Source organism: Marmota flaviventris, chromosome 1 (genome assembly GCF_047511675.1).
Source record: "Marmota flaviventris isolate mMarFla1 chromosome 1, mMarFla1.hap1, whole genome shotgun sequence".
Classification (NCBI taxonomy): Eukaryota; Metazoa; Chordata; class Mammalia; order Rodentia; family Sciuridae; genus Marmota; species Marmota flaviventris.
Window position 1 is genome coordinate 170,187,205 of NC_092498.1, and position 70,442 is coordinate 170,257,646.

General features: G+C 38.2%; 1 protein-coding gene across 1 annotated transcript; it reads left to right on the forward strand.

Moving 5' to 3' along the window:
* Positions 1–14,560: 14,560 nt before the first annotated feature.
* On the forward strand, positions 14,561–36,166 carry LOC139707648 (zinc finger protein 420-like). Its single transcript, XM_071619078.1, is given in 3 exon segments — positions 14,561–14,682; positions 31,033–34,076; positions 34,079–36,166. Coding segments are annotated over 3 exon segments (3,114 nt in total). The 5' UTR covers positions 14,561–14,648; the 3' UTR covers positions 34,115–36,166.
* The last annotated feature ends 34,276 nt before the right edge of the window (positions 36,167–70,442 follow it).

Genomic DNA, 70,442 nt, shown 5'->3' on the forward strand with positions numbered 1-70,442 from the left:
TTTTTGTTTGGTAGTACTGGGGATTAAACCCAGTACCATTCAACTCATACAATCCCAGTAATTTTAATTTTATTTTGAGATTAAGTGTTAAGTTTTGGATGTGAGGTGTCCCCCAAATGCTCACATGCGAGACAATGCAAGAAGGTTCAGAGAGGAATTAATTGGATTGTGAAAGCCTTAACCCTATCAGTGAATTAATTCTTGCATGGGATTAACTGAGTTGTCACTGGAGGTAATAGTGCATTGGGGTCAGGGCTTTGGGGTATATATTTATGTCTGGTAAGTGGAGTTTTTCTCTTTGTTTTCTCATCACTATGTGAGCTGTTTTCCTCTGTCACACTCTTTCTTTCCACCAAGATGTTCTGCTTCACTTTGAGCCCTGAGGAATGAAACTGGCTTTCTATGGACTAAAACCTCTAAGACTGTGAGCCCTCAAATAAACTCTTAATCCTCTATAAATGTGCTCGTTCTTTTAGTCACAGTGGTGAAATAGCTAACTAAAATGCAAGGTCTTGCTAAGTTACTGAGGCTGGCTTTGAACTTGTGATCTTCCTGGCTCAGCCTCCCAAATTTTTGGGATTATAGGTATGCAACACAGTTTGGGATTATAGGTATGCAACACAGCTGGTCTCCTGCCTGGTTTTTAAAATCATGATGATACTGGCTTCATAGAATGAATTGGGGAGTGTTTCTTATTTTTCTAGTTCGAGGAGTAACTTGAGGAGCATTGTGTTGATTCCTCCTAATGTTCTGGTAAAAGTTAGTATTGAAGTCATCTTGTCCAGGAGATTCTGTGTTGAAAAGCTTGGTATTATTGCTTTATTTGCATTACTTTTTTTTTTTTTGCGGGGTGGGGATGTACTGGGGATTGAACTCAGGGGCACTCGACCACTGAGCCATATCCCTAGCCCTATTTTGTATTTTATTAGAGACAGAGTCTCACTGAGTTTCTTAGCGCCTTGCTAAATTGCTGAAGCTGCCTTTGGATTCATGATCCTTCTGCCTCTGCCCCCCTAGCTGCTGGGATTACAGGCATGTGCCACTGTGCCCAGCTGCATTGAATTTTATTGTTATTTTATGTTATCAATATGCAGTTTGTTAACTTTTGGTAGGTCATGCATGCCTTGAAATTTAACCATTTCTTCCAGATTTTCCAATGTATTAGAATATGAGTTTTCTAAATAGTCCCTGATAATCCTTTCAATTGCATTGGCCTCTGTAGTGATATTGCTTCTTTCATCTCTAATTTTATGAATTTCTCTTTCCTATGATTTGTTTGTCTAAGGGTTTATTCATTTCATTAATGTTTTTCAAAGAACCAACTAGTTTCTTCATCAATCCTTTGTACTCTTTTTATTCTCTATTTCATCTCTTATCTTTATTCTTTCCTTATACTCAGTTGGAGAATAATTTGATTTTTGTCTTTATAAGACTAACAGATGTATTACTAGGTTATTTTGTTTGTGTCTTTCTGGTATTTTATGTAGGAACTCATAACTGCATTTTCTTTTTTTAGAACTTCCTTCATGGTATCCCAGAAATTCTGTATATAGTATTTCTATTGTTTGAATCTAAGATTTTAAAAATTTCTCTCCTTATTTATTTTATGACATACACTCAAAAAAGTATTCAATTGCCATGTGATTGTATAGTATCTTTAATTTTTCTTGCTACTGATTTCAGGCAATAATGACCTGACAAGATACAAAGCATTGGTTGCACATTTTTCTCTGTTAGGACTTCCTTTGTGGCCTTCAATATGACCTATTTTGGAGAGAGTTCCATGAGCATGTTAAAATAAAGTGTGGTCACCTACTGTAAACTGAAATATTTTATAAGTACTTGTTAAGTCAATTTTGTATATAGTATGCTTTAGCTGCAGGCCATATTTTTTTCCTCAAAAATTAGGTCTGATTTTGTAATTGAAAGGTAAATTTGGTCATGTTTAATCAGTTTCATATGATCGTAGTGAACTTGGAATAAAAGCTGTGGCAAACCTATGAGAGTTGGACTTTGAAAAAGTGGAGTTGGTAATAAAATTATAGACAGAAAGATGGCTATCTAAATTGGATTTTGTCATGAACATATCTGCATATTTGTAAGGACAATCTAAAAATAAGTTGTCAAATATTTTCTTTGTTCTCTACTTATTTGTCAGGGTTGTGTTTTCCTATTATTGTTTGTCAGTGTGGCTTATTTCTCATAGAGGTGACTTGTACAATTGCTTCTGTATGAATATGGAAATGTCAGATGACAGCATTTTTTGTTTGTTTATCCCAGCACAAGGTTTTGTGTAGGTGTGTGGTTGATACAAATGAAGGCCTGTGTTCTAATGTAGATGAGAGTATTATCAACCCTAAGCTGGAGCCAATGCAAGAATGAGGAGACTGTAAAGTCCAGAGGACTGAATATTTGGTGAGATTGATGACATTGATCATTAGAGAAACAAGGTTTGATTTTGGATTAGATATGCAAGCGATTATACAAGACATAAATGCAAAATAGTACAAAGTTTTGGCTGAACAATGGAATTCTGAACATGTGTTAAGAGTATTCCTTAAGATATGAGAAGATTATTTTAATAATAATAAATGGCTTAAAACAATAAATACGAGAAAGAGTGACGATGTTCTTCCAAAAATAAAGATTAGAAACATACATTTGTGTCGGGTTTATGACTCTGTGGTATAGAAATTTCCTTGCTTGTGAGGTAACCTTAGTGTAATTCCTACCACTTCCAAAATAACAACAACAAATTAAAAAAAGAATTTTTTTAATTACAACATTTAGTTATACATATTAATTGTGTTTATTTTGCCAAAATTATACATGGTTCAATTTGATTTTTCCCTTTTAATCCTCATTACCTTCTTTTCTCTTCCATCTTTCCTCCTAATATTCTCCTTAGTCTAATCTACTAATCTTTCTTTCTCTCATTTATTTCTTTTTCATTGGTACTTTATATATACAAAAATATGTAATTGACAGTGTTCTATTCATATATGCAAATAACATTTTGTTCAATTCTGTCCACATTTTTCTCCATTCCTGTCCCTTCTTTTCTCAATCTCTAATCTCCCCTGTATATTTATGATATCCAATCACATTTTCCTAGTTTTGCTCTAGCTGACACATATGAGATAAAACATTTTACCCTTGATTTTTTAAATCTGTTTTACTTAGCATAATATTCTCCATTTCCATCCATTTACTGGCAAATGCCAATATTTAAAATTTCTTTATGATTGTGTAAAACTGTGTGTGTGTGTGTGAGTGAGAGAGAGAGAGATGGATGAAGAGAGAGAGAGAGAGAGATTTCTTGATGCATTCATCTGTTAATGGGCATCTGAACTGCTTCAACAATTTGGCCATTGTGAATTGTGCTACTATGTATATAAATGTGAATATATGAAAATATAGTTTAAGTTACATTTAGTTATGTATATAGGGAAAATTGACAGATATCCAATATTCATGACTATTCAGACATGTTTTTCTCATACAAATATAAATGAGTCATAAGAAGAAAATAACAACACTTCACTAATGATTATATATATATATATATATATATATATATATATATATATATAATCATACATATAGCCATGGCATAATAATGTAAATGTTTTTTTATTATGAAAAATAATTTTTATTCAGAAACTATCACTTGCATTTTTGTGTGTCTCTTCACAATTTCTTATTAATTATACATGACTGTAGAATTCATTTTAGAATTGACACATTGTACAAAAATGGAGCACAGGTTTTCATTCCTCTGGCTATACATGGTGCAGAGTCACAAAAGTAGTGTAATCATACATGTGTATAGGGTAATAATGTTTGTCTAATTCCATCATCCTTCCCATACCCACACCATTTTTCCTCCCCTAACTCCCCTCTGCACAATCCAAAATTTATTCATCATCCCCCCCTCCCTTGTTGGATCATCATTGGCTTATCAGAGAAAACATTTGGCTTTTGTTTTTTGGGGGGGTTTGGCTTATTTCACTTAATATGATTTCTCCAACTTCATTCATTTATCTGTAAATGCCATAATTTCATTCTTCTTTAAGGCTGAGTAATATTCCAGTGTGTATGTGCACTGATTTTTTTTTTTTTTTTAACCATTCATCTATTTAGGGGCATCTAGGTTGTTTCCATAGTTTAGCTATTGTGAATTGAGTTTCTCTAAACATTGATGTGGCTGTTTCACTGTAGTATGGTGATTTAAAGTCCTTTGGGTGCAAGCCAAGGAGTGGGATAGCTAGGTCAAATGGTGGTTCCATTCCAAGTTTTTTTGAGAAATCTCCATACTGCTTTCCATAGTGGTTGACCAATTTGCAGTCCCACCTGCAATGTGTGAGTATGCCCTTTTCTCCCCATTCTCACCAACACTTATTATTGCTTGTATTCTTCATAATTGCCATTCTGACTGGAGTAAGAGGAGATCTTGGAATAGTTTTTATTTGCATTTCTCTAATTGCTACAGATGTTGAGCCTTTTTTTCTATGTTGATTGATAGTATTTCTTCTTCCATGAAATGTCTATTTAGTTCCTTAGCCCATTTATTGATTGGATTATTTTTATTATTATTATTTTTTGGTGTTATGTTTTTTGAGTTTTTTATATATCCTGGAGATTAATGCCTGTGGTAAAGATTTTCTCCCGTTCTGTATTCTCTCTTCACGTTATTTATTGCTTCTTTTGCTGAAAAGCAGTTTTTAGTTTGAATGTATTCCATTTATTGATTCTTGGTTTTACTTTTTGCACTTTAGGGGTCTGGTTAAGGAAGTCAATTCCTAAGCTGACCTGGTGAAGATTTGAGCCTCGTTTTTCTTCTATTAGGTGCATGCATGGTCTCTGTTCTAGTGCCTAGGTCTTTGATACACTTTGAGTTGATCTTTGTGCAGAGTGGGACATAGAGGTAGAATTTCATTTTGCTACATATGGATTTCCAGTTTTCCTATCACCATTTGTTGAATAGCTACTTTTGTCTAGTATGAGATAAGGTGTTTATGTGCGTTTCTCTCTGTGTTTTCTATTCTGTACTGTTGGTCTACATGTCTTATTTTGGTGCCAATACCATGTCATTTTTGTTACTACTGCCATGTAGTATAGTTAAGGTCTGGTATTGTGATGCCTTCTTTTTCACTCTTTTTGCTAAGTATTGTTGTAACTACTCTGGGCCTGTTAATTTTCAAAATGAATTTCGTGATTGCTTTTTCTTGTTCTATGAAGAATGTCACTGGAATTTTAATAGGAAACAATTTTGGTAGTCTTGTTTGCCCTTTTTTATTGGCAGTGGATTTGACTGTTCTCTGCCTCCTGTACAAACTTATGTCTTCTACTTTCTGGTAAAATATGCATAAAATTAAATTTACTTTTATAAGTCTTTTTAAGGGTAAAATTCAGTACCATTTAGTGTATTCACAGTGTTGGAAAACATCAGAACTATCTAGTTCCTGATATATACAACAACCAGTGCCTTCCAACACCCATTTCCATTTTCTTATTCCCTCATGGCCTGGAATGACTAAGATACATTTTTTTTTTCCAATGCATTTGCTTTGTCATAAAATTTAAAATAATTTGACCTATGCAGTATGTGGCAAGTTCCTCTAATTTATTTCCCTTAACATAATGCTTTCAAGGCTATTTTTGCTATATATTTTAGCATATTCTAATTAAAGTATTGATGAGTAAAATTCTTTGTGGACATACCAAATTTTAGTTATCAGTTGTGGTTTTTATTGTGTCATTTGAAGTATTTTGGATAAATCCAGGTGCACTCTACTACTGTACTGACCAACATTTCCAGACCTTTTTTTTTTTTTTTTTTTTTCCCCCATTTTGAGGCAGGGATTCCATAAACTTGCTCAAACTTGTGATTTCCACTTTCTACCCTCTAGAGTTCCTGGGATTCTAGGTTGCACCACTATAAGTGACAGTTATCAGTGAATCTGCTATTAGATATTTGGGTTGTTTGCACCTTTGGTTATTATTATCAATTTTGTGTGTGTGTGTGTGTGTGTGTGCATGTGCGTGTGTGCATGTGCGTGTGCACAGTGCTAGGGGATTGAATACAGGTCCTTGTGCATGTGAAGTAAGTACTCTACCACCTGAACTATGGCCCCAGCCCAGTACTTTTGGTTATTTTGAATAATTCAACTATAAATATTCATATACAAATTATTTTCTAACTATGTTTTGAGTTATTTTTGTACATGTCTGGTGTGAATTTTGATTTATTTTGCAATTCATTATTTATTATAATTATTTATATATTTATTGCTTATAATACATGAAGGTGCTTTCCACACTACTTGTACCATTTTGCATCCTCTCAAAGGTGTATGGAATTTTCAATTTTCCATAGCTTTGATTTTGTTTTGTTTTGTTTTGCTTATTCACAGTTTTAGGTTTTGGTAAATTTTAATATTTTTTGTTTACAGCACAAAACAACAACATTTAGGCAGATAAAAGATCAAACAATCTGTTACATATGGCTCTGAAGAGAAAAATGTATTGATACAAAGGAACATAGAGAGCATATGCAGTCCATGGTTATCACAGTCTAGATCCCTAAGACACAGTTTGTACATTTCAGTTTATATCAAATCAACAAAAGTTTATGGAACCACATTGATTTAATAGGTGAAAAAATTTGGGTGACTCTGGAATGTGCAAGTTGTCCCTAACAGTGTGGTCTCTGTCATTTGTGTTTATATGGAGGATGCATATGGGCACTACAGTGTGAAAACCTGAAACAGAAGTGTTGTGTGCATGGCTCTAATCATATTTTCAAAAGGGGAAATAACTGGCCTTCAGCTCAGGTTAAATATTTGTTGACACAACTTTTCAAAAACAAGAAAACTGTGTTAATATTGTCTTTTTTATTTCCATGATAATATAATATTATGCACAGGACTTTTATTTTAGTAGCCCCCTACTTTGGAGTTCCCTTTGAGTTCTCCCAGTGGTTCCCAGAGTGAGTGTGCGCACAGCCCAGGGGAGTGGGGGAGAGTTCCCAGGGCGTGTGCCTGGAGTGCTGGTGGAGTTCAGGCAATAAAGTTTCCTGTTTGAACGTACAAGTGCTTTGTGGCGACTCGGTTATTTGTGCCCAGCCAGACTGCGGCACTGTGAAGCGGAGTAATGAGGTTTTTAATCTGTCTGTCTATCTATCTACTTTTTTTTTTTTTTAACTTATTTTGGTGCTGGGAATTGAACCCAGAGCATTGTACATGCTAGGAAAGCACTCTACCAACTTAGCTATATCCTCAACCCCAGACAGAGTTTTTTTAATCATTTAAAAATTTTATTAAGCATCTTTGAACACTTACAGTACTTGGGGAGAAAAATAATGATTTGTTTTAAAGCAGGGAGAAAATTATCTACAATGTCACTGCATAAAACTTATAGTGAATTATTTGACCAACTTCTTTCCTTTTTTGCCCACAAAGATTTTGCAATTTCTTAGTTCATATCTTCTACATGTATCCCAATCTGTTGCAGAATAAATTTTTAAACTTATTTTTAGTTTTTATTCTTCTTAAAAAATATTATTTTAAATAATCATTTATATTTTTTGGTTGTAGTTGACACAAAACCTTTATTTTATTTATTTATTTTTATGTGGTTCTGAGAATTAAACCCTGCACTATTTGAAACTGGCATAGTGATTTAATTGTTATTTCCCCACGAATAATGGTAAGAAAGGAGAGAACATTCACTGGATTCTGCCTTTCCCACTTTTGACTTTCTTGGGCGTGGTCACTTTATCAGAATATCTTTGACAACTGTTATGCATTTATCTAGGATGTCTCCCAAATCACACATGTTGTAATCATGGTCCCCAGTTGCAGGAAGGTTAAAAGATAGACTTTACATTGTTTCATGAGTGCTCTATATCTTCAGTATATTAGTCTAACTGGACTTGTGGAAAGACAGAACTGGTTGGAGGAAGTAGGTCACAAGTGTAGCCCTGAATCTGATTACCTTCTCTCAGTAATTTGGTCTTTCTTTACTGCCTGGTTCCCTAAAGCTGAACACCTTTTCTCCATGTCCTTCTTCCATGATGTTTATGCCATGGTAGGAATGAGCCTACTACAAACTGCATTCTCTAAAACTATGACGTAAAATAAATGTTTTCACCTCTAAGTTATTAGTTTTAGTTGTTTATTTATTTTTTTTTTCAATTTTTAAAAAAGGGTTATATTTTTATTTATTTTTTTAATTTATTTTTTTATTGGTTGTTCAAAACATTATAAAGCTCTTGACATATCATATTTCATACATTAGATTCAAGTTGGTTATGAACTCCCAATTTTACCCCAAATACAGATTGCAGAATCACATCGGTTACACATCCACATTTTTACATAATGCCCTATTAGTAACTGTTGTATTCTGCTACCTTTCCTATCCTCTACTATCCCCCCTCCCTCCCCTCCCATCTTCTCTCTCTACCCCATCCACTGTAATTCATTTCTCTCCTTGTTTATTTTCCCATTCCCCTCACAACCTCTTATATGTAATTTTGTATAACAATGAGGGTCTCCCTCCATTACCATGCAATTTCCCTTTTCTCTCCCTTTCCCTCCCACCTCATGTATCTGTTTAATGTTAATCTTTTCTTCCTGCTCTTCCTCCCTGCTCTGTTCTTAGTTGCTCTCATTATATCAAAGAAGACATTTGTTATTTGTTTTTTAGGGATTGGCTAGCTTCACTAAGCATAATCTGCTCTAGTGCCATCCATTTCCCTGCAAATTCTATGATTTTGTCATTTTTTAGTGCTGCATAATACTCCATGGTGTATAAATGCCACATTATTTTTATCCATTCATCTATTGAAGGGCATCTGGGTTGGTTCCACAGTCTAGCAATTGTGAATTGTGCTGCTATGAACATCGATGTAGCAGTATCCCTGTAGTATGCTCTTTTAAGGTCTTCAGGAAATAGTCCAAGAAGGGCAATAGCTGGGTCAAATGGTGGTTCCATTCCCAGCTTTCCCAGGAATCTCCATACTGCTTTCCAGATTGGCCGCACCAGTTTGCAGTCCCACCAGCAATGTACAAGAGTACCCTTTTCCCCACATCCTCTCCAGCACTTGTTGTTGTTTGACTTCATAATGGCTGCCAATCTTACTGGAGTGAGATGGTATCTTAGGGTGGTTTTGATTTGCATTTCTCTGACTGCTAGAGATGGTGAGCATTTTTTCATGTACTTGTTGATTGATTGTATGTCCTCCTCTGAGAAGTGTCTATTCAGGTCTTTGGCCCATTTGTTGATTGGGTTATTTGTTTTCTTATTGTTTAATTTTTTGAGTTCTTTGTATAGTTGTTTAGGTCATAGGAACTGAAAAGCTTCCTGAAAGAGAAACTTTACTAAGTCGAATGCCCTGATCCACTGTCCTATTTTTGTACCTGGTCATGGATTTGAGAACTGCTTGCTGAATAGCCTTGGTACCCACAGGGGCCATTCACTTGGATTGTCAATAGACTATCAGCCTCCTTATAAAATCTTCCTAGAAGACATCCTGAGGGTTGCAGTGGAGTCACAGGAAAAATTAGTTGTCCTGTGGCTTAGAAGCATCTCCCATTATTCAGTTAATCTACTTATGTAACTGCTCCGTATGTATTCTTTCCTTAGCCTCAATTCACTGCAGATAGAATGTATTCTCCTATCTTAATTTTCTCTGAGTTGTGAATGCAAGAAGATTATCCCAAAGTTCCAACAAAACCCACACACAGTTGTGCATATAAAAGTTCCACAATGTATTTCAGTGAGTAAAAAAAGGGATGGGAGAATGTCTTAGATGCCAGGATTTTCTTGACTATACCCTTGGATCCTGCATGTGTGTTATATTCAGTACTGTTTCCCTTGGCTTGTCACCTTAGGACAAAATGAAATACAAAGGAAGACAAAGACAAAGAGACAAAAACAAACAAGGGACCAAAACAACAACAACAAAAAAAACTTGTTTCATGTTTAACTTTTCTCTAACTGTAAAGTATATTTTGTTTCTGTAGCTTCAAATGTAACAGATATAACCAAAACAACTGGATATAACTTGAGTTTTAGAAAATAACGTGCCCTTACATTATGTAAGAATATTATTTGGCCTTCTTCTACCCAAAAGTGTTTTTAGTGGTTTCTCATGTGTGCTCTATTTGGTAGCTTATTTTAGATAAAATTCCATGGTTTATCTGTAAGTAGAAAAAAATCTCTCTTCCATTTTGGCTGAAGAAAAACAAACTCGATTCTTTGAAATTGTGTTGTAATTAAATCGGTGAATTCCAGATATATTAAATAATCTGTTCCTTTTCTTTGAACCCTTGTAAGAGTCAGGCATATATATTATTATCTGGACATTTTAAGCTAACATTAAATCATGTGAGATATGGCTTGGCAAATCCTAGAATTATTCACATATGATTTATATTAATGATTTGTTATTGTGGAGATAGCACCAAAATTATATATTTTCTGGGAAAATGGGTGCTTTTGTTTGTTTATGTTTTGAAATATAAAATCAGCCCTGACTAGTTATGGAGTCCCTGTTTTAAACAAACAAATAAATGAAAAATAAATAATATTTCAGTGGATATTTTTCGGTGGTAAATCTGTAAATTGACACTAGTTTCAACCCCTAATAAAAAACAAAACAAAACTCACTAAATGCGAATATTTTTATGTATTTACTCATTTAAAGGGGTCTTTTCTCCTTTAAAACTATATGAATAAAATTTGGAATCAGGGAGGTCTGAGCTAAATGACTTCTAGTTAAATTAATCTTGAACCTACAAATAAAGTCTTTGAAGAACCACATGTTTTGTTTCTTTAGAGGCCTATTTTCAAGATGTGGGTTTGAATTGTGGACAGTCACTCCTGAGAAAGAAGCCTAGGGAAGGACAAGGGAAGAAGACATGCTTGGTCTCCAGTTGTGTGGCCCAGGTCAGGGGCTGCATTAAATTTACCTCCTAAAGTACTTCATGTTTAGAACTTGCAGTCTTCCTTTTCTATCTTTCACATCTGTGTTTAGCATATTTACCTACTTTACTTCCTTTGCTTCTCACAATAGTCAAATTTAACTCTACATTATATATATATACCCATATATATCTCCTATATTGAGAGCCTCCCTTCCATTCTTACACTTTTGTAAATTCATGCCATGACTGCATGACCTGCAAGATTGAAAAAGTTTTCTTTTTGAAAAAGGAGCATAAAAAATCTTGGTAATCTAGACTTCTGTTGGGGATGTTTTGGGCTCACTGAACATTGCTGAAGAAATGAAACATGCTTTGTTTACTTTATGTTTAGATGTTCCATTGTCTTTAAGTACTTGAGAAATGCACATCCTTTGTCCCTAACAACTTAGCTAGCCCTGAAAGGATGCAGTAATTAGGGCAGATTCATTCTGTAGAATGCTAAAGAAAGCCTACTGACATATACTTTAGAGCATAAGAGACGTGTAAAGCTAAACAATTGCATAAAACTAATGTATTTTTATGAGTAGACTGACATTGGGCTTTACATTTTATTATATTTTGACTTGTCCACTGGTATCACGGCAGTGATATGTCCTTCTATGTCAATTGAGACTTCATACCAATCTGCTCTTGCACAGATTTAGCCTTATTTGCTTGGCCCAAATCCTCTCAGATTTTCTCTTTAAAGATAAACATTTTCTTGTTTTCATTAAGAACATTGTCAAGAGTTTTCTAAATAACCTTTGGAAACCATCATATTTGATACAGAATCTCTTCTTTATAACTTTTTTCTTGTGCTTCTCTTTGGACAATGAATGTTCTGCTTGTTGTTTACCAGAGGTGTTTGCTTTATTATTGGAGGTCATGAAGCTGACTGCAACCTGTAGGCTTTCTTTTTATTTTGCTTCCAGTTCCCAGACACAAACCACAAAAGTTCCATGAATTTTCAGTTAAGGAAACAACAGTCATATGATTGAAATGTCTGAAAATTATGAAATAGATCTCAAAACAAATTATAAATAACAAGGGAAATTGAAGAATGTTTAAGACTCACAAATGTAATTCTTGTTTATTTTTTATGTTTAAATGTGATTATCTCTATAGTGTCTTTTTAAAAAGGCTCAATCCCCATAGATTTATAACTTTTTTAAAAACCAAATTTATTATTTTACACGAAAATTTATCCATTTTTATGTATAGAAAGTTACAATTTTATGTATGTGCCCATAAAATAAATATCATTTCATTGACTTGATTATGTCTTCTTAACATGTGTCTATGACTCTTCTTATTTATAATAACTCTTGCTCTGAAAATTGTTTTAATTTATTTTGAACTTAATGTTTATCCTCCCCACCCCACCCCCAGAATTACAGGACAAATAAACTTTGGTAAATATCAGGTTGTACCATTTAGTGTACATTTCAGAAAATGTCATAAAAGATAAATACTATTGTTACTATCAGATTATTTTGGTTGTTATGAATCAATATGTGAAAAAAGAGTAATATGTGTAAATTTGAAATGGTAAAAAAGGATTGACATTGCTGCTTGTTATTTTAATAACATTTATAAATCCCATAATATATTTTAAACTCACAGTCTTCAATGAATGTTCCCCTTAGGTCTACCTAAAAGTTTCTTATATCATTGTTATTGAAACAAATTGTCAGATACAAATATGAGCACAATGCAGGAGAGGTTACACACCATGCAATGGATTCTGTCATCAATGTTGGTATAACTGCCTATAATACTGACAACATTGGTATCAAAACAGTGGTAAAGAAAACTGCAAAACAAATAGGGGGAAAAAACTCCTTGAGGACTATCAGATAACTAACTGATTCTTCTTTGAGAGAAAAGGGAGCAGCAAATGCAAGTATGGGAAGAGAGAAGGATGAATAGAAGAGGAAGTAGAAAATAAAGAAGCAAAAAGGAAAAAAAAATAAATGATTGAAATGGTAGGAGTCACCTATACGAAAACCTTACCAGATGGAGAAAATTTTGTTAAATGTGCCTATGTGGAATTCCCTGCAGATTAATCGGTATTTTTAAAATGTACGCAATCCTACAAAGTGACTGTCATACATTTTATGACAAGTATTTCACTTCTAAGGAAAATAATCAGTATTCTTGCCCCCTTTAGAAATATGTTGTTATATTCTCAGTAAATTTATTATTTCCCCAAAATGCTGCCAGAACGTTTTTTTAAGAGAGAGAGAGAGAGAATTTTTTAATATTTATTTATTTTTTTTAAAGTTTTCGGCGGACACAACATCTTTGTTTGTATGTGGTGCTGAGGATCGAACCTGGGCTGCACGCATGCCAGGCTAGCCCGCTACCGCTTGAGCCACATCCCCAGCCCCCAAAACGTTTTTGTAGAAAAAAATCAAGCTTATAATACATGTGCTAAGCCCCTCATTAAACTGTTGTAAAACTAGTTTGATATCTGTCATCTTTCAGAAAGAAGTTTACTTGTCTACATAAAATTTGGTGTTTACTAACCTTAGTTCTATTTATAGTGTGAAAGAATGACTTAATATACTGCCTCCTTTTTGTGCACCAATTGTCGATATTTTTAGACACTTCTCATATTTTCAGTGTGTAAGCTAAACAAAAACTATAATTCTAAACTAAAAGAATACTCAGATAATATTTTAAGTGTTTCAGAAAACAAGAATGAAGTTGATCATGGAAATGAGGTTCTATAAAAATTATTTTGTACCTTATGTGTTGGTTCTGAAATGAGATTTTTTAAAAATTTGAAAGAAATACAAATACATCCGCAAATCTTTTGCACTGAAAATGGTATTTATTAATTAAAAGCCTAGGCATTTTTTTTCAGTATGATTGTTACTGCATTAAAATTTGAAGTGACTATTTTCAGATTAATTGGATAAAAAGTCCCCTAAGAAATAATTTTACCCTGTGTTCTTATGTTTTTCTGAAAGGCTAACACTTTGTAAAAAATTTAAAAAAAGAGAGAGACATTGAATTTACTGATGGCTAATATACTTTTAATTTTGGCTTCAGCCATTGCAATTTATTAAAAAGCCAATAAATTCTTAAAAGGCAAGGTACTATTTGTGATCAAGGCAAATAATATGAAAAATTTAGGCACAGCCCAGGATGTGTAGACACGATAGTTTCCACTTTGGTAGAAGCTAAATTTAACCCACATATACATATAAATAACTAATACCTAATGGCATTTTGGTTTTGCTTACTTATTTTTTAAAAGTCGTATTTTTTATAGATATAGTCTATTGTAATCCTTCCTGAACCTTCATTGGCTAGTTTATTGGACTTTACAAAACAATATCTAAAGAAAGCGCTTTGTGTATGAATTGGCCTTGAATGTTTTCATTGAGCTTGTTGTTTAGGATTGCAGATTTGTGGAGATTTTCATAAGGCCAAAGGTAATGCACTAGTTGATAAAATAGAAATAAAACTGAATAGGTCAATTAACAAAAACTATGAATAATCATATGGTCAGTGTGTTCTTTACTTTCCTTATTTATTAATTAGTCTCCTTATTTATTATTTATCTAATTTCAGGAACTAGTGACATTCAGGGATGTGACCATTGATTTCTCTGAAGAGGAATGGGATTGCCTGGAACCTGCTCAGAAGAATTTATACAGAGATGTGATGTTAGAGAACTATAGAAACCTGGTCTTCCTGGGTGAGGATAACTTTCTTTGGGATTTCTAAATAAGTATTAATATTTAATTTTCTTTACTTGAAGAATATTTTTTTTACATCTAAAACCTAGTTTTATTTATTCTTTTTTAAACTTAAATTTTTTTCTAATTAGTTTTATATGAGAGTAAAACACATTTTGACAAATCATACATAAATGGAGTATAACTTCTCATCCTTCTGTTTGTACCTGATGTAGAATTACAGCAGTCATGTAATCATATATTCACCTAGGATAAAACTGATTCATTCTACTATCCTTTCTACACCTTTACCCTCTCCTCTTTCTTCAATCTCCTCCATCTAATCTAAAGTACCTTTGTTTTTCCCTAGCTACCCCCTTAATGTGAATTAATTAGCATTTGCATTCTAGAGAAAATATTTGGCCTTTGGTTCTTTGGGATTGGCTTATTTCACTTAGCATAATGTTTCCCAGTTGTATCCTTTTACCAGCAAAGCCATATATCACTCTTATTTTTGGCTGAGTAATATTTCACTGTGTAAATGTACCATTTTTTTTATCCATTCATCTGTTGAAGAGCACCTAGGTTGGTTCCATAATTGAGCTGTTGTGAATTGAGCTCCTATATACATTGATGTGGCTATATCACTATAGAATGCCGATTTTAAGTTCTTTGAGTATAAACTGAGGAGTGGGATAACTGGGTCAAATTGTGTTTTCATTACAAGTTTTATTTTAAGGAATCTCCACACAGCATTCCAGAATGATTGCACCAATTTGCAGTCCTACTCCCCACATCTTTTCCACATTCATGTTGCTTGTACTCTTAATAGTTTTTATTCTGACAAGTGAGAGGAAGTCTAAGTGTAGTTTTGATTTGCATTTCTCTAATTGCTGGAGATGTTGAACATTTTTTCAAATATTTGTTGATCAATTGCAATTCTTCTGTGAAATTTCTTAGTTCCATTTATTGATTGGGTTATTTGTTCTTTTGGTGTTAAGTGTTTGATTCTTTATATTTCCTGAAGATAATGCTCATTCTGAAGTACACGTGGCAAAGATTGCTCCCAATTTGTAGTCTGTCTATTCATGTTCTCATTGTTTTTTTTTTTCTGTAAAGAAGCTTATTAGTTTGGTGCCATCCTATTTATTGATTCTTGATTTTACTTCTTGCAGTTTAGGAGTCTTGTTAAGGAAATCAGTTCCTAACCTGACATGGTGAAGATTTGGTGCTATTTTTTCTTCTATTAGGTGATGGACCTCAATTCTATTGCCTAAGTCTTTGATCCACTTTTGAGTTGATTTTTGTGCAGGATGAGAGATAGGGGTTTAATCTCATTTTGCTACATATGGATTTCCAGTTTTTGCAGCACAGTTGTTGAAGAGGCTATCTTTTCTCCAATGAATGCTTTCAGTGCTTTCTTTCTAATATGAGATAATTGTAATTCTGTGAGTTTATGTGTCTTTTATTCTATACCATTTTTCTACATGTTTGTTTTGGTGCAACAGCATTCTGTTTTTTTACTATATCTATGTAATATCATTTAAGTTATGGTATTGTGATGCCTCCTGCTTCACTTATCTTTCTAAAGGCTGCTTTGGCTATTCTGAGCCTCTTAATTTTCGAAATAAATTTTATGATTGCTTTTTCTGTTTCTATGAAGACTGTCATTGGTATTTTAGTAGGAATTTTGTTAAATCTTTATAATGCTTTTAATGGTATGGCCATTTTGACAGTGTGAATTCTGCCTTTCCAAGAGCATGGAAGAATGGGAGATCTTTCCATCTTTCATGGTCTTCTTCAATTTCTTTCTTTAGTATTGTGTTGTTTTAATTGTAGGGGTCTTTCACCTCTTTTGTTAGATTGATTCCCAAATATATATATATACACACACACACTTTTTTTAAAAATTTTTAATTTGAGGGTTCTTGTGAATGTGGGAGTTTTTCTAGTTTCTATTTCAGGTGATTCATCAGTGATGTACAAGAACATGTTTGATTTGTGGGTGTTGATTCTGTATCCTGCTGCTTTGCTGAATTCATTTATTAGTTCTAAATTTTCCAGTGATAATTTTTGGGTCTTTTGAAAATAGAAATGTATTGTTAGGAAATAGTGATAGTTTGAGTTATTTTTCTGTTAGTTTCCATTTAATTTATTTCTTTTGTCTTAAGTTCTCTGGAAGGGTTTTCAAGGATGATGTTAAATAAAAGTGGTGAAAGAGGGCATCCTTGTCTTGTTCCAGTTCTTAAGAGAATTCGTTCATTTTTTTTCACCATTTAGAATGATGTTGTCCTTGAGTATAGCATATGTAGCATTTATAATGTTGAAGTATATAACTACTATTCATAGCTTTTTTTTTGAACATATGTTGATGCTATATTTTGTGAAATGCTTTTAATGCATCAATTGAGATAATTACGATTCTCGTCTTTAATTTTATTGTTGTGATGTATTATACTTATTGATTTCTTATGTTGAACGAGTCTTGCATCCCTGGAGTGAACTCCACTTATTTTAATTATGTTTTTGTTTGTGATTTGCCATGATTTTATTGAGAAGTTTTTCATCTATGTTCATCAAGAATATTGGTCTGCAGTTTTCTTTCCTTTATGTGTCTTTGTCTGCTTTTTGTTATCAGGATGAGCTTCATGAGATGAGTTTGGACGGTTCTCTTTTTTCTTGTTTTCATGAAATGATTTGAGGACTGTTGGTGTTAATTCTTTGAATTTCTGCTAGAATTTGGCTTAGAATCCACTTGGTTTGTAGAAGTTGGCTGATAATCCAGTTGGTCTTTGGCTTTTTTTTTTTTTTTGATAGCACCTTCTATCTTATTAGTTGAAATTGATGTGTTTAAATTGTATGTGTCCTCCTGATGCAGTTTGGTTCCGTCATATGTCTCTAAAAATTTGTCGACCTCTTCAAGATTTTATATTTTATTGTATTATAATTTTTTAAAGTAGTTTCTGATTATCATCTGTGTTTCAGTAGTGTCCATCATGATATTTCCTTTTCCATCACAAATTTTAGTAATTTGACTTGTTCTCTTTCTCTTAATTAGTGTGGCTGTGTTTATCTATTTTATTTATTTTTTCAAAACATTTTTTTGTTTTAATTTATTATATGACAGCAGAATGCATTACAATTCTATAACACGTATAGAGCTCAAAATTTCATATCTCTGGTTGTACACAAAGGAGAGTCACATCATTCATGTCTCCATAGATGTACTCAGGGTAATGATGTCTATCTCATTTCACTGTTTTTCCTACCCCTACGCCCCTCCCTTTCCTTCCCTCCTCTTTGCCCTATCTAGACTTCATCTAATCCTCTTCTCCACCACAGCATTATGAATTAGCATCCTTAAATTAGAGCAAACATTTGGCATTTGTTTTTTAGGATTGGCTAACTTCACTTAGCATTATATTCTCCAACTCCATTCATTTATCTGCAAATGCTGTGATTTTATTCTCTCTTATTGCTGAGTAATATTTTATTTGGTATATATACTACATTTTCTTTATCCATTCATCAACCGAGAGACAACTAGGTTATTTCCACACTTTAGCTATTGTGAATCTTGCTGCTATAAACATTGATATGGATGTGTCCCTGTAGTATGCTGTTTTTAAGTCCTTTGGATATAGACCAAGGAGTGGGAAACCTTGGTCAAATGTTGGTTCTATTTCCAGTTTTCCAAGGAGTCTCCATACTGCATTCCGTATTGGCTGCACCAATTTGCAGTCCCACCAGCAATGCATGAGTGTGCCTTTTTCCCCACATCGTCATCAACTTGTTTTTTGCCCTTGATTTCTTCTGCTATGCATTGGTTGCATTGGTTGTTCAATGTTAGATTAGCTTCAGTTTTTTGTTTTGTTTGTTTGTTTTACTTTATCATTGATTTCTAATTGTTTTTTCCATTTTGATCTGTTAGAATGCAGGGTATTTTCTCTATTTTTTTTTTAATTTTCATAGAATTTTTTGTGGCTTAATATATCTTCTATTTGGTGTTGGGGTTGTTGTTCAGTGGTAGATTGCTTGTTTAGCATGTGTGAGGCACTGGCTTAAAATGTTAAGCACCACTTATAAATAAAATGGATAATCTAAAAATTGAAAAAAACATCTACACAGTCTATTTTAGAGATGCAACCATGTGCTGCTAAGAAGAAAGTGTAATCACTTGTTAATGAATTAAATACTCAATATATTTCTTTTAAATCTAAATTGTTGATTGTACTTTTTAGTTTTTTGTATTATTCTTTGGAGGATATGTCCTCTGGTGACAGAGTTCTGCTAAAATTACCCAGTATTATTATGCTATGGTCTATTTGATTCTTGAAATTGAGAAGGGTTTGTCTGGTGTGTGTAGATGCTCCATAAATATTAACAAGTGTTATGTCTTGTCGATGTATTATTTGTTTATACAGTATGAGATGTATTTCTTAGTCTCTCCTGATTAATTTTGGCTTGAAGTTAACTTTATCTGTTATGAGGACAGAAACTCCTGCCTGTGTAGGAAATCCATGTGAGTGATATATTCTTTTTCATCCCTTTGCTTTTATTCTGTGGATGTCTTTGCTTATGAGGGGAATCTCTTGGAGACAGCATATCGTTTGATCTTCATTTTTAATCCATTCTGCCAGTGTATGTCTTTTAATTGATGACTTTAGTCCGCTTACATTCAAGGTTATGATTTAGATATGATATGTATTCTCAGCCACTTGGGTTTATTTCTGGTTTTTAAGTTGAAATAATTTCTCCTTTGATTGATTACTCCTGTAGCATAATTCCTCCCATTGCTGATTTTTGGTTTGTTTTTCATTTTATCTTCATGGAATATTTTGTTGAGAATGTTGTGTAGTGCAGGCTTTTGAGTTGTGAATTTTTTTTAACTTTTGTTTATCATGGAAGTTTTTTATTTTATCATCTGATCTGAAGCTTAATTTTTCTGGATATAGTATTCTTCATTGAAATCCATTTTTTTCCCTAAGAATGTGGTATTAATATCCTAGGACCTCTTATCTTTGATGTCTGGCTTGAAGTCAACTGAGATCCCAATTTCCCCCCACTCCATATGTAATCTGATATTTTTTTCTCCCAGCCCTTAAAATTCTATCCTTATTCTGTAAGTCATTTTCATTATAATGTCTTGGTGTGGGCCTATTCTAATTATATGCATTTAGTGTCCTGTAAACCTCTTCTATATGATCTTCCATTTCATTCTTTAGGGTTGGGAAATTTTCTGATATTATTTTATTGAAAAATTTGTGTATTCTTTTGGTTTAGATCTCTGCTCTTTCATTTATTTCAATAAATCTCCAAACTTCCGCTTTTCATGTCATCCCATATGTTTTGGATGTTCTGGTCATGGTTTCTTAACATCTTCTCTGCATAGTTAGCTTCATTTACAAGATTATGTATTTTGTCTCATTGCCTGATTTTATGTCTTCCAAGTGGTCTAGTCTTTTGCTGATTCTTCTATTGAGTTTTTATTTGATTTATTGATTTCTTCACTTTGAGGATTTCTACTGTTTTTTATTATTATTTTTCTTTCAGAATCTCTGCCTTTTGAAGTGATCTGGAGTGTTGTCTTGAGCATAATGCTCCAACCTCTGGATTGCTGGAGTGCAAGAGGTAATATAATTGTCAGAATTCCTGGAGGCAGTGTTTAGGTTGAAGTAGGCTCCAGACTCTTCACTGAACCCCATTGTTTTGGAGATTTTAAATAAGCACACTTCCAGAGTCCAAGACTTATTGGTCCAGGCTGAAAGACTATACCCCAAGGATTTCACTTGGATTCCCTTTTTGTGTTGGGGAGCCAACTGTGAGTCCCATACCTCACATGGAGACCCTACAGTTCCTGGTCTTGGATTCAGACTCCAATTTCTTCCCCCTTGTTCTTCCAAATTCCTTACCAGAAGCATCTCTCTCACTAGTATTGTAAGGAGCCAGATTGGAGAGGGAGGTGTCTGGAGGCTGAACATGACCAGTAGTCTGTTAAGAGACTACCTCTCTCCATGTTTGATTTTGTCCTGGTCATGTAAGAACACTATATGTCATTCAGTGTGCGTTTATTTATTGGGCCTTTATTTCAGGCCAAACTTGGATTTATTAGGCATTGGTTCTGTCTGCTGCTAGCCTCTTTGCTGTGGCTGCAGAATGTTTCCTTATGATGTCCTCTGCATGCTTCTTGGAGGGATGGTAGCTACTCTTCCTCAGCAGGATATTGGATACTACATCTTTCAGGTTTGTTGGACAATGTCGTTGATATCTAAATGCTGTTTCCAGATATGCTTTGGGTCTCCCAAGAATCCATACAGGCTTCTTTAATTCCCTTATCCCTCCATTGTGCTCATGGCGGAACAACTCTGGCTGGTGTTTCAAGCCTGGCTGTGGCAGCAGCTATGTTGCCTGGGATTTTTTTTTTTTTTTTTTTTTTTTAATTTTTTAAAATATCCAACCCCCAACTCTCCAAGTCACTCCTCACTTTTTTTTTTAAACCCATCTTGGAAAAACTGTGTGTATGCTTTTTTGTTTTCCCACCACAGAGCAGCCAGGAAGGCAACCTCTCTATTCTGCCATCTTGAAAACCTCTCCCACAATAATTCCTTTTATTTGTTATTTTTAGTTATGCAAAAAAGTAAAAACCATTTGATCCTTTATACAAGCATGGAATACATCTTATTCTAATTGGGAAACCAATCTTGTGGATGTACACAATGTTGAAATTCACCATGTTGTATTTATATATGTATATATGAATGTAATCAGATTCATTCTCCTTTATTTCTATCCTACTTTGTGTGTGTGTGTGTGTATGTGTGTGTGCATGCAGGATGGGATTGAACTCAGGGCCTTGTGTATGCAAGAAAAGCACTCTACCAACTGAGCTGTATCCCCAGCCCTCTGTCTTCCTTTCTTCATTCTTTGTCTAATCCAATAAACTTCTATTTTTCCCCTCCCCACCCTCCCTTGTTATGGGTTAGCATGCACATATCAGAGAACATTCAATCTTTATTTTTTTAAATTGGCTCTTTAATGTAGATGATGGTCTCCAGATGCATCCACTTACAAGCAAATGTCACAAAATTATTCTTCTTTATGGCCAATTTATATTTCATTGTATAAATATATATATATATATATATATATATATATATATATATATATATATATATATATATATTACAGTTTCTTCATTTATTCATCTTTCATTGGACATCTAGGTTGGCTCTGTAGCTTAGCTATTTTGAATTGTGTTGCTATAAATATTGGTGTGTCTGTGTCAATGTGATAGCTGATTTTTAACTCCTTTGTATATATATCACATAGTGATATAACCAGGTTAAATTCCATTCCAAGTTTTTTTGTTTTTGTTTTTGTTTTTTATTTTGCAGAATCTCTATACTACTTTCTAGAGTGGTTGCACCAATGTGCAAACAAAATTGGAACAAAACTGCAAAATTTTGAAAGCTACCTTTAAAATGCTTTATGCTACACATTAGAACAAATTCATCAATATATAGATAATAAAAATTCATTTAATTCCATCTACTTGGAATTCTGATGCAGGAGGATTGCAAATTAAAGGCTATCCTTAATAACTTAGGTTTCAATTCTTGCTTTTTAGGGAAAAAATGGCATTTTTTTTTGTGCAGACAAGAAAATGTTTTATCTTTTGTATAGTGTTTGAAATTTTAATTGTGATCAAAACCACAAATAAATCTTGCTATTTCCAACATCTCAAATATATTTAGTTCAAATTGTTATATAATATGTCTTTAGAAATTTTACATCTCAAAAAAAATGAAATCTCATAAAAACAAGGTTTATTTATATTCCTCCATCTCAAATACTATTCTCCATTTTGTTAAGTTTAGCTATCTTATTTATACTAGTAGAACAGTTCAGTGTTTTTCTTTTAAAAAATTATTTATTTACTTTTTGTTTTAAGTGGACACAATATCTTTATTTCATTTTTATGTGGTGCTGAAGACTGGACCCTGTGCCTCGTGCATGCTTGGTGAGCACTCTATCACTGAGCCACAACCCCAGATCCACGTCAGTAGCTTCTAGTGACTTATTTCTTTTATCAAAGTCTGCTTTATGGTTTTCCTTATTATAGCTCTTACAAAATTTCCTACCTTTTTGGACTTGAAAAATATTCTGTAGTTTATATATTTTAAATTTTCTTATTTACTTATTTCAAGGAATATTTTGTTTGCTTTGACATGATGTCTCTTTTGAATAATATTTTAACAATTGCAAGTGTCTTAATTTGCCATAAACTTTGGGTTTACTACCATACTCACTTAGAATTCTATATGCCTAGTGGTCTTATTGCCAGTATTAACTATTGAATATTGTAGCTTTTTAAGTCAGAACATTGTTCCAATTTGGTTGTGTTTTGAATATTTTTGAGTTATTCATAATAATTTGTAGAATATCTTTTTTCTCTTTTTGGGAAAAATAACATTTGGAGTTTAATAGATATTGCATGAACTTCCAGAAAACTTTGAGGAGTAGAAATATCTTTTAATTTTGCCCTTCAATTCATGAAAAAGACCAAATCAACTAATTATGAAATATTTATGCATTTTCTAACATCACTTTCACTTTTTTAAAAATATTTTTTTAGTTTTAGTTGGACACAATATTTATTTCTATGTCGTGCTGAGGATCTAACCCAGTGCCTCACAGGTGCAAGGTGGGTGCTCTACCACTGAGCTACAACCCCAGTCCTTCTTTCACTTTTGATTTTAATTTTATTCCATAATATGTAGGAAATGTTAATATTTTCATATATATTAACTTTTTATAACCTGAGTTGTTCTATCCAGTATAATATTTCATTTGCTATTGAGAACATTACTTTTGTAAATGTAATTTGTTCAAAATAGTTTTTCTGAGTCTTTCTTTTTTTTTTTTTTTTTTTCTGTTTGGTGACTGCCATTTTGTTTGACTTTACAGGAAGCTAGACATTGTATCTCCTAGTACTACAATGTTATTTCATACTACAATGTTATTTCCTATTTTTGTTATCCAATTTTTTCAATATTTGCTTTCTATATTTGGGAAGTACGATGTGAGTTACAAGTGTTCATACTGTTTTTGTAGTAATGGAGGGGGAAAAAAGTTTTCATTTTTAAGTTTAATTAATGTACTTTGGTAATGGGGATTGAGGCCAAGGGTGCTGAACCACTGCTCCAAATCTCTGGTCCTTTTTATATTTTGAGACATGATTTCCCTAACTTGCTTGGGGCCTTTCTAAGTTGGTGAGGCTGGTTTGAGCTTCCTTAAGCAGCTTCCTTAGCTGCTGGGTTTTCAGGTGTGTGCTAGAGCACCTAGCTACTTTCATCATCATATAATTTTCTAGTCTACCTGTCACAGTTTCTTTATTAAAAATCTGTTTTGCCCCATGTAACTGTTATTTCAAACTATGTTTTGCATATTGTAATTTTCTTATTCCACTTTTCTTTTGGTTAATGTTGTATGCAATATTCTCATATTCTTTTGCATTTTATTTGTGTTCTTACACTTAAAGCATTTTATACACTACATACAATAGTATTTTTTAGATTAAATTCTATTAGTCAAGTTTTGTGATTTGATTGGTGTTTTATAATACTGCAGGTACAATCTAACAAATTTCTAAAAGTGAAGAATTACTCCTTTCAGAGTTTCTTTATTTCTTATAATTGTTTATTCTACTTTTCTTAATCAGTTAATTTGGTTCATTGATTTTCAGACTGACATGCTTTGATTTCTTTCCCATATCCCTTTGCATATTGTATGGCTATTTGTTTTGTAACTCACATAAGATTTTATAAAGATTACATTATGGGGCTGGGGTTATGGCTTAATGTTAGAGTGCTTGCCTCACATGTGTGAGGCACTGGGTTCAATTCTCAGCACTGCATATAAATAAATGAATAAAATAAAGGTCTGTTAACACTAAAAATAATTTTTAAAAATTACATTAAATTTACACTGTATTTTGAGCTAGTAATAAATTAAATTTGATTTATTATAAAATTTTGTTTTGTTCATATATACTTTCACAATTTTGATAATTTTACAGTTATTTTAATGTTGCATATACATTAACAAGTTTATATTGATTTTTATGCTTTTGTCTTTCAAATTGTATTGCCAGATTAAGTGTTTTGTCTTTGAAAGTGATGTTTTTTCCCCAAGAGAACTTTAAAATTTCGAAGTAATTTGTGTTGCTGTACAGATTTATTTTTCATTATAATGGATTATTTTAGTAGTTTTAGAGGACAGATCTAGTGGTGATGCTCTTTGGAGGCATTTATATATGTTAAAAGTGTTTATTTTTCTTCGCTATTTACAGATCAAATATTGTCAAACGGGTAAAAGAAAAAAAAAATGCCAACCAAGAACATATATTCAGAAATCCATTCTGTATTGTAAATCTTCCTAAGGAATTGCATAATAATTATATAGAAATACGTTTCTAGGCTTTACATCTTTTTTTGTGTGTGTGACCTCAAGTATTTCTCTTTTTGAATTTTATGGAGGTACTAGAGATTGAACCCTGGGGTACTTAACCACTGAGCAACATATCCAGAACTTTTTTTTTTTTTTTAATTGTTTAGTCAGGTTCTCACTTAGTTGTTCTTGATCAGTTGCTGAGGCTGGCTTTGAACTTGTGATTCTCCTGCATCAATCTACCAAATCATTGGTTTTGCATAGGCATGTACCACCCTGCCCAGCTCTTTGTGAATTTTTAGTTTTTGATGAAAACCTGCTTTGAGTCTTTTCATGCCCCCCCCCCCCCCCACCAATTGGAGATAATTGGACTTCTTAGGTTTTGATTTTGGGTTTATACCTCATGTTTATAAAAAAAAAAACTTTTTTTTTTTGACATGATTTCATGAACTTGGCTTACCTCAAACTTATGAAGCTCCTGGCTCAGTCTCCCAACTTGCTGGGATTATAGCTGTGCACATTAACCCTTGATCTTAAAGTATAAAATTCTTTAAATATAAAATTTTATATTTTTGAAATATAAAATTTCTGCTTGTATCAGTAATTTTTCTCTGATTTTTGTTCAGTTTTCTGTATTCTGGTTTAGCTCACTAAACTTATTTTAAATTTTTATTTTCTATACTTCAGGTAATTCATAACTCTCAGTTTTCTAATGTTTAATTCCTGCTGCTTTAGTTTGTTACATTGGTTAAGCCTTGTTTTCATTTATGTGTGTGTGTGTGTGGTGTATTATTTTTAATTGGTTTGTCCATTTGAAAATCAGCCAATGATGGATTTTATAGTCATTTTGGTAAATAGTTTGAATGTTATTAAAAAATAGACAAGAGTGATGCATACTGTCAATCCCAGCTAATTTAGAAGCCATACAAGTGTTTCAAGTTTGGGACAAGTTACAACAATTTAGTGACTAACAAGTTTAAAAGGGCTTGTTTCATAACTTAGTGGTACAGTATCCTTGGGCTTAATCTCAAGAACCATATATAATAAAAGTTAAAAGTAGACGTTTATGTGAACTCGAAATGCAAATCTTAATTATGTGTCCACAGGAGATTTAATCAACATGTTCAAGCGATATCTCCACTGTTTATTGCAAGCATCATTTACAATAGTAAAGTTATGGACTCACCCTATGTGCCCATTGATGATTGAATGAGAAAAAATATGGAATTGTTCTTATTAGTTGTAAAAAAAATCTTGTCATTTATTGTGAAATAAAGCAGATCAAAAAAATTCAGTTGCAGGAGCATCTGAGTTTGGAACCAACTCAGATGAGTAAATTGATGTTCCCAGGCACTGTGTTTGGTGTAGTGTTGTTCTACATCTGCAGTATTTTATTTTAAGGGGCATAAGAAGGTTGAGAGTTCTGTTGGACCACATGAGTGTAGTGAATGTATTGTGCTGTATTCCAGATAAATGCTAATAGAATGAACAAGTGTTTTCTAAGCACAAAATGATTATTATGAGAAATAATACAGGTTTTCATTCACTGGAGAGATATATATATATATATACACTCAAAAATACCATGATATAACTAGTAATACATAAAGTTTAATTTGTCAATGAAATAAGTCAGTAAATAACAAAAATTTAAAAAATCCAAAGCAAGTCATTTACCTTGATCGTCATGTGTTGGGTGTCATCTGTGTAATACAGATATAGGCTATGCCATGTTTTTAATTGTCTCTCAAACTTGTTTTTTCTTGTGAATCTTCTCAAGACATGTATTTTTCCAATTAAAAATTTTGTCCATATATAGTTTTAAAGAGTCCATAGACCTCTGTTGAATATATTTTATTGTCATCTAAATATCTATTTTCTCCAGGACCCTTGTCATGAAAGATAGAAACCAGTTTTTAGAGAGTCCCCAAGAAGGTCACATATGTTTGCATTTATTTTACATTTCCCTTTTTTCACTGAGAGAAGAGAGTAGGTAGATTTTTTCCCTAATTGTACAGTGCTATATTACAAAGAAGGAAAGACTATGTTTGACAAGTAACACAGTATCCCTCCCTAGGGAGGGAAATTATATTACACTCCTTAGTAATGGACTCATCTTGTTTACCATTTTTGGGAAGCCATCCATGGACGGTGCTAGAACTAAAACATTGTTGAAGCCATTAGGCAGTGAAGTCTGGGGGTGGGGTGTGGTATGGTGTAAAATTTTTCTTGTTTCAACAGGGCCTTAGAGCCACCAAAACAGTGGGGAAAATTTATTGGGATTCAAATTATACCCTGTTTTTGGGCAGTTAGATCCACGTAATCCAAACCAAAATATAAGAATTCATATTTCTTTTCTTTTTAAAACATTAAAAGGGTTAAAATCCACTTGCTTCATGCATGGCCTAAGCTCACCTTTTGTTCAAAGCTTGGTAGAATCAGTGTGTACTGAGGCCCTGTCCTGTACTGATTGGGTTACCCTGGTGAAAGCTTTCCTTTCAAGATGTGAATATTTGTTGTGGAAATCTAATTGGATGGAATTTTGTTCTGAGCAGGCAGAGATAAACAGAATGCATGGAGTATATATCACTTTAGAACTGTTGACTGGGCAGGATCATTTGTGATTTGGAGCAACAATTAAATTATGATTTATAAACTAATACTCAGATAAGTGTGTGTGCAAGAAGGGAACGAAGGTAATTACCTACTAAGACAGGGGAAAAAATTGGATTTTAGCCAGATCTGGCTATCTCACTCTCCTCAAAGTCCTTGACTGCATTACATGGTTTTGTGATTTTCAATTACTCATTAAGGTAGAACATGAGTCTTACATTTGGTTGGATCAGAGCCTTCTATTATTGTAACCTCCTTTTCTATCCAATAGCATAGTTGGCTCTGGCAATCTTCCAATATTTTGAAAACAGCTTTTGCTTATTTTCCTAGTCAAGTAGGAAGTCATCATTCTCATGATAATGTTGTTCAGTTTGGTCTTGTAACTTCTTAAACTACTCAACAGTGAGCAGAACTTCAAACCCTCATATGCTTTACTTCATTTTACTAATGAGCCAGTTAGTGTTTTATAGTGATAGTGTACATATTGTGGGAGTTCCTAAACATTTTGAAACAGCTACTGTTGTAGATATACCACCAAAAGCATCATTTCATTTGTTCCATACTTTACAAATGACAATTCAAATGCATCAAAAATCTTCATTTCATTGGCCATATCAGAGCATATTCTATAGAAGCTTCCAGATCCTTTGGCATCAGTTAATGATAATATTGAAAAACTTATTGCTGTTTGTCATCAAATATCTTTATTTGATTTTGTAGAAGCCTCACACATTTTTCATCATCAGAATTCTTCTACTTGCTTATCAAATTGTTTGCCAGTATTAATTATGTGTTATACATATTCCGTCTTCACCAACAGGGGATAATCCCCGTGGTTTATTGCCAAATCAGCTATGTCAAATGTATGTAACTCACATGCTTCATTTTGGCAAAAATTATTATGTTCATATTATTGTGAATACTTGTTCTTAATTTATCTTTGCCTCTGCCTGTGAAAAATAGGCTATTCAACATATTATTTCTCATTGCCTATGGGCTTTTGCAGCATTACACTGTCATTCACAGATTAAAACTGATAATTCTTTAGCTTGAACTAGTTCTTTCAAGTTTTGTCACCAATTTCATGTTAATTATAAAACAGGCATTCCTTATAATCCTCAAGATCAAGCCATTGTAGAGTGGGCTCACTTATTTATTAAACTACAATTACACAAAAAAGGGGGGATAAGACCCCACTAAATAACCTTAATCATGATTTTTTTGGTTCTAAATTTTTAAAATTGTGATTCTGAAGGCCATAGTGCTGCTGAGACAAGTCTTCCACTGTAACAGGTCTGTTGGTCCTAGTTTGGTGGAAAGATTTACAAACAGGATAGTGCAAAGGACCAGATTCAGTGATAATAGGGGGTGGAGATCATGCTTGTGTTTTCCCAGAAGGTTCATTTTGTCCTATTTGGGTACTGAAACATGCCATCAAACATGGACCTAGAGCCAACATTCAAATGACTAAAATTTAAACCAGAGATGTCAATCCTCACCCCAGCAGGAATAGTAAGGTAATATGGAGGAAAAGGATGAGCATGGATGGCCCTGCCATGCAAACACTCAAACTGCCAGTGTGTAAGCAACTGAAGAATCTTATCCAAAAGACTGAGCAGATGGTTCAACAAAAAGGAGATATTAAATCTCCAACCACAATGTTTGTGGTCATGATAACTCTATTGAACTGTCGAGGGATGTGGGGTCCATGTAGAAACTCATTGGACCTATTTTCCATATCCACCTGTAGTACACATGGTGGTGTGGACTGGAGAATCCATCCCAATATTTACTAATGATCCTGATATGACGGGATGTTTTACAGATATTCACATTACACCCATCCATGTAACTGGATTTCATTATATTGGCTACATACAGTTACCTCTATGCAGGTTCCATGATAAACATGCTGGCTGTTTAAAACTATCTTTTGAGGGAAAGAGTATATGGGGGACTTAGACCAGCCAATCATGCTGGCCCATGGGACTTAAGATTATATGTCAGGACAGTTATTAAAATAGTACGTTCTCATAACAAGCCAGTCATTTCCATGGAACATTTACCAATACCTTACTGCTCCAATTGTTCTGCAATAGAATTTTGTACCTTTCCTAAATGAATGAAATGTGCAAATGTCATGCCAGTACAACATAAAGTTTCTAGAAATAGTGATTATATTTTTGGATTGGTCTCCAAGAATTGGCAAAGGACATCCCTGTAAGGATGCCATGACTTCTGGCAGTTTTATTGGTAATGTTCTAACTTCCAGTGGAGTTGGTAAAAGATCTCTGGTGTTTAATTGCAGCCTGAGATTTTCTACATTATATAAATGGCCCTCTGCCTGACTTTGTAGGCTAGAATTGCAAATAGGTTTTCTGCTATGGCCTGTGAGACTGCATTCAATCTCCTTTTGCTTTAAACCTTGAAATATGTTTCAACATATTTTGCATCGTGTATTATTGGAATGATATGTTTGCTACTAGTTCTTTTTTTGTATCATGATAATAGGTTGTTGGGCCCTCAGAACAAGGATCCAGGATCCTTAAATAACTGCCCATCATTTGCATTTAAAAAATAAGTAAGGGGGATACGCAGAAAATCACCTGTGAGCTGTGTGGGAACTAAAACAACATTGAAGCCATTAGGTAGGAAAGTCTTGTGTCTGGAAATCCCAGCAGAAATCCTGCTGTTTTGAGAATGTGTGGCTTATGTGGCTTCCTACATAGCTCCATTACAGTTCAGAACAGCATCAGTGATGGGCATGACCCATTAAGAGCGAAACAAACTGCCTACCCTCACCCATATCCTATTATTGTGTGAAGAAGAAAGTACAGAGACAAGAATCCTCCCACACTGAAATCTTAATACCTATGAATTCCCTTTGATTGATACTGCTATAAATACAGCAAGTCCTGGATCTATCTTTGTTGGGTGCCACCCCCTTATGATTGGCTTAACCCATCATTGCACCAACTTTGTAAAACATTTCTTCTCTTTTGTGTATATATCATGGTTTTACTTTCATATGTTTTATTTCTCAGCCCACCCATCCCTCCAACAGAAACACCCATGTGGGATGTGAGCAAGAACATGTACTCTAATATGGTTTTGGTAGTTCTCACAATGTAATTTTGTCTGTACACTTTTACTTAGTTTATGTATTTCTAGAGTAATGGTGGCATTGTATTTATTAAACTGTTCTCCTGCTGATGTCCCGACAGTGCTATAATTTCATATGGTACATTTGCAAAATATATTCACCTCAGTCTATTAAGTAATACCAATTTTATTTATATTTATTTCAGCCATAACTTCTCATCATACTGAAGAATTTTCATCAGAGCGGGGCATAACATATTTATTACAAAAAGTAATAAAGGGAAGATATGGGAATTGCAACCTTGACTATTTACCAACAAGAAAATTATGGGAAATTATAAGTGAGAATGAAGTTCAAAAATCATATTATAAGGGACAAAACCAATTATCAGTGACTGTTCATAATGAAAATTTTACTGGTAACAGATATCAAGAACAATTAATATCTCAGAAAATACTTCCATTTATGCTTGTTACTTTTCAAGAATTCTGTATGTCTTTAAGAATAAATCTACAGCAATTTTGGAAGCATATATTTTCTCTGAAAGAAAATATGGAAAATCTGAGAAGAGATCTAGTCCATGCTTCAATTTTTAACTTGACCAATTTCAAATGTAGCTTTGAGTTAAACTTCCTTTGGAACATTTCTATAGACAAGAGATTTAAAACTAAAGGACTATCTTCTGAACGTGATTATTTTGAGAGTTTCTTTACAAAGTGTTCATTAGTCGACAATAAACAGATAATTCCTTCATGTGCTGAAGCATACAATTTTAACACTTGTGGGATTGTCCCTACTTACCCACTATTGTTTAATGAAAATTCAGATACAGATTTCTGGAAAACTTTCTACATATGTATTGAAACAAGTAACATCTTTAGCCAGGTCTCTATCCCAGGTTATTACCAGCATATGTATATTACTGATAAAAGTTATGAATATGAAGAGCCTCATAGAAAGTTTATCATTGGTCACAATGCCAGAAAACATCTGTATACTCATTTTCCAAAGATGTTTTGCAAAGATAAAAAGCGCGGTAGTTTTTCTCTTCAGTGCTTAAAACTTGTTACCGATCCAAATATTCATAAGCAAGACAAATCTTACAAATATGAGACATATGAAACAGCTCTTAATCCACTTGCAGTCCTCATTCAATACAAGAAAATTTGTACTGGGAAAGAACCCCAAAACTTTAAAAGTTGTATCAAAGTATCTGATTGCTCAACCCTTAGTAAATACCACATATACTACAGCAGTGATAAACCCTGCATGTTTAAAGAATATGACAAAACTTTTAATCAGAAATCACTCCCTGTCAAGCATCATAGCATCCATGCCCAAGAGAAGCCCTGTAATTGTAAAGCAAGTCTCAAGTTTAACAATTTCTCAACCGTTTCTCAATCCTTGAGATTTCATAACAGTGACAAACTCTGCAAATGTAAAGAATGTGGCCAAGCTTTTAATCAAAGCTCAGTTGTTGTATCCCAGAAAATTGATGTTAATGAGAGCTCTGAGAAATGTAAAGAAAGTTCCAAAGCCTTACAACAAAATTCAACCCTTACTCCAAACCAAAGGGATCATTCTGGAGAGAAGACTTACAAATGTGAAGTATGTGGCAAAGCTTTTAATCGAAGATCTCTTGTTATTCAACACCAGAAAATTCATACTGGAGAGAAACCATACAAATGTAAAGAAATTGACAAAGTTTTTAATGAAAGATTACTGCTAACTGAACATCACAGAAAACATACTGGAGGGAAGCCCTACAAATGTAAAGAATGTAACAATGCTTTTAATCGAAAATCAGACCTTACTAAATACCAGAAAATTCATACTGAAAAGAAGCCCTACAAATGTAAAGAATGTAGCAAAGGTTTTAATCGAAAATCAGATCTTAATAAACACCAGAAAGTTCATACTGGAGAGAAGCCCTACAAATGTAAAGAATGCGGCAAATGTTTTATTCAAAGATCAATACTTACTTATCACCTGAGAGTTCATACTGGCGAGAAGCCCTACACATGTAAAGAATGTGGCAAATCTTTCAGGCACTATTCAAGCATTTTCAAACACCTGAGAATTCATACTGGGGAGAAGCCCTACAAATGTGAACAATGTGGCAAATCATTTAATCAAAAATATAATCTTGTTCAACACCAGATAATCCATACTGGAGAGAAACCATATAAATGTGAAGAATGTGGCAAAGGTTTTAATTATAGATCAGTGCTTGTTGAACACCATAGAATTCATACTGGAGAGAATCCCTACAAATGTAAAGAATGTGGCAAAGCTTTTAGGCGTCATTCCAGCATTATCAAACACCTGAGAAGTCATAGTGGAAAGAAGCCCTACAAATGTGAACAATGTGGCAAATGTTTTAGTCAGAAATCAAATCTGGTCCAACACCAGAGAATTCATAATGGCGAGAAACCATACAAATGTGAAGAATGTGCCAAAGTTTTTAGTCAAAGATCACTACTTAATGATCACCGTAGAATTCATACTGGAGAAAATCCCTACAAATGTAAAGACTGTGGCAAGGCTTTTAGGCAATAATCATGCATTTTCCAACACCAGAAAATTCATACTGGAGAGAAGCCCTACAAATGTAAAGAATGTGGCAAAGCTTTTAAGCAAAATTCAGCATTTACTAATCACCAGAGAATCCACACTGGAGAGAAGCCCTACAAATGTAAAGAATGTGGCATGGCTTTTGCCCGAAGATCAGCACTTACTAGACACCACAGAATTCATACTGCAGAGAAGCCCTACAAATGTAAAGAATGTGGCAAAGCTTTTAAGCATATTTCAGCATTTACTAATCACCAGAGAATCCACACTGGAGAGAAGCCCTACAAATGTAAAGAATGTGGCAAAGCTTTTAGGCATCATTCAAGCATTATCAAACATTGGAGAATTCATACTGGAGAGAAACCCTACAAATGTAGAGAATGTGGCAAATCTTTTAGGCATCACTCAAGCATTATCAAACACCAGAGAATGCATACTGGAGAGACGCCCTACAAATGTGAACAATGTGGCAAAACATTTCATCAGAAATCAAACCTTGTTCGACACCAGAGAATTCATACTGGAGAGAAGCCGTACAAATGTAAAGAATGTGACAAATCTTTCAGTGAAAGGTCAGTGCTTGTGGAACACCACAGAATTCATACTGGACAAAATCCCTACAAATGTAAAGAATGTGGTAAATCCTTTAAGCATCATTCAAGCTTTATCAAACACCGGAGGATTCATACTGGAGAGAAGCCCTACATATGTAAAGAATGTGACAAAGCTTTTAATCAAAAATCAGGCCTTGTTCAACACCAGAGAATTCATACTAGAGAGACTAAATACGTTTAAAAATTGTTTGAAATGGCAACATTTTAAATGAAAGGTTCTTGCTTACTGACCATAGGAGAGTTTATTCTTGACAGAAGATCTATGAATGAAAACAATGTGGATGAACTATTAACAAAAAAATCAGTCTTTCAATATCTCTAATGAATATAGATGCAAAAATCCTCAATAAAATTCTGTCAAATCGAATACAAAAACATATCAAAAAGATCGTGCACTATGATCAAGTGGGATTCATTCCAGGGATGCAAGGTTAATTCAACATATGGGAATCAATAAATGTAATTCATCACATCAATAGATTTAAAGATAAGAATCATATTATCATCTCTATAGATGCAGGAAAAAAACATTTGACAAAATACAACACCCCTTTAGGTTCAAACATTTGTAAAGGCTATCTACGCTAAGCCTCAGGCCAACATCATTCTAAATGGAGAAAAATTGAAGGCATTCCCTCTAAAATCTGGAACAAGTAAGGGATGCCCTCTCTTACCACTTCTATTCAACATAGTTCTTGAAACACTGACCGGAGCAATTAGACGAAAGAAATTAAAGGAATAACTAAAGGACAAGAAGAACTTAAACTAGCACTATTTGCTGATGATATGATTTTATACCTTGAAGACCCAAAGAACTCCACCAGAAAACTTCTAGAACTAGTAAATGAATTCAGAAAAATAGCAGGATATAAAATCAACACCCATAAATCAAAGGCATTCCTGTTTATCAGAAACAAATCCTCTGAGAAGGACATGAGGAAAACTATCCCATTGACAATAGCCTCAAATAAAATAAGATACTTGGGAATCAACAAAAGAGGTGAAAGATCTATACAATGGAAACTACAGAACCCTAAAGAGAGAAATAGAAGAAGACCTTAGATGGAAAGATCTACGTTGCTCATGGATAGGCAGAATTAATATTATCAAAATGACCATTCTACCAAAAGCACTATACAGGTTCAATACAATTCCGATCAAAATCCCAATGGCATTCCTCATAGAAATAGAAAATGCAATCCTGAAATTCATCTGGAAAAATAAGAGACCCAAATAGCTAAAGCAATCCTAAGCAAGAAGAGTGAAGCAGGTGGTATTGCTATACCAGACCTTAAATTATACTACCGAGCAATAGTAACAAATAGCATAGCACTGGCACCAAAACAGGCCTGTAGAGCAATGGTACACAATAGAGGACACAGAGACTAACTCACAAAATTACAATTATCTTATATTAGACAAAGTGCCAAAAAATGCACTGTAGAAAAGATAGCATCTTTAACAAATGGTGCTGGGAAAACTGGAAATCTATATGCAACAAAATGAAACTGAACCCCTGTCTCTCACTATGCACAGAACTTAACTCCAAATGGATCAAGGACCTAAGAATTAAACCAGAGACTGCATCTAATAGAATAAAAAGTAGATTCTAATCTTCATCACGTGGGATTAGGCCCCAACTTCCTTAATGAGACTCCTATAGCACAAGAATGAAAACCAAGAATCAATAAATAGGATGGATTCAAACTAAAAAGGTTTTTCTCAGCAAAAGAAACAATCTGAGGTGAACAGAGAGCCTACATTCTGGGAACAATTTTTTACCCCTCACATATCAGATAGAGCACTAATCTCTAGGATATAATAAAGAATTCTAGAAGCTAAGCACCAAAACCATCAATAAGTTGGCCAAGGACCTGAACAGACACTTCTCAGAAGAGGATATACAATCAATCAACAAAACTGGTTTTGTGATGCCTTCTGCTTCACTTTTCTTTTTTAAATTTTTTAAGTGGTCACAATATCTTTATTTTATTTTTTATGTGGTGCTGAGGATAGAACCCAGTGCCTCACGCATGCCAGGTAAGCACCACTTCAGCCACATCTCCAGCCCTTGCTTCACTTTTCTTGCTAAAGATTGTTTTGGCTATTCTAGGTCTCTTATTTTTCCAAATAAAAAAATTAATGAGGTAACTTTTTTATAGCTTTATTTTATTCATTTATTTTTAATGTGGTACTGAGGATTGAACAGAGGGCCTCACATGTGCTAGTCAAGCACTCTACCATTAAGCCACATCCCCAGGCTCCAAATGAATTTTATAGTTGCTGTTTCTATGAAGAATGCCATTAAGATTTCAATAGGAAATTCATTAATTATGTTATAATGTTTTTAGTAGTATGGCCATTTTGACAATGCCAATTCTGCCTATGTAAAAGCATGGGAAGTCTTCCCATCTTTGAAGTTCTTCTTCAATTTCTTTCTTTAGTTGTGTAGTTTCATTGTAAAGATCTTTCACCTCTTTTGTTAAATTGTGCATCTTGGTTCTTACCTCAGGGCTAAGTTGTACTACACAGACCTAATAAGCTCTCATGGATATCTCCATATAAATCTTCATAATTCTTTCAAGACCCATGGTAACCCAAGATGAATCCTCTAAATCTATGCCAATGCACAATTTAAAATAGATTTATTGCATGATGATTATCTGCCAGACTGTGTTTCTTGAATATACTGATGGGAAAAAAAATGTTCTTCATGAAGAGCTGCCAAGCAGCACATAAATTCAACCAGGTAATTTTGTGTACTTTTTGGAAAATGAGAGTAATTCTGGGTAAGATACATTCAATCAGCCAGGAACTGGTTGATTATCATAATATAAATCTCCTTAGGAAAATAGAAAAGTCAGAGTAGATAATTACAATTAAAAATCCACATAGAAGCATGTATGTTGTGACACACAGAAACTCACTGTGTATAATGAGGCAGAAAGAATACCTTGACAAAAACAGTGTTATGATTTAGATGTGAGGTGTTCCCCAAAAACTCATGCATGACAAAATGCAAGAAAGTTTATATGTGAAATGATTGGGATATGAGATTCTTAATATAATCAGTGCATTAATCTTCTAATAGGGATTAGCTGGGTAGTAATTATAGGCATTTAGGATGTGGCTAGAGAAGGTGGGACAACGAGGGCATGATTTTGGAATTTATATTTTGTCTGTTCTAAGGAAAGCTCTCTCTCCCCCTCTTCCTTGTGATTATGTCCTGAAGCAATTTCTTGTACTACATCTTTTTATTATGATCTTCTGGCATACCTTGTGCATAGAGTAATAGAACAAGCTGTCTATGGACTGAGGCCTCTGAAACCATGAGCACCAAATAAACTTCCTCCTCTGAAAATTTTCTTATCAGGTCTTTTGGTTGCAGCACTAAACAGCTGACTAAAACATACAGTTATTACTGTATTACTCAATAGAATCCAAATATATTTCCCTCAGTACCTAACACTGAGGGAAAATATCTGAGAATTTTACATCTTCATGAAAGAGTATGGGAACCCCAGTCAAGAGTATATGTTTCTGACCTTGCAGAACAAGTTTCTCTAATGTATCACAGAAACCATTCTTAATGTCATATGGGTTTTTCTAAGGTGGGATCTCAGGATGGTGAAGATGGCCAGAATTTACCAGGGAATACATTTTCTGTAGCTGAGTGCTTGTGATCTTTGATATATCTAAATACTGGGGAGAATGGAAATACCATGTTAGAAAGAAAAAGAACTTAGGATTTTGAAGGCGTTAAAGGATTTTAGGAGTTGCAGGCAGAAGCTCTACCTCCCTAAGGCCCACATATGTTAAAACCTAGCTGGATTGGAGGAAAACTTTTCTGGCCAGAGTAAGAGAATGTTAATTGGACCAAGCAAGAAAGGTAGGGGTCACTGGAATTATACTACACTTATAGAAGTGCCACACAAACTAGGAAATCATGAGGAAAATTGTCCGCATGTACAGTGGGGGCTTCACAACAAAAGGTTGCCATGAAAGCCTGATGCCTTATCTGAGACGTCCTGGTGGGAGAATTTACCTGATTTAAAAAAAAAAAAAAAAAAAAAAAAAAGACTTCTTTTCACGTATGGCTTTCCCCAGAAGAGGGAAATAATATAAACACATATTTGAAGCCCTGTCTTCAGAATGGAAACACACAAAAGGAAGATTGTGCCACTTGGGCAGAAAACAATGTAGTAATATCTAGTGTGTCTTGGGTCCTCAAAATCAATGTTTTTGGCTTTAGGTTTAAGTGAATCTACAAATGCTTGGTGAGCTCTTATGAATATCTCCATATAAAAACTTATAGATGCCAAAATCCTTAATAAAACTTTAGAAAAACCACGTTAAAAAACATATGAAGAAGATGATACACCAAGATTAGGTAGGCTTCATTCTAGGATGCAAGGCTGGTTCAACATACACAAATCAATAAATGTAATTCACCACCTAAGAGAATTAAGAACAAAGTCATCTCAATGGATGCAGAAATGACCTTTCATAAAATACAGCACTCAAGCATGTTAAAAACACTGGAAAGGGCCTGGGTTGTATGTCAGTGGTAGAGCACTTGTCTAGCAAGTGTGAGGCACTGGGTTTGCTTCTCAGCACTACATATAAATAAAAAAAATAAAGGTCCATCAACAACTAATAAAAATATAAAAATAAATGAACACTGGAGAAAGTAGGGATATAAAGGAGTTACCTCAACATTATAAAGGAAATATATGAAAAACTCATAGCCAACATCATATTAAATGAAGGAATATTGAAAGCTATTCCTCTAAAATTAGAAACAAAAGAAGAATATTGACCCTCACCACTTTTATTCAATATAGTTTCTGAAACTCTAGCCAGGACTATCAGGCTAGAGAAGAAAATTAAATGGAGAAAAATCAGAGAAGTAGTCATTAAACTATCATTGTTTGCTGGTAACAGAATCTTATATATAGAAAACCCCCAAAATTCCACCAAAAGACTTCTAGAGATGATTAAAGAATTTAAGAAATAGCAGGGTACAAGAAAAAAGGCTCATTAAATTAATAGCTTCTTTACAAACAGCAATTCAGCAGAGAAGAAATCATGAAAACCATCATTTGTAAAAAAACGTCAAGAAAAAAATAAAATACCTGGGACTTAATCTACCCAAGGAAGTAAAAAAAAACTATACAACAAAAATCACTTATCACTGAATAAAGAGATTAAAAAAGGCCTCAGAAAATTAAAAGAACTCCATGTTCTTAGGCAGAATTAATAATGTCAAAATAGCCATACTACCAAAGCAATATACACATTCAATGCAATCCCCATCAAAATACAATGAAAAGCTTCAAAGAATTAGGGGGAAAAAATGTCCTACACTTTGTTTGGAAGAATAAATGATCCATAATAGCCAAATCAATTCTGAGCAAGAAAAGTGATTCAGGAGGCATCACAGTATCTTATTGCAAATTATACTGCAGAGCTATATTAGCCACAACATCATGGTACTGGCATCAAAGTAGACATAAAGCTCCTTAAAAATGCCTGAATTCTCATTAGATACAAACATTACTTTGCTGTCAAAAGAAGTACTTTCTTTGGTTAGGATTTTGTTTTCGTTCTTCAAAAATAATCTGTTAGCTCCTACCTTTTTCTTATGTGTCTTGTCCTTTCAATTACATCTTGAACAATCTTTTCATAAATTATTTGGGGGAGATCAAAATTCATGAAGAGATTTCCCCCACCCCTAGTAGATGTGGGAAAGTATGAAGACTTGCCAAGAGGCAATAGGAGGGTATCTTAGCAGAGAGAGTCAGCTTGCTTCAGAGCCCATGCAGAAAAGGTGAGTAGAAACAGGGGGACCAGTGGGGAGTGAGGAGGGGAGGGAAAATAGAAGAATTGGGAAATAAGGTTGACCAGATTATGCCGTATGCATGTATGAAGACATCACAAGGCATTCTAATTTTATATGTAAATATAATGCACCATCTAAAACATGAATGAATAGATGTGTAAAAGTGTTCTTTTTTCTCCACATTCTCTCTAGCCTTTATTATTATTTGTATTATTGATGATTCTCATTATAACTAGAGTGAGATGAAATATCAATATAGTTTTGATTTGCATTCACCTAATTGCTAAGGATGTTGAATATTTTTTTCATATATTTACTTATTGAATTTCTTCTTTAGAGAAATGTCTGTTTAGCTTTTTTGGCTATTATGTTGCTTTTTTGGTGTTAAGTTTTTTGAGTTCTTTATATATTCTGAATATTAATTTATATATATAATTTCTTATTTTTAATTAAAATATATATTTTAGAGGATTAGCTGACAAAATTCCCCCTACCCCCATTTTTTAGACTTTCCCCTTCACTCTTGTTTCCTTTGCTATGCAGAAGATTTTCAATTTGATGTTATACAATAAGTAATTCTTGATTTTATTTCTTGAGCTTAGAGGTCTAGTTAAGAAAGTCAGGTTAAAAGGACATAATCAGATCATTTTATCCAAATATTATATTTTACCCAAATTATTTTTATATCCAATGAAAGAACTCAATCCACAGCAGGTGATCTTCTCACCTGGGACCCGACTGACATTCACAGAGGCACTTCATTTCTGCCCTGAACAGATTACTCCTTTGCAGTGGGGTCTGGGAGTTTAGATCCAGCTAAACATTCTACTCCTATTCTGTTTTCTTTCAGGACTGATTTAATGACTGTTTTGAACACTTAAATCATCTTTATTTTCCTTGAACATATCACATTTAATGAAAGACAAGATCAACAAGGCAGAGAAAGATCAGTAAAAATAATACTGAAAACAGGAGGACCTTGAAATTTAAGTCACCGAGAGAAGAGAAAGAAAATAAAACACAGTAAAAGTGGTTCAAAGGGGCCAATTTCTTGGTGAAAATTGAGAGAAAAGTTCATGGAGAGGTTCTTATTGAAAAAACTGACTATCAGTCACATGAAAGTTGAAGAGGGATGATTAGGAACTGGGAATAGGGAAGGAGAAAGGGAAGGCAGGAGAAGAAAAAGACAGAAGGCTGGACAAGATCCATGTACCACACACGCCTGTGTGGGAAGGTCACAGAGAAAACCCATTCATATGTACAATTCATATGTGCTCACAGTTGCATAATAAAAGGGAAAAAACATCTTTTAAAAAAACAACACTGCTATATTCAAATTAATCTTGTTTCATCAACTAAAACCAGTTCAGCAGACACCTCTGATGCCTGATGGTTATGGAGAGGAGAAATAAGGGGCCCGGGCACTAGCAGTCCCTCCTGCTTCTGATCATCTCTGCAACAGCAATAATCTGATCTGACTTGAATGCAAATGTACTGAAGCCATCTGAGGTGCACTTTCTCAATTTCCTCCAAAGTTACATAGCGCACTTTTTTCTTTCCTTTCTCCTCTATCATCAACAATATATTTGTGTGTGTGTGTGTGTGTGTATTTTGTACCAAGGATTGAACACAGGGGCATTCGAACACTGAGCCTCTTCCCCACAACTATTTATATTTTATTCAGAGACAGGTTTCACTAAGTTGCTTACAGCCTCGCCAAATTGCTGAGGCTGGCTTGGAACTCGCCATCCTCCTACCTCAGCCTTCCAACCTGCTGAGATTACAGGCATGCACCACCACCACACCCACCTAACAATCCATATTATTTTCAAAAGTAATTTCTCATTTATGGCTTGTTCCCACCAGCTCTTTCCTCTTTACTCAGCAGTAATATCTTAGATATAATTTCTATTTCTTCATCTCTTTGCTCCTTCTCATCTGACTAGATAACAAGCACAGAAATAAAAACAGAAAGTATGCTTTCCCTTGATCCTGTCCTGTCTTCAATTACTATCCAATGGCTCTTCATCCAGACTTTTCTAAAGGGAAGTCTATAGACTCTGGCTCCTCAGTGCAGTTAGAAGATCAGCACTGGCTTCACCTGAGAACTTACTGGAAATGCAGAATGGCAGACCTGCTGAACCAGAATGCATGTTCTTGGCATGGTCTACAACAGCTGATTCATTAAAGCTTCAGAGGCACTGGTCTATGATGGGTCTGCTTCCAATTCCTTTATCTTACCTTTCTGGAATCTGGTCTCAAGTTCCTCCCTTATATTCCCCCAGATTGAAACTACAAAAGAAGTCCAAAACTTGCTAATGCACTTTTTTCTTTTGGTCACTCAATGGCTTTCCTGATTTCTCCCTAACTGGTTCCACTATTCTTTCCAATTTTCTTTTATTTTGGCCAATATAATAACATCCTATGTAATAGCAACATTTTATAGGAAAGTCCATTCCTATTGACACTGCCTCCTCCCAAGCTTAATAACAACAGTGGGATAGCTTTCCTCTAACTCCTTGAGTTAACATTACCGCTAACCAGCTGTGATGGTAACCATAGAATCTTTCTCATTTTATGTCCCACTGAAGAGTGAGGATAAGATCCAATCCCTACTTCACAGAGTTGTACTGTGAAGAAGGCAAAAATGGGGTGAGACCTCAAACTTGATAAGGTGCTCAGTTGAATTTTAATAAGACCCTTATCCTCCACTCGCCATCTCTGTTACCTGCCTGCATCAGAACATACCTAAAGTCTGCCACACTTCATAGACCGCAAGACCATACAATGGTTTTCATGACTATAGCACAGAGCATGTTGGGTTCTTTCTCTAATGAATTTGAAGAATAAAATCCATAGACACAAGAGAGCAAAGTAACAGGATTTATTACGGTAAGTAATAGAAACTGGAAAGCACAGGTCCCCATAAGGTAGAGGTTCAGAAAGAAGGATATCCAAGAGTGGCTATTTTCTAAGGTTTATATAGATCTATAGGTCCAAGGAAGTCAGCCTCCTGCCCAGTCCTTGGTAAGGCATTCAGTGTCCACAAGGTATTCATGCAGCCTTTTAGTCCAATCAAAATATCAGACATCTTTCCTTCTTTGGAGAGTCATGGACTCCAGTCATATAGGTCCTCATTTAAAAATAGCATTTTTGCAAGTTTCTTAGCAAACATCTACAGGTACTATTTGTGCTCAACTGCCCAGAAATTTACCCATGGGCCCACCTCCCCATCCTCCCAGAGTTATCTCTTCCTCCGGACGTCATTACTAAGTCCCCATTAAATGACTTAAGTAAATGGTTTCTGCTCTTCATTTTCCTGAAAAGAGTACATCTATGGAATGCCCACCTTTTTATAAAAGGAGGTGTGCACAAGCCCACATAGATTCCAAAGTGGTGTCTGCAGACACCTGCGACAGCACCCCATTTAGCTATCCTGATCCATGCCTACCCTTTCAGAGTGTGGAGAATAATGTTCTGCTTTCACAAGCCCACTAGATGATTCTGACATGTGCCGAAGTATGAGACCCAATGACATGGGTGGTCTTCGACATCTGAGTTCATCAACCACAGGTTCAATGGTACAACACCCATCCCTGCTCATGAGTGGGTTGTGAAATGATCTCGGAAAGATCACTGGAGACTCTGTCTCAGAGCAGCTCAGGCCAGGCCACAACTCAGAACAGAGTGAACAAAATGAAGGAGGGAGAAATGGTCCTGGACCTGGCACAAATATCTTCTGCCAGCTCTATGCTCCTGATGCCATGTGCCCTCTTATATATTACCACACTGATGGTCCTGTCCCACACTCCGCCCAAGCCCACCTAGCAGCTATGCCCTGGTTTGAAAAGTGCCCAGATGTGAGCACACTGATTTTGCACCAGGTTTCTGTGCAGGAGGAAAATCCAGGTATTCAGAAATTTGTGCAAAGCTGGAAAAGAAGGAAAGGAATGAGCTCTATGCTTGTTCTGTACAGTTGGGCCACCTCTGAGCTTCCTCCCAGGGTAGTTGTCCTCAATGGCATGACTGTTCTGTGGAACCCCTAGGCTGCTCCAATTTGGACCAGTCAGCTACCCCAAGATGGAAGGCAATCCACGAGAAACAGGCAGGAGGAAGACCCTGTCCAAATGAGGTGTCCCAAAGTTGACTGTGAGGTGTCCCCCAGGATGACACAGAAGCAGGACAAAGCAAAGCCTTGCTTGGAGCGGGAGGAAACAGAGAGCCCCTGGATCTAGAACATATCTACTGCCTTCCATCCGAGCACCTAGGGAACTATCTGCTCACTCTAGTCCACACTACCTTGCTTTGTATCCTACAATTCTAGGGACTCTCCCTGGACCTCTGGAAGCTGAAGGTGGATTCCATCTAAGGCATCTTTCATAATTCCACAAGTCCACATCCTTCTTCTACACCACACACTAGATGAAAACAGCTAAAATTGGGGGCTCCCAAGTGGAAACAGGTCTCCTCTCTAGCCCTGGATATCTCCCATACAGGAAGGAGGAGGGGAAACCAGAGGCAGTATGCTACTTCCAAGGCCTGAGGTATCAGGTCTCCTGAGAAACACTGAACTGGTGTTTTCTGAGCTGGACATGTAAGTCCTCAGGCACAATGGAGACACCCAGACACAGCTGCTAACTGTAGTGGTACCAGGGACCAGCACCCTCTGAGCTCTATGCCACCTTAGAAGTACCACACTGAGGGCACTCCAAGTGCAAGGATCAGGCAGCATATCCCAGAATCCCAATCTCAGCTCAGGGACATGATGATGTCCTTATAGAAGAGGCTGTTCTGAAAGCAGTAGGGACTGCTGGAATCTGTCTTACATGTCATTTCTCCCTGCCTGCTAACTCCATCTGACAGGCAGTCACATTCCCTAGAAGTGGCCCCAGGAGACCACGGGCAAGGTGCAAAGTGAAATAAAGAAGACAATGCAGCCGCAGCCCAGCTAGCTGCAGCACCAACTGTGGGAAGCTCGTGCCCTCATGGGGCTGGGCCTGTCCATCATAAAACTCTTCAGTGAGGCCAAAGAGTCTCGGCTTCCCACCTGCACCGACAATCTGCCTCCACAGCCTCCCGGGGCCGGGAGCAGCTCAGGACCTGCAGGCTGAGGCTAAACTGGCCTCCTTCCCCGCAGTTCCATCCTTGCCACAGCCACTCTCCCACCCCCTGAGGGGAGTTGAATGGATATAACAGACACCAGAGATGGCAGTCAAAATCTATTGTGACTTTTTACACAATTTTGCCAACACCTGCTCTAGAGAAGTAGGATCATATTAATACTCTATGCTGGGAGTTATACTTGAAAGGCCAGTTAAACGAAATCAAACACCTTTGTGGGTAAGTAAAAGGCTTCCATTATTCTCAGTACTCTTCATAACAATAAACATGAAGACTGGCAATGTTGTCGGGTCCTTACTGTACTGGGGAGGGGCATCCATCTGCTGCCTTTCTCTCATCTCAGAAGTTACAACCAGTGCTACTGGATTAGTATAAGTGAGAGCTGATACCAAGATGGAATCATTCTCCTCAGTCCCCGAGCTGGAAGTTACGCCTGCCTGCCTGCCCAAGTTCTTTCTAACAGCCCCCAAATTATTTCATCTCAATTATTTCTACCTGCTGCCATGATTTACAACCCTACCCTGCTTTGCATACCTCCTAGGAATGAAAAATTTCTGCAACAATGCTTACATTTTTTTTCTAAAGATGACCACAATTCAGAAAAGACGTTCTGGACACACTTGCCCAGCAATCACACCTCCATTAACCAGCGGATAGGAACTCCTGCTGCAGGGGCCAAGACCAGGGAACTGTGTATTAAAATAGCCTTTTCTCTCTGTGTGGTCAACTTTATCTTCAAGATTATATATTTTTGTCTTCATTGCCTGAGGTTCTGTCTTCCAAGTGGTCTAGTCTATTGGTGATGCTTCCCACTGAATTCTTAGATCTATTGAGTGCTTCATTTTTGAGGATTTCTGCATGATTTCTTTTCAGAACCTCTTTTTATTGAAGTAATCTTTTATCTCCTGAATTTTATCTCTGATTTCACTCCTTATATCATCCTTTGCCTCAGGGATCAGTGTAACTATGGACACTCTAAACTCCTCTGACATTTCTTCCACGGTGGTGTCATTGGATTATATTGTTGGTGCATCTTGGTTTGTTTGGGGTGATTTGTTCCCTTGTGTTTTTTGTTTTTTTTCATATTTGTGTGTCTACCCATCTACCAGTGTGGATCTGAGGCAGTACAGTTTCTAACCTATAGACTTGTAGTGTCTCTGAAGGTTTCCAGTATTTTCCCTTGAAGGGGGAAACAAATAACAGCAACCAATGCACACCATATACAGCGTTAAGCCAGATAGCCCCTGCTATGATATCTACAGTTTTGTTGGAGTGAATCAGTTATTATTACCCTCTATGCATATATGATTACAAAACTGGCGTAATTCTCTATCATGTACAACTAGAAAAATGAGAAGTTACATTCCATTTATGTATGATGTCAAAATGCATTCTACAGACATTTATAACTAATAGAATCTTAAAAATTTAAAAAGGAAAAGAAAGATGTGTGTTGGGGTAGGGGAAATCTCATAAAATGGAAGGGAGAAAGGAATCAGAGGAGGGAGGGGAGAAGGAAAAGGAGAAATTATATTGGCCAAATTATATTGTGTACAGATATGAATATTTAATAACAAACCCCACCATGATATACAATGATAATGCACCAATAAAAAATTTGTGTGTGTGTGGGAGAGTAGACTATTCTCTAAAGTAGCGGTTTCTCCCTTGGCCTTTCAAATTGGTACTTGCCTCAACTTCATTAAAGAAGCCCACGGTTTACTTCAGCATTTGATTTTTTTTTTATGGCAATGCTTTAATTACCAAGTAAACAGTTCACACAACTTCAATCTCTGCCAAATAGCACTGTGCCACACAATAGAGTGTCTCACCCCCGCCCCCCCCCCCCAAGAATACTACTTCGTTTGAATTTTGGTTTTGAGGCATTTGACCATGGCGTATTTGCGATCAAGGGAAGACTACCAGAAGGCAGCCTCCACATTCCTTTCATCTTCCAAAGGCTAGTTGTTCATAGTGCTTGCATTTTGGATATATCCCATAATTTTGAAATCCTTAGAATCACTGGGGTTTAAATTCCTTTGATTTTTTAAATGTTTTTGTTTTGTTTTTCACAGAATATTTGTGTGTGTGTGTGTGTGTGTGTGTGTGTGTGTGTGTGTGTGATGCTGGGGATTAGAACCCAGGGCCTTGTGCATGCAAGGCACTCTACCAACTGAGCTATATCCCCAGCCCTTCATAGAACTTTTTATTATAGCATATTGTTACAATTATTCTTAGTCTCTTTCTGTGCCTAATTTATAAATTTTATTGTAAGATTTTTTTGTGTGTGGGGGAGGTACCAGGGATTGAACTCAGGAGCACTCAACCACTGAGCCACATCCCCAGGCCTATTTTGTATTTTATTTAGAGACAGGGTCTCACTGAGTTGCTTAGTGCCTCACTTTTGCTGAGGCTGGCTTTAAATTCAAGATCCCCCTGTCTCAGCCTCCTGAGCTGCTGGGATTACAGGCTAGCACCACCATGCCTGGCCACTATAAGATATTTTAAGTATTGGGAAAAAAGTAGTATACATAATGGGTTCAGCACTATCCCTGGTTTCAGGCATCCAGTGGGGGTCCTGGAACATAGCTCCCACAGATAAGGGACAGCTACTGTAAGTGCTGCGTGCTCATGGGAAACTATACTGGGGCAGGTTTCTAACAGTGGGGATGCTTACAAAATTTTCAAACTAACCTGACTAGCCTACTGGAATCTGGTACCCATTCACTTCTCATATATAATTTCCATATCTTTTGACTTTTTTTAAAAAAAAATACTTTTTTGTTGAAGTATAGTTGACAGACCAAAAATAAAATCACATAAAGTATACCATTTGATGTGTTGATACATTCGCCTATGAAACCACTACGACAATCCAAGATAATAAAATTATTCATTGCCCCCACAAAAGTTTCCTTATGCAACTACTGATTTTCTTTCTGCACTATACATATCCTTGAATTTTATATAAATAGAATCTTATAGTATGTATCTATTTTTTTTCTCTTCTTTTACCCAGTATTTTAATTTTGAGATACATTCATGTTGTAGCATATATTTGCTTCACTTTGTTGTTTTGTAGTAACTCATTGTATGGATACCTTCAATTTATCCATTCACTTCTGGATTGCCATTTAGTTTGTGTAACACTTTTAGTTAATACAAATAAGCTCCTGTGAACATCTATGTATGTGTCGAATAAAGACACGTGCATTCATTTCTCTTCTATAAATACCCAGAATGGTCGATGTATGTTTTTAAAATCTATCAGACTGTTTCCAAAGTGACTGAACCATTTTACTTTTTTGCAAGTAGTATATGAGGGCACCCATTTCTTACATCCTCACCAATTCTTGGTATGGTCACTCTTCTGTTTTATTTTTTATTGGTTCTTTTTAGTTACACATGACAGTAGAATTTATGATGATATAATCGTACATGCATTGAATATATCTTTTTTTCTTGGTGGCAGAATTTCTCTTTGCTTTTTGTAGACTTTACCTCACTGACTGGCTATTGGAGAGCAAGCAAATTATGACACCGAATGATCAGACCACGATGCAGGTGAGGGTGCATTTACGAGATGCCTAAGATCAAAAGCTGGCTTTAAAGATTAGTGAATCTAACCGAGTAGCAGAAGTCTATTTAAATTTTGAATTCAGATTTGGTTCAACTAAGAATTCTACAGATATGTAAATGCTGTAGGTAAAGCAAAAATATCATGGAATAACATACATGCATTTGAGAAAACTAGACAAGCATAATTTTCCCTTATTTCAGTCAACCTGTCCCATTCATAATTTCTTGAACAACAAAAATTTTATGAGTACTTACATGAAAAGATCCCGAATTTTATCAAATGTCCTTGTATTCTGACATATATTCAAAGACCACTGCATTATAGGGATACTCTACAAGAGCATTTGAATGATCCTGTTAATATGTATTTAAACTTTGTTAGTAATGTTTATAAATTTTACCAGCATTTTTTAAAATATTGATTTCGGGCTGGGGATATGGCGCAAGCGGTAGCGCGCTGGCCTAGCATGCGTGCGGCCCGGGTTCGATCCTCAGCACCACATACAAAGATGTTGTGTCCGCCGAGGACTAGAAAATAAATATTAAAAAATATCCTCTCTCTCTCTCTCTCTTTAAATATAAAATAAAATATTGATTTCCTAACACCTTTTCCTCCTCCTCCTCCTCCTCCTCATTTTGTACTATCTTTGTTGGACTTTGTTATTAAGGTACAATATAACTCATATAAAATAAATTGGGAACTATTTGCTTCTCTTTAATTTTCGGAGAAGACAAGAAATTTTTAGAATTAGTTTATACAATAATATTTTATGTGTTTACTCCATTGATACCCTGTGGTATTTGGAATTTGGGCTGTATTCCTTGGGGACTCAACTTACTGGTGGGGATAAAAGATCATCATCTGGAAATAATGCAAAGGCAAGTGAGGATATATTTATATAAACACACACTAACAGAGATGATCATACACCTGCATCACCAAAGTGCAAAAAAGTTAATTCAAACTCATACAACAAAGAGCAGAAAAAAGAAAAAAGATACAGCATCTGCTTCTCTAATCTCCCTATGTGATAGCTTCGTGGACTAGCTCTACAAAAGAGCAACATCCATGCAACTGGCTTCAGTAAAGGAGGATTTGAGACAATCTCAAACCAGAAAGATAATTTGGTTTTGGTGGCGGTGATGGGAGATTTACCTGGAATTCAACTCAGGAGCACTAAACCACTTGCCACATCCCCAGCCCTATTTTGTATTTTATTTAGAGATAGGGTCTCACTGAATTGCTTAGCACCTTATGTTTTTTGCTGAGGCTGACTTTGAACTGGAGATCCTCCTGCCTCAGCCTTCCAACTCACTAGGATTTTAGGCATATGTCACCATGCCCAGCTAAAAAAGATACTTAGCAAAATGAAATTAAACCTTTATCTCTAACCCTACACAAAAATCAACTCAGAGTGAATCAAAGACTTAAGCACTAGAACAGAGACCCTGCACCTAATAGAAGAAAAAGTAGGCCCAAATCTTCACCATGTTGGCCTAGAATCTGACTTCCTTAATAATACCCCTAAAGTGTAAGAAGTAAAATCAAGAATCAATAAATGTGATGGATTCAAATTAAAAAGCTTCTTCTCAGCAAAAGAAACAATTAGTATCGTGATTAGAGAGCCTACGGATTAGGAGAAAATCTTAACCACATGCACCTCCGATAAAGCATCAATCTCTACGATTATAAAAAAACTCAAAAAACTTAATGCCAAAACACCAAATAACCCAATCAATAAATGGACCAAGGAACTGAACAGACACTTCACAGAAAAAGAAATACAATTGATCAACAAATACATAAAAAAAGTGTTCAACGACTCTAGCAACTAGAGAAATGCAAATCAAAACTACTCTAAGATTTCATCTCACTCTTGTCAGAATGGAAATCATCAAGAATACAGGCAACAATAAATTTTGGCGAGGATGTGGGGAGAAAGGTACACTCCTATATTGCTGGTGGGACTGCAAATTAGTGCAACCACTATGGGAAGCAGTTTGGATATTCCTCAGAAAACTGGGAATGGAACCACCATTTGATCCATCTACCCCATTCCGTAGTTTATACCCAAAGGACTTAAAATCAGCATACTGTAGTGACGCAGCCATATCAATGTTTATAGCAGCTCAATTCATAATAGCTAAACTATGGAACCTACCTAGGTGTTGCTCAATAGATGAATGGATAAAGACAATGTGGTATATATAACTCAATGGAATATTACTCAGCTTTAAAGGAAAGTAAAATTATGGCATTTGCCAGTAAATGGATGGAGTTGGAAAAAATCATGCTAAACAAAATAAGCCAGTCCCACAAAACCAAAGGCTGAATGTGTTCTCTAATATGTAGATGCGAATTCACAATAAGGTGTGGGGGACCCTAGGAAAGAATAGTGTTACCATAGATTAAGTAAAGGGAAATTATGTGAAAGGAAGGGAGGGGATGTGGGGATAGGAAAGATAGTAGAATGAAACAGACATTATTACTGTATGAATCTATGTGACTACATGATCAATATGATTCGATAACATGTACACTCAGAAAAATGAGAAATTATATCCCATCTGTGTATGATATATCAGAGTGCATAAATGCATTCTATTGTCATGTATAAGTAATTAAAACAAATAAAAAGTTTAAAAAATAAAAAGAAAGGTACTTAAATACTAGCATAAAACATTAAAAAATAAAAAGAAAGGTACTTAAATACTAGCATAAATACTAGTTTGAATGTTCTCAAGTCTATTTATAAGAAACGAATCTAAGTATGTTAAGAGGGAATTATCCCCAAATATGAGCTATCATGAATAAGAAAAAAACACAATGTGTAATACTTCAAGGGTTGAACTTAATATTTTACTTTGATGAAACATACTAGCAGACAACAATCATACATAGTGAGTATAAATAAAGATAGGTAAAACATAACTGATTAGAAGCGCTCATTAAATTGATGATCACGGTGCCTCAAGTAACATCAGTAAGAAAAATCATACCAGTCACAAAGCTGGTCACTGCTGGTGCTAGAAACTGAGTTCCAACTTTCTCATTCCACAGGCGACGTTTGGTCCTAACCTCACGGGGCCCTGAGGCAGTCTGCCTCTGCTGGTTTAGGCCATCAGCTGTCCCTGGGACTGACACTGAGCTTACTATGGCTGGCTGGGGTGGGAGCTAAGCAGAGAGACCGGTTAGTACTTGCAGGACAGCAGAGCCATCTGAGTCTGCCAAGATCACATACCACCCCCTTACCATCCAGCACCTGCCCAGCACCTGGAGTCCTGGTTCCCCAGCAATCACCCCACCAAAGGGTGTGTGGCTAACCGGGGAGCTGTGGCCACAGGCTCTCACAGCTGCCAGCCAGGAAGACCTTCTCCACCCACCCTGGGCTTTCACACACCTCCACGCTGGCCCTCACCCGTTCTCACTGAGCCACTCAATGGAATGGAAACAGACCTCAAATTCCCCCTCCCATTCCAAATCGTCTCACTGGGAACAGCTGCATCTCTTGAAGAGCTTTGATTTCCCAGGGTAAGGAAAACAGGCAGCAAGCCCACAGGGCCTGCACTGAGAATGACGTGGGGACCCTGGGAGAGGAAAGAGGAAGGGGCTGGTGTCCTGGACTTCCTTCCTTAAGGGGAACCTCCTTCCCTCAATCTCACCCCAGCCCCAAGCTCTTCTCAGAGTTGGGTTCAAGGAGTCCCTGCCACAGAATTGTACTTATTTCTAGTCCTCTACACACACCTCCCACTGGGATGCTTTTATTCTTTTTGTGTGTACAAAACCTTCCTAATAAAGCCCCAGGGCATAGAGCATTCCTAGTCTCCCCCTATTGTGGCACCCAATTTACTTTCTTCATTTTATTAAAGTTGATAAGATTTCCATGGAGGGAACCCAACCAAAGTCCATCATGAGGATTATACACCAATAACACCCCACACCCTGACCCTCTGTCATGAACTAATTCCAGTGCCCACCAGGGTCATGAGATGTCCATGATAAAGCCCTGAAGCAGCTCAGCCGTTGGCTCTGGAGGAAAGGAACATTGGAACTGAGCTCTGGGGCTCTAATTCCCAACTCTCTCTGAAGACAAGCAAACAGTCCATACACACGATGGAGGTAGGGACCACATACGTATTTCCTACCCTCAGAGGGTCTCAACTTCACTCTATTCTCATGGTACCACCTGAAAGAGACTATCGTCAGCTCTGCTAAACTCCGATGCAGCTTAGCTGTCGGCCAGCCTCACCACGTGGAGAACAGGGACACGGGCTTCTGTGCAGCCTCCTTCACTCCTGGGTAAGATAGATGTGACCGCTCTAGCACACAGAGGCCTCTGTGAGACTCTGGAGGACAGGTTGTCCAAGTGCTGGGGTCTCTCAGCCAAGTGCAGGGCACTCTCCTCCAACCCTCGGGATGCTGGTTGCCAAGGACAGAATCACTCACACCCACATGGTCCTTCATTGCAGTGCACACCATCACCAGATCAGTGAGGACGGTGCCAAGAAAGGGAATGGCTCCGTGTGCCATTGGAGTCGTTCTGAAGATGAGGACACAGTCCCAGGGGCACATAGAAGGCCTGAAATTCCATTAACCTGATTCCTGGACCCTCTACTCAGGCATCCCAACTGGAGCCATTGGGTGCCTCCCTCCCATTCTCTCTCTCTTTTCCCCTGGGCTGGCTTCAAGGGAGACCAAACACTGCTCTATGCCTCTATGGTGACATTTCCACAAGTCAAAAATGTGTGTTCTGTCCCCACCTCTAGCCCCAAACCCACCCTGAATGCAGCCTCTTCCGGGATCTTGCTCTGGGCCCTCTGCTGCAGGTATCTCAAACAACATGGTAAACAAGTGCTTTACTAGGACATCCCTGGCTCTCTGGACTTGAGATCTCCAGCTGGAAAGGAGGATCCTGGTCTCCTGACTCTCTGGAAAGCCCCTCCCTACCACAGGCAATCACCTTCTGCTATCGCCACTAACTCCTCCGGGCTCTCAGGAATGGCCATTTGGACATCACCTTGAGCACATGCAGCTTCCTCATGTGGGAAGTGTGATATGACGTACACCCACCTCACAGGTCTCCAGAGGAGGCAGTTGACACAATTATCACTACTTTGGTCATCATCCCTCTGAGGAAGGACTGAGCAAGGCACCCACACTTATCTTTCCTCCCATGAACCTCATAGCCACACTGTTGATGCCTGCCTGAAGGATTCATCTTTCTTGTTTTGAGATGAGGAATCAGGGACAAAGAATGTCAATCAATATCCCACAGTGACACAAGAGAAGCCAGGTCCTCCTGCAAACTAGCAATCCCAGTGACCCATCTGACTGCATTTAAAACAGGGTCTGGGTGGTCCCAAGGGACCCTTCCACGGGCCAGTGGAACCAGAGACAGATGCTGAGTCTGGATGGATGGCTTGAGCAAGCATCTGATATTTCTGCTTCTGGGCCTTCTCGATTCTCTCGTTATAAACCTTAAAGGCCATTCCCAGAACTTCAGCTTGGGGAATTAGGGGCCCCCTCTTGAGGTGCCTTAGTTTGGCCATAATATTGGGAAACTCTGGAGAAAAAGTAGGTCATTAGTAGTTGTCTCTCATCTGGAGTCTCAGGGTCCAGATTAGTATATTGTAATAAAGCCTTGGTCAGGTGATATAAAAATACTGAAGGGTTTTCATTTTTATCTTGGATGACTTCCTGGAGCTTTTCATAATTGATAGCCTTATAGGCTGCCTTTCTAAGTCCTACTGTTGTAGGGACAAATGAGGCAAGGCAGGAAACAGTTTTATTTGTCTGCAGACAGGTTCAGAGGGCACAGCTTTTGCTGTAATCAATCAATCCCCTGAACCCCAAGTTCAGATAATTTCAGAGTTTTATACCCAGCATGTAAGGGGAGGGGCTCATAAGTTCACAGTCTGCAGAAGTTCACATAAAAGAGCCTTTTTCTGGGCTGGGGATGTGGCTCAAGCGGTAGCGCGCTCTCCTGGCATGCGTGCGGCCGAGGTTCGATCCTCAGCACCACATACAAACAAAGATGTTGTGTCCGCCAAAAAGTAAAAAATAAATAAGTATTAAAAAAATAATAAAAAATAAAAGAGCCTTTTTCTTTCACTGTTCTGGGCAAGTTAACTCTTCAAGGACAACACCTGAGAAGGGGAGAGCTTCTTCTCCCCTTTCTATCCTCCCCCTGCCAGCTGTTACCATGGAGCCCAATTGTAACTTAATTTAAAAATGTAGACATGTCTGTGAAGCCCCAGTTCAAGGCCAGAGGACTTGTTTGCACATTTCTTCAAAGTACTATACTGGATACGTTTGTGAAAACTAGTAAGGGGGTGTCCAGCACCTGGAGTGCTGATATTTTCTCGGCCAGTGGCCAAGTAAACAAGGTGACATGAAAATAGGAAGTTTATCTACATAGGACTCTTTTGCAGACACTCTTTTGCTGACAGTCCTAAAATCAGCCATGATGAAGAGGGCTTTTCTTTGGAGAAAAGGGGGTGCCACTTTACTACCATACGGCAAGCAATGAATTGGTTTAGAAAGAGTACTAGTTACTCATCTAGGTGAATTATAATCCCAATTGGGATCCCAATCAGGGACCTCTTCAGTGCCAATCAGATGGGCAGGGGAGGTCTGATGTACCTCATCAGCATAATTTCTAGCTCGTTCCCAAACTCCCCTGCACTCCTCGGGCAGGAGGGTGGTAGACAAGATCATATGGACATTATGGAAGATCAAATCATATAATTGGGTCAGATATTGAAACTCTTTGATATATGTGGTGGGGTTGAAGTACAGACCCAAGCCATTTTTCCATCTGTGAAAGAGAAAGGCACATGAATCCGGATTACACCATCTACCCCAGCCACCTCTCAGAGAGGACACAGAGATGTGGGTTGGGCAGCCGCAGCCCATGAGTATATGGCAGGATGAGAGAAGGGTGGAGGGGCTGTGGGGACAGTTGCTGTGGCGGCTTCATCAGAAAGAGAATTGTGGTTTGGTGGGGGCTCATCTGCTCTGTCCTTGGAGGAGGAGTCCTAGGTAGGATCTTCTGTCCCTTTGGAAGCAGGCAAAGGAGAGGTGAGAGCTAAGGGGATTTGTGCAGGAGAGCAAGAGTTGCAGAGAGAGGGCTTAGAATATACAGAGAAGGCCTGAATGTATGATATCTCTTTCCATTTTCCTGAACACAATAGTTGAAACATCCCTGATAACATTGGGATCTGAAAGGAAAGTGATCACAACACTCTGAGCAACCAAGAGATCTTTATTGCGGCAGTGTCTGATCGACAGGAAAAAGAGGAGAAAAGAGAGAGAGAGAGAGCCCTCACAGGAGAAGGTTTTTATAGCCCTCTGCTGTGCTGTGCTGCCTAAATCTAATAGGGTCTCTGGGTCTGCAAGCTGCCTTGTTGGCGCAAGAGGGGCTAAGTGTTCAGCCTAGAGCAGGGGTGGAGGTATTGGGGGTTTGAGCGTTCAACCTTGAGTGGGGTTTAGTGTTCTGCCTTGAGGCAAACAAGTGATAAGGATGCAGACCAATGGAATTGAGTGCCCAGGCTACCCTGCAGCTAATATTCCTCCCTTTTTGTTTTTCTAAGCAGCGTGGGGGCGACCCAAATTCACTTGGCTACTTTCTGCTGAGAGGGTGGGCATATTTGGGGACAGGCTTGGGAATGCCAAGGCAGCTAGAGATAGCACTCAGTGGCTGTAGACAGTTATCTCAGCAGGGGAAAAGTCCACAAAGATTCCTTGAAGCCATGAGTTGTCAAAGGCATCAAACCATTCCTGAGCGGAGGAGATCCTTGGTATTAGCCATCGGTCCTATTGTAGGAACTCTTGGAAATATTGAAAGCATTGTCTCCACATGGTGTCACCAGCACCTGAAGAGGATCAGAGCAAGCAAAAACAGGGTGAGGATTAAAGCAAAGGTCCGTTGGGGGCAGGAGTTCCAAGGGCCACGAGGAGGCTTAAAGGGTGTAAAGGCTCAAAAATCCAGGATGACAGGTCAAGAGGATCCCTGGGTGCATCGTCTCTCACTGTCCACTGGCCATTGTTTTTGCATTGTCAACATGGGTGAGGGCTTCGCGAGGGGAGTTGGAGTCATCTAGTTTATGAAGCAGTTGGTAGTCCCTGAGAAGAAGCTGGTTAAAGGTATGGTTAGAAATTGTGTTCATCTGGTTTTGCAGGAATTTTATTGTGCCTGGGAGGAAGGTGCAGAAGAGCAATATGCCTATAAGTGGGCCTAGGAGGGGCAAGAGCCAGGTGACTAAGGGATTTTGAAAAATCCCAGAGAAGCAGTTTGGGAAGTAGCTTTAGTCAGTTGGGTTTCAAGGTCAGTGAGTTTGTTGACATTCTGTTCTACTAGGCCTGATTCATTTACATAATAGCTACGGTTCTTCCCTGAAAAAAAGACAAGTACCTCCCTTTTTGGCTGTCAATAAGTCTAGAGCTCCTCGGTTTTGGAGAACCACCTGAGCCAGCAAGGTGACCTGTGTCTGGAGGGAGGAGAGTGACTCCACGGACTTTTGTGAAGGACATCTTTAGTCCAGATGGAGTGTCCGATAGCTCTTCCTGAGATTCCAGCTGCTGCTGCAGATGCGGCTAGGGAGATTCCTATCAAAAAAGGCAGAAAGGATGCACGCTTGCTGTGAGGGAAATTAGGGTGAGGGAGTAAGAGTTCAAACTCTGCAGTGCTATATAAAGCAAGTTGGGGGGTTACTTGGACAATGAAACAGGAAGCGGTTATATTGTCAGAGATGTGGATCATCAAGGTTCTGTCACACCAAAGAAAGTCTCCAGGGCTTGTGTAGTTATTTGTGAACGCGATCGTGTAATGTGAGCATCTGTGTGTTGGGTGTGGGACGAAGGGCTAATGCAGAGCCATTGGGGCAAGGAAGAGGAATTGGTGTTACTGGAGGTGGGTTCCCACAAAGGGATGTTTGAGGCAGGTTGCATTTTAATGCCGGTGGAGGAGAGATCATATGAGGAGAATTTGAGGGGGACTGTGGCTAGGAGGGGCCTTTCCAGGGAGACACAAAGGAAACAGTATGGGGATTTCGTGTGGGGACTGTCGTGTTTAGAAATGTCAGCGTGTCTTGGATGATTTTGATCCAAGTATGGATCTGAGAACCGGGTTTGGAGAGGTCTGAGGAGGCACCTTGGTGTTCTTCTAACTGCCTAGTTAGGTCCTTTTCGGAGTCTGTATGTCTGAGGTTAGGATCGTTGACCTGGACGGGGCCTGTGCTACTATGCTTCTCCCTATCCATAAATATCCAGAGGGTTTGGTCTGGTAGTTCGCCCAGAAGGCAGCACCCGTGACTCCCAAGGCCCATCATGGGTGGGCCGGATCTTAGATTTTCAGTGCAAAATGGTATTTTCACCATCTGCTCTGTGCTCTGGCCTCTTGCCAAATCTCCTCAGGTACCATATGGAACATACTGGTTTCCAGTCTCCTGTCATAGTGATGGATTTTACATGACCAGTAAGGACAGCCTTTATAAGTGTCTGGCCACCATTTGCAGTAATCTTGGGTCTGATCAAATAGAAAGCAGAGTTAGGGTCCCATCGAGGCTGTTTTGTAGAACTGAGAATTTGCAAGAGAAATGGTAATGGGGGCGGTTGAGTTGAGGGGAATTCATATGTGACAATTTGTTCAGTTTTTGATATGGATCCATCCTTCCGTTGATCAAACTACTGTGAACCTCCACATGTAGGACCCAAAGGAAATATGGAAAAGGGAGGTGTAGGCTAAGAGGAGGCAAGGAAGGTGGACCCGGATCTGGAAATTAGTCATTGCTTTTGGAGGACCTGGTGAAACCGAGTTTCGGTGGGTTGGTGGGAGAGGGGCTGTAACATATACCGGTGAAGGAGAAGAAGAGGTATCCGCAGACTCAGGCTCAGGAGCTGATGCAGGTTTTAACCTGGAAATGTGAATCCAGGAAGTTGGCTTTGTTGGAGACTCCTGAAGCCTCATGGCCATGGGAGTACATAGGGTAACTTGTAGGGAGGCCTTCCCATTTTGGTGACAACAGAGAACTTTGGAGTTGTGGGGGAGAGAAGAATACCCAGGCTCCTGGCGTCAGGGGAAAAGAAGCGTGGGACCTCCGGGGGTCTGGGATAAGGGTTTCTTGGTTTTTCCAGGGTTGGGAATGTATAAAGGAGAGGAGAGGGAAAGAGAGACTTTCTGGTAGAGTCCACGGAGAAGCTATGACGCCGGTGGGGGGTGGGCAGGGTGGCCATACATGACCTCAAATGGGGAGAGAAGGGTGGATTTCCTTGGTAATACCCTGGGTCAAAATAAAGTGAGGGGAAGGAATTTGGTCCAATCTAAGTGAATCTCAAGGGTATGTTTGGTTAAAATTTCTTTTATTGTTCGATTGGTACGCTCCACCTTTCCGGATGATTGTGGATGATAAGGGATGTGCAGGTGCCATGGGATGTTAAGAGCTTTAGCAATGTGTTGCGTAATCTGAGAAATGAATTCGGGTCCGTTGTTGGACTGAAAAGAGGTGGGTATTCCAAATCTGGGTATTGTTGGGTGCAGAGCAGACTGAACTGTGTTGTCTGCAGGGCAGGCTGAACAGAGGTTGGCTGCAAGATAGCCCACGCACTCAAACCCCCCTCTATCTGGTCCTTTATCACCTGTTTGCCTCAAGTCTGAACATTCAACCCTGCTCAAGGCTGAACACTTAACTCCCCCCCCACCCCACCCCACCCCCGCTTGGGCCAACAAGGCAGCTTGCAGACCCAGAGGCCCCATTAGTTTTGGGCTATAAAAACTCCCTCCTGCCAGGCCCCCCTCTCTCTTGTTCTCTTTGTCTTTCTTGCGCGCTCTCTGTCTCTCTCTCTCCCTCTTCATCTCTCCTCTTCTCTTTTCTCTCTCTCTCTCTCTCCCCCCTTCTTTCCTTCTTTCTTTTCTCTTTGCTGCACTGCTGCAATAAAGATCTTTTGGTTGCTCCAACTGTTGTGGTCACTTTTCTTTCAGGTATGATCTCAGAAATGAGGATACAGGCGACTCTGGTAGCCCCCTTGTTGGCAGATGGGAAGGCTTCAACCCATCCTGAGAAGGTATCTACTAGAACTAGTAGGTATTTAAGTTTGTGGCATGTTGGTAAAATCTAGCTGCCAAACGGCTGCTGGAATGTGGCCCCGCACTTGATGTGTGGGGAAGGTTCTTGGTTTCAAAGGGGTTTGAGGATTTGTTCTTTTACAGATGGAGCAGTTAGACGTTAGCTGTTGCAGAAAGTGGACATCCTTGGGTCTGAGTGTGAGAAATGAGCTCGGGAGTTAGTGTGAAAGTTGGAATGGACGTATGAGAGCATGGATCGGGTTGACATTGAGGATTTGGGTTGCGGGATAACTGGTGCTAGGGTACAATATGGGGCCAGGGCTGCTGGTCGGGCTTCCTGATCAGTCCTCAAGTTGCCTCTTGTAACAGGTAAAGAGTCATGTTGGTGTGAGCGACAGTGTGTGATTTCAATTTTAGTGGGAAGGAGTGAGGCTTTTAGGAGATTGGTGATGAGTTTAGCATTGGTGACTGCGGAGCCCCTAGTTGTAAGGAGTCCTCTCTCTTTCCATAGGGCAGAGTGAGAGAGGATTATGGGATAAACACATTTAGAGTCTCTGTATAAATTTAGGAAATGGTCAGCCACCAGGTGGAATGCCCTAGTGGCGGCTATTAATTCAGCTTGCTGGTTGGTGGTGTGCAGAGGCAGGGATTTTGCCTCCATTGTAGAAAATTCTGTGCCGAGTGGGTCAGTCAGGGAGACAATAGCACATCCTGTGTAGTGGTGGCCATGTAAGGTGAAGATGCTGCGATCAGTGACTCAAGTGTAAGTGGCGTCAGGCAAAGGCCCTTCATGGATATGAGTGGGGCAGGGCATAAGGTTCTCTAGTGTTTCGAGGCAGTGGTGGGAGGGAGGTGCTTCAGTCTTGGGAGGGAGAGTGACTGGGTTTAAGGCTGAGCAGGCCTTAAAGGAAACGGAGGGATCATGGAGGAATGAGACGAGAAGGAAAAGGATGCAGCAAGAGAGGAGGGTCTGTAAGCCTCTGTAAGTGAGAAGATCCTCTAGAGTGTGAGGGGAAATGATAATAGTTCATGTTCCTGTTATGCTCGAATTCGGGACCCCCAAAGACCACCAGAGACCCAAGATCGATGCAAGCAGCAAAGAGGTGTTTATTGCAAGCTAGCTCGGTCCTCCACGCACACACACAGCAACTGGTGACGGTGAGAGGCCCCGAACCCAGGGTTTGCAGCATTTTTATACATTGTTTGGAGAGGGCAGGGACTTCACATGCATCATAGCCTCTTTTAGCAAATCATCACACACCGCGGGAAAATCAAATAACAACTCTAAAACACGATTAGCACATTCACTGGCGGGAACAAGTTGGGTAGGGGTGATTGGTCAGTACAAAAGGGGTATTCATTTGAACTGATTGGTTTAAGCCAAGAGGGGTGTACGTGCTGAACTACATGGTTTCCCAACATGTTATCAACCACCATAAACTACTGGGAGGGTCATCTGGCATCCCAGGTATTTCCCTGTCTCATGCTGATTGGTGGCTGCTATGGATCCCCACCTAGCCTGAGTCAGGGACACCTGGTGCAGCAGATGTCTCCTGTTATTTGTAGATAAACAACTCAGCAGGGTGGGAATGTGGGTCTTTCTGTGGGTCTTTCCAAGGACTAAGGTCATGTCCCTTCCTTGGACAGGCTCTGCTCTGAGATAGAGGCTGGTTTTTCACTCTGAAAGTCAGCTTTTTCATCTCCTATAGTGAAATGTGTGCTGCCTCTGAAGCACGCAGGCATGGAGCCCACCCCCCAACTGTCAGATCCAGTTGTTTGGAAAGGTAAGCAACCGGAGCAAACGTGGGCCCTTTATTCTGACCCAGCACTCCAAGGGCTAAGCCTGTTTTTTCATGAACATAAAGAATAAAGGTTTGTTGGATGTCCGGGAGATTAAGGGCTGGTGCTTGGGGGAGGGCTTGTTGTACAGAGAGAAAGTGAGATTTAGGTGATGAGGGGAGGGGCTCCTGTTTATGTCCTTTGGCCATTTCATGTAGTGGTTTGGCCAGGAGTGAGAAGTTGGGAATCCAAGTCCTAAAATATCCTGCTAGACCCAGGAAGGATAGGATTTCCTCCTTAGTTTTGGGGATGGGGTAGTCATGAATTAAAGCCTTTCGATCTAGGGTGATTGATTGCCTTGGAATCTTGGGAGAGTTGGACTCCAAGGTAGGTGACCTGGGGTTGTGATATTTGTACCTTTTAAGGAGACACTCAGTAACCCTTGTCAGCCAGAAAGTTAAGAAGTGTGTTGGTATCAGTCTTGGAAATATTGAGGGGCAGAGGAGTAAGTCATCTACATATTGGAGGAGAGTTGAAAGAGGGAGGTTGAGGCCCTTTAGATCGGCAGACAACGTCTGACCAAAAATGTGTGGGCTGTCTCTAAAGCCTTGAGGGAGGACAGTCCCTGTTAATTGTTGGGATTGTTGAGTGTCTGGATCTGTCCAGGTAAAGGCAAAGAGGTCTTGGGAAAGTGGGGCCAAAGGAATGGTGGAAAAGGCATCCTTTAAATCTATAACAGAAAAATAGGAAGTTGAGGCCAGAATAAGGGACAAGAGAGTGTATGAGTTTGGAACGAGTGGATGGATGGGTTTGACACCTCATTCATGAGACGGAGATCCTGGTCCAAGTGGTAGGTCCCATTGGGTTTCTTGACTGCAAGAATGGGAGTATTATATAGTGAATGTGTGGTCTAAGGAAGCCCTTTGTGAGAAGGCTGGAAATGATGGGTTGTAGTCCCTTTTGACTGGAAATCAGGAGGGGATATTGAGGCTTGTTTGGAATGTGATGGATGTTTTTTTAAGTAGATCTCAACTGGGGGGCATTGAGCCAAGATGGAGTCTCAGTGTCCCAGACTAATGGGTTTACTTGAACTTGCAGAAGTGGAAGGAAATGATTTGACGTAGCCTGTAGGGCAGCCATGGCTATAATTGAGGGGAGGGAGGATGGTGAAAACAGTGGAAAGAAAATCATGGCCTTAAACTTAGATGGAACATCTCTGCCCAAAAGGGGGATGGGGCATTGGGGCATCACCAGGAAGGAGTGTGAGAACGAGTGGCCTGAAAGTGAGCAGGGTAGGGGTGGGGTGGTTCTGGGATATATTGTTTGTCCACCTACCCCAACAATAGAGGACTGAAAGGGAAGTAAGGGTCCCCAAAACTCCTGTAAAACCAAGAATGTTGCTCCAGTGTCTAATAAAAAAAGGATTTTGCAACTATCAACCATCATTTAGATCCTGGTTCCAGCATGGTGATTGGCTTGTTGGGACAGGAGACTTGAGGCCCCTTCAATCGGTGGTGGTCAGCCCTGAAAGATTATGAGGGCTGGGGTCTGGCCGTGCACCCCTTTGGGTACTGGGACAGTCTGAAGCCCCAGTGGCCCATCGTGGAACATTTTGGGCAGGGTCTGGTAGGTGGCCTTGGATTGGGGCAGGCCCTGCTCCAATGTCCTTCTTGTCCACACTTAAAGCAAGCCCCAGGGGGTTCTGACCTTGGGGGATGGCCTCGCGACATAGGAGATGAGTTTTGGGAAGGCCCACAGAGGGCCTGAGCCAGCATTTGGGACTTTAGGCATTTAGCCTTCTCATCTCAGTTATGATAGACCTTAAAGTGGTAGCAAGAATCTCAGTCTGGGGAGTGAGGGGGCCACATTCTGATTTTTTAAGTTTGATCCAAATATCAGGAAAACTTTGGGCAAAGAAATAAATCATCAGTAACTGTTGGCCATCAGGGGTTTCTGGGTCCAAATTAGTGTATTGCAGGAGAGCCCTAGTAAGGTGGTCCAGAAAGGCTGGTGGGTTCTCATGTTTATCTTGGATAATTTCCTGAAGTTTTTCAAAGTTAACTGCTTTCTGGAATGCCCTTTTTAGGCCTGCTAGAATTCAAGTGGTGAAGTGATCTCGGTTTGTGATGCCGTTGCTAGTTTCGTAGTCCCAGAGGGGATCTTGGCCGGGATGTGCTGATTGGTCTGAAGGATCTCATCTGCATGAGTACCAGCCTGTTCCCAAACCCATCTCCACTCCTCAGGAAGTAAAGTATTGGAGAGGATCACATAGACATCATGGAAGGTGAGCTGGCCTGTGTTACGTATTGGAATTCTTTGGTCTATAGGACTGGGTTGGTAGTATATAAGCCTGGTTGTTTTTCAATTTGGGAAAGGTGAGCCATAGAGGAGGGGACATGTACTCAGACAATACCTTCCCAGGTTTTGGCACCAAATGAAAGGAACGTGACCATGACATTCAGAGCAACCAAGAGATCTTTATCGCAGCGGTGTCTGAGTGACAGGGAAGGAAGAGAAAGAGAGAGAGAGAGAGGGAGAGGGAGAGAGCAAAGTAAGGGGGGGCGTGGAGAGGGCCTGGCAGGAGAGAGTTTTTATAGCCAAAATCTAATGAGGTCTCTGGGTCTGCAAGCTGCTTTGTTGGCATACAGTGATTGGATCACACAGTAGTTGCTAAGGGTGTCATCTTCTGCCCTCGGGCAGGCCGGGCAGGAGGTTCCGATGTTTGTTTCCATTGCACGAGAAGGGTGGGGGTTGAGTGTTTGGCCTTGAGGCAAACAAGCTATAAGGAACCAGACTGTTGGGGGTCAGTGTTCAGCCCACCCTGCAGCTAACATTTATTCAGCCTGCCCTGCAGCTAACAGGATCTAGAGTGCCATTTAGAGTCTGGAGGATATTGAGGCCAGATCTGATTGCACAAACGGATAAGTTTGGGGGGTTTTAGGTCCAGGGTGAGAGAGAGAGACCCTAGGTTAGCCAGGAGGCAGCCCAGGGGACTATGGGAAGGAATGGATGAGGAGCTGCCCATGGTGAGACCTAGGAGGTGAGGTTAGAGGTGAGGTGTTCCCCGGTCTCTAATATCACCCAGTCAAGAGGATGGTTACACTCAGGGGGTTGTCACCACCGCTGAGTAAGAGTCAGGGGCAGGGCCTGTAGAGGCACTTGGGTGCCTGGCCGGGACTACATAGAGGCAGAAGCCGTAGAGATTAACTCAAGGTGGAGAGGTCTCACCAGGAGCAACCCCCAACCACCCTCAGTGGTTTTTCTTAAAACCCAGGACCCAAATAAAAGAACACCTATAGACCCTATCGACAGTAGGGATCAGCTGTAGCTGTGAAAGCTGTGGCTGGAGGTGCCCCCAACCATATGGAAACCCTGGGCGTGCAGGACGATCAACGGTCACTTCCCAGGACCTGTAGATGGATAGGTTGACTGGAGACAAGGGTCTTACATGAAATGTCCGGTGGTGGGTGCAGAAAGGGTGTTCGGCAGAATGGAGGGCCTGGTCCCATGATGGAATCCAGATCAGGATCTGGGGATGCTCAGTGACCCTCGAAGAGGGGAGCAGGCACACCTGGGAACCCGATCCCAGGAGCAGGCACACCTGGGAACCTGATCCCAGGAGCAGGCACACCTGGGAACCGGATCCCAGGTTTCAGCACCAAAATGAAGGGAAAGCAAGGACCCGGGAGATGGGTGAGTGAGAAATGAAAGACAGAGACGGAGCAGAGATACACACGAGAGTTTATATGTCAGAGCTGACAAAGGCCAGCTCTCCATAGACGGAGACAGGAAAACAGGGTTCAGGACTTTTATGGGGCAGGCTTACGGATTAGAGCCGGGCAGGTCCTAATGCTGGGGTAAAAGGTGTATGACAGGGTGCTGAGCCTTTCTTGGAAAATCCCTTGGGCGGAATGGTGACTGTCATTTAAGATGGCCATCCAGATGCTAAGCAAGGACCTTACAAAGACAGATTCTTTAAAGAAGCCTCTGGCCTTGGGCCAGAGCTTCACAATTTCAAAGAGAAGATGTTACTAATTGGGCTCCATGGGAACAGTTGGTTTTGGAGTGGGGTTCTCCCCTTGTGCTATCCTTGACGGGTTAACTTGCCCAAAACAGTGAAAGAAGGAGCTGTTTTTGTGTGAACTTCTGCAGATTGTGAAATTTTGAGCCCCTCCCCCTACACACTGGGTATAAAGTTCTGAAACTACCTGAACTTTGCAGTTCAGGGGGACTAATTGTTTGCAGTGAAAGCTGTTCCCTCTAAACCTGGTTGCTACCACAAATAAACAATAAATATGCTTCCTGCTACCTTTGGTGTCTTGCCTCGTCTGTTCCTACAACATCATGTTCAAACATGATGTATGGTGCCCTAATCCCTGCTAACCCCCAGATTGACCTCCAAGAGCCGGATTTATATGTTCGTGGGCATTTACTACAATCATAAACTCAGTAGGGATTTTACTAAACTTCATTAATTCCTCCCAGCCATCCAATTAGGCAAGGATTGTTGTCTTCAAATAAGAAACATATTTAGAGTCTCACCTAGCTGCTTCAAAAATCAGTGATCTACCTAGGGCTGAGTGCTTCTGAAGGGACTGCCACTATTGCACCCAACCGTGTATCTTCCACCTTTTACAGAAGGCTAGGCAATCTAGGTTTCGGTTGCCACACAAACAGAAGGGCCAAATGCCCGATACAAACAGCAGTCCAGCAGCAGAGCAGCAGCTGAACATTTGGCATGTTTGAGTTGAAGGACACCTCCATTCTTTTTCCTCCTCAGCACATAACCACATACAGGTCCCTTCACTGAGTTGGCTCTCAATCAAGAAAGTCAATAGAAGCACAGTAGCTGGGCGCGATGGCCCTTGCCAGTCATCCCAGCTACTCAAGTGGCTGAGGCAGGAAGGGAATCTCAGCTTTAAGGACCAGCAACAAACAAATCATTGTGAGCAGAACTACAGCACACAGACAGGGTATGTTCGTGTCTTTCCACAATGTCAGAATTTATCAAATAACAATAAATTCACAAGCTGCGCCAACTTCATCAGCTTCAATTCACCAAGTACTCATAGGTCACTTGGTATCATGACTGTGGCAATCACAGGTTCTTTTATTCCCTTCCAATCTTAATTCACACATCAAGTCACACAGCAGACTTTACATGATTATTCATAAAGCCCAGAATGCCTAAGAAAAGGTTAACCCGGGCACTTAGAGCTGTTCAAGGTAAGGATCTGGAGGGAGGCCGTTTTGAAGAGGATTGCTTCAAGCAGGAAGCTAAGCTGAAGGCCTAGGGACAGTTGGAAGTTTGTCACCTATTGATCTCAAGTTGCATTCACCAAGTAGTCTTGGTAACAAAATGGGCTGGTGTGAACTGCCAATTCTACGTTCTTTTATGTACTTCAGTGAGGCATCAATCAGAGGTCCAGTGAGTTTGATATGCTGACAGGCTGAGTTTCTCTGTCATAGGTTTGATATGGCCATGCAACCACATATCCCTGATTTAATTTGATAAATGCACAGGTGATAGTTTTTTGTTAGCATACTTAATTTACTTATAATCAGCTTTAAGCTTTCTGATTGTGCTGTGGAGCTGGGGTTTTTCTTTTAAGTAGGTTCTGTATGACTAATATCTGGTGGTTATCTGCTTGCTCAGGTAAGTTACCAAGTCATTCTGCCTTAGCACTTGAACTCAAGATGGAATAGCTTGGGACAAACTGGTGCTTTATAAAATGGAGTAACTCAGGTCTAGGCTCAGAGCAGGGCACAGCTGGCTGCCCACACAAACCAACTTCTCAGTTCAGCATACCAGCAGGGTGTCCTGCAGCTCAACACAATCCTGACACTGTCTATCTTGAAATAGGACCAGCTCCCACAAATTAAATCTCAGGTCTCATAACCTTTTTTTATTTGTGGTGCTGGGGATCAAACCCAGGGCCTTGTGCATGTAAGTCAAGCACTCTACCAACTGAGCTATATCCCCAGCCCACTCATAACCTCTTAATATACACACAGTAGCTACTAGGGACATTCAGTTTTCTTTTTCTTTCTGGTACTGGGGATTGAACTCAGGAGCATGTAATACAGCCACATCCCCAACCCTTTTAAAAATTTAAAAAAGCATTTTTGAAACGAGGTCTTACTAAGTTGTTTAGGGTCTTTTTAAGTTGCTAAGGCTGACCTCGAACTTCTAAACCTCTTGCCTCAGCCTCCAGAGGCACTGGGATTATAGATGGATGCCACCTGGGGTATTTTCTATGTCCTGAATAATTGGAATAAACCATGACTTTCAAAGGCATTCTCAAGTGCATAATGTTGGGTATCCTTCATCAAACCATCATCCAGAATGCTTCAAACCCCACCCCCTGCACCCTTTGGCCTGTTTATCATCTCTAGTTTTCCCTCTCCAGGTGTCATGTGAAGAGTGGGTCATGCAGTGAATGGCTTCTCCAAACTGGCTTACCTCACTCCGCAATATGCAAGCAGGACTTATCCGTGTCTTTGCAAGGTTGATAGTTCATTCCTTGACCTGAATTACTCCATTTTATAAAGCACCACTCAGATTTTCTTACAAGGATGATGGTTTTACAACTTGGGCCGAATTGGATTTGGGTAGATGTGGCCACTATAATAAAGCTTCAAGGTCAGCCTCAGCAACTTAACGAGGCCTAAGCAACTTAGTAAGACCCTGTATCCAAAACAAATAAACTAATTAATTAATTAAAAAGGGCTAGGGATGTGCTCCTGAGTTCAATCCCCCGGACCAAAAAGAAAATGTCCCTAGTAGCTACTGTGTGCATATTAGTATTAAAGACCACAGCATGTATTAGTGGCCACTGTGTGCACAATAAGTTAATATTAGAGGACACTGGGGAGATAATGTCTTAGTAATGAGAGTTTATCATATGGGTCTGGGGGTTCGGCTCAGCGCTTTGCATCTCTACACCATTCGAGGCTGCAGTGAGTCAGGAAAGGTACTTCACGCCCTCTGGTGGCCACAAGGCCTCAGCACAGGCTGCTGGTAGTTCAACGGCGCACACGCGCCCCCTCCTGGCGTTCCTGCAAAAGGAACAAATTCTTTTTTTTTTTTTTTTTTCAGTACTAGCAGGCATATTTATAGGAATGAATGCCTATACAAAAAATTTAAAAAAATCATGATTAATCATAATACTACAAAATATTACAAAAACAAGAACAAACAAAATCCAAAATCTATGGAAGAAAAAAATCAGTAAAGATCAGAAAACAATAAATGAATTAGAGACTAAAAGAATAATAGAAAGCATCAATGAAACAGTTGGTTTGCTGAAATGATAATATTGACAAACCCTTAGCTAAACTGACAAAAAAAGATGGCCAAAATAAACAAAATTAGACCCCCTAAAAACAAATCTTAACAACAGGTACAGTGAAATTCAACAGGTACAGTGAAATTCCTGCAAAAGGAACAAATTCTTTCCCTACTGTATTTAGATTATTCAATGCCATAATTTTGGAAATTCAAACTGAGATGAAACTCACTCCCATTCCTTTTTCAAAAAGTGATGATGGAACAAGTATTTGGAATGAAGTAATGTAGACACAAACTTCAAAGTTTACACTAATTTATTAAAAATATTTACTATTTACTAAAAATATTCTTTAAACAAATTAGAGGAAAAACAACTTTTAAAACTCTAGAAGGAAAAGAAAAAGAAAATCTATGAGACCTTGGACTTGATGAATTTTAACATACAACAACAAAAGCCAATTTGCAAAAGAAAAAGTACCGATAACTTGGACTTGGTAAATTTAAATGCTCTACTCTGTGAAAGATTGTTTAGAGAAGAAAGACATGTCACAGAGGAGAATAAATTATCTACAAAACATGGATCGGAAAAAGAATTTGTATTTGAAACACACAAATCTTTTTTTCTTTATATACAAAAAACTTAAAAATGAGCTGAAAACAGGTATTCAAACAACAAAAAAAAAGTATGCATTCTTTTCATCTGTCATGGTCTTTAAAATGAGGGACAGGCTCAGGAAGAGTTCCAAAAAATAAATCTGGATCCAAATAGAAAAAGAATTTCTCCCAGAAGCGGCAGGTGGTGAAAGTGAAGCGAGCCTGTGGATTGGATTGTCATGGAGAAACCATGCTGATTTCCTGACTTGGAGGTTATGTGTTGATTAGTTGTGAGAGTTTTTCTTTGGGCAAAATACAAGCACTGTTTTAGGTAAAACTGCAAATCTCTGAACAGACACCTGAGCAAAGGAAAATACAAAGTCAGTGGTCAACATCATATATCATTAGGGAATTGAAAATTAAAACAATATTTATGCCGGGCAGGATGGCACATGCCTATGATCTCAGTGGCTTGAGAGGCTGGGGCAGGAGGATCACGAGTTCAAAGCCAGCCCAGCAACTTATTGAGGGCCTAAGCAACTCAGTGAGACCAGATCTCTAAATAAAATAGGGCTGGGGATGTGGTTCAATGGTTAAATACCCCTTAGTTCAATCCCCGGTATCCAAAATAATAATCATCATCACATTTTGGCAATTTCCCAATGATATATGATGTTGAGCATCTTCTTGCATGGTTATTGGCACAGCTACTAGAACTGGCCTGTTCTGGTATGATTAATGGCACCTATTAGAACTGGTAAACTCTTTAAAAAACAACAACAACAACAACAAAAAAAAAAACCCCAGCAGTTCCAATTGTCAGAAGACAGAGGGAGTAAGCACTATCAATCATTGCTGGTAGAATGCACAAGAGCACAGTCACTTTGGAACACAGTGTGTCAGTTTTTTTCCAAAGCAAAAACAAGTCTAACCTTATGACTCAATAATGACATCCCTAAATGGTCTATATTTAGACAACTGCTTTAAAAAACTTGTGTCTAAATATAAACCAGCGTGTAATTATGTACCACAGCTCTATTCCTACTGTTCAGAACTTGAAGTAATCAGAATGTCCTTCAGCAGCTGAATGCACAACCAAATCAGAGTACATCCATATAGTGCAGTATATTCAGCAATATCCAGTGGAAAGGAATGAAC